The sequence below is a fragment of the Heptranchias perlo genome, chromosome 26, assembly GCF_035084215.1.
Source record: "Heptranchias perlo isolate sHepPer1 chromosome 26, sHepPer1.hap1, whole genome shotgun sequence".
Taxonomy (NCBI): Eukaryota; Metazoa; Chordata; class Chondrichthyes; order Hexanchiformes; family Hexanchidae; genus Heptranchias; species Heptranchias perlo.
The window spans coordinates 20,231,176-20,302,475 of record NC_090350.1 but is presented as its reverse complement, the minus strand read 5'-3'; the positions used below and the strand labels follow the sequence as shown (position 1 = coordinate 20,302,475).

The window sequence follows — 71,300 nt, the reverse complement described above, 5'->3', positions numbered from 1 at the left end:
GCCGTAGCTGCAGTCATGACCTCCTCGGAGGGCGAACAGCCTCGCCGGCCATGCCGTCCACCTCTGACACGTGGAGCTCCACAACACAGTGCTGTGACACATCCACCCGCACAGCAGGAGTGAGGGCAACCGCAGAGAGAGATGCGTCGCGGAGGGCACTACCCTCGCCACAGGGTCCACAGACCGAGGCTCAGCTTCCTGGACATCTCTGAGCAGCAGTGCACACGGAGGCTCAGAGTCACTCGACATGTAGTCGTGGACATCTGCAGCCTCCTTCACGCCGAGCTGCTCCCGGCTGGCCCGAGCACCACCTTTTTACCTGTCGCTGTCAAAGTCACCACTGCCCTCAACAACTTCTCCTCCGCAGCCTTCCAGGGTGCCACTGGGGACATCGCCGACGTTTCTCAGTCGTCTGCACAAAAGAGCCCTGCAAATACAACTACACCCACTCTGCAGTGACACAATGGGTGGCATCAGGTGTGGGTCTTCATTGTGATCCTCAGGAAAGGGCATTATTGCACAAACCAGACAAGATTTGTAAAGATGTGGCAGTAGTGGTGCCAATATAATATGTGATGTGAGTTGCTCAGAAATTAAATATAAGTAAAAGCCATGACAAACCCTCAAACACCCTTGTGCATCCCCTTCATGCTCATGACACGTTTGCCTTACGCTTCCTACTGCACATATGTGATGCATGCCCTGTGGCTGCAGCACAGGTAGTGGCAGGTTGAGTGAGGCTGACTGTGAAAGAGATGCAAGGGAGGGTGAGTATGAGACGGAGCCATGAGATTGTATGAGGATTGGGTTGAGTGGTAGTGGCGGGATGAGTACTGGCGAGGTGAGTAAGTGCAGGTAAGATGAGGATGAGGTTTGAGTGGGTGTGAGGAGTGATGTGACAGAGTAGTGTTGGCAGTGCAGAAGGAGATGTGGGGTGGGGGCGGTGATGTGGCAGACGGAGTGTAGGGGAATGAGTAAGTGTACTCACTTTGGCTGACCTACTTAGGTGATTGCAGCGCCTCCTGCACTGTATGCAGGTGGGCGATATGTTGGTGGTGCAGGTGACCTTCTCTGACACCTCGAGCCAGGCCTTCCTGGTGGCAGAGACAGGCCGCTTCCTCCTGCCTGCCGGGGGGAAGATCTCTGTCCTCCCCCTCCTCCTCACCCCATCCAATGATACCTGGAGTGAGGCACCATTAAACCTGGGAGCAGCCTTCCCCCTGGGCTGCTCCATGCTGTAATCTTTCCTGTTTCTTGCAGCATCAGTCAGTGGAGGACTGCCCCTTTAAATAGAGCTCCTCCAGCTGACAGACCTTACTGCGCATGCGCAGCCCGCCCGCCGCGCAGCTCAGCAGTGGGGAACCGGGAAGAACAGGTAAGTGGCTCCAATCAGCCTGCGATTGCGCGTGAAGCAGACTGATTTCAGCGGGCGCGTTACCCACGTGCCCAATCGCCCCCCCCACCGTGAACCCGCCGCCCTGGTATTATCGAGCCCAATGTGTCTTTTTTTGTTAATTTGTTACTTCTGGGGCAGATTGGCCATATAGAAAATCGAGAGATTTTGTGGGTGTCCCTGTGAATGGTTCATAAAGATGTATTATTGGCAACTCCTTCCCCCCCCCCCGACTTTTCTGTGAGAATCCCTGCCACTTCAGAGGAGCCAGTTTGCCCGTTACTTTATTTTTAAAAAAAAATTTTCCTCACAAAAAAGTTTTGAATTCTTTTCTTTCCCTCCTCAATTGTTTAGCTATTTTACCCCCATTTTTTAGGTCCTCCGTCATGCTGTGTATTATTTCTTGACCAATAAGGGTTGCTGAGCAACACATAGTACTGTTTTAATGGCCCAGAATTTGCTGTAGCAGGGCAAAGGACAGCCCCTGCCGTTAGTTAGACTCGGTCTCGCCCGTTTAATCTCCATGATATTTTGCGCCGCCCGTTGCTGGGAGAGGGAGATGGAAACAGCGAGGCGCCCTCGACTGGGCATCTGGGACCTGTGTGAACAGGGCAAGCAACTGGGTATCTCCTTAGTCAATCAGATTGTAGGATTGTGAAATTAACAGCGCAAGGACTGAGAAGGAAATGTAAGTTAAAATAGTGAATTCAATGTCAATCAGGTACAGAAAGAGAAATAAAGAGAAGGAAAGAAAGAGAAATAAAGAGAAGGAAAGAAAGATTGGATTAAGAGAGAGAGAGAAAAGAGACAAAGGAAATGTTAATTTTTTTTAAAATCCAACAATTAAAACCTAAAAGAATGAGACTCCACACTTGTAACAGTCAATTTTCAGTGCCAGAGAGATTGACTGACAGTAATTAACATTTATCACGTCATTTAAAGGGTATTTACACTTGAAATGACTTGACTTAACTTTTTGTGGCGAGTTTAGTTCATATCTACTGCGCAAATACAGCAACTTCACGCTGTTCAATGCATTTCAATGGTGAGGCAGACAGTGAGATGCCATTTTCGCGAAGCTTACAGCGGAGCAGCGCATCTCGGGCAGCAACTTTTGGATTTCCACCTTTAACCGCGCACAAGCCCACGCCTGAAGTTGATGTGCCATTTGCGCATAAATAACGGCAAGTGCCATTAGCCTCTATTGTTTTGACAGCAAATTCTGGGCCAATGGACCCGATTTTAGCACCCGGTCTCGGGTGCGTTCTCGGCGGGGGGGCCTCTAAAATCCCGAAATCGAGGAGCGGGACCGGATCGCACCTCGATCCCGCCCACTTCCGGGTTCCGCGCTGACGTGCGGGGGTGCGTGCGCAGCCCCCGCTGGTGGGAATCCCGCAGGCAATTAAAGCCAGCGGGGTTCCACTTGAGTGTATTTATCTTGGTATTTCAGGTCATTAAATGACCTGATTGAGCTGTTTTTTTAACAAGTGTGGGATTTTACGGTGAAATGAGACTGTTTCCCATACTGGGGGAAACACTCACACTCTCAACGGACGTGTTGCAGCCAGCAGCCTGTGGCAGCTGCCAAGGTGCATTCCACAGGTGGGGGGGGGGTGGGGAGAGCCTTCACCAACGCAGGAGGACACTCCGTAACATTGGGCAACGCCTGCCCTCCACCACCCTCCTCCAAGCAAGAAGATTCACCGGCGTGGAAGTCCAACCCCTGTGCGAGGACACACTTTTCTAGCGTGCACAACCCCGCAGACCTACACCTGCCAGATGGGTGCTGCGTTGACATCCTCAGAGGACGAACAGCATGACCAGCCTCAGCAGCCTCGCAGTCCACGCCGTCCGCCTCAGAGACGTGCATCCCCACAACACGGTGCTGTGGCACATCCACCTGCACAGCAGGATGGAGGGCATCCGCAGAGAGAGATGCGTCGCAGGAGGCACTACCCTCCGCACAGGGTCCACAGACCAAGGCTCAGCTTCATGGACCTCTCTGAGGAGCAGTGCATACGTAGGCTCAGAGTCACTCGCCAGGTAGTCGCCGACATCTGCAGCCTCCTCAATGACGAGCTGCTCCCGGTTGGACCAAGCAGCATCTTCTTACCCGTCGCCGTCAAAGTCACCACTGCCCTCAACTTCTTCGCCTCCGGATCCTTCCAGGGTGCCACCGGGGTCTCTCAGTCGTCTGCACACAAGTGCATAAGGCAGGTCACCGATGGGTTGTTCCGCAGGGCCTCGACCTACATCAACTTCGCCATGGATGAGCGCAGCCAGACGGAGAGGGCGGTTGGATTCCATGATGTGGCTGGCTTCCCACGGGTGCAGGGTGTAATCGATTGCACCCACATAGCAATACGGGCACCTCCACATGAGCCAGGGCTGTTTATCAACAGGAAAGGGTATCACTCCATGAACGCCCAGCTCATTTGTGACCACCGCCAGAGATTCCTACACGTGTGCGCCAGATACCCTGGCAGCTGCCACGATGCCTTCGTCCTCAGGGAGTCCACCATCCCGCCCCTCTTCCACGCACCCAACACCGGCAACGGCTGGCTCCTCGGCGACAAGGGATATCCCCTGCACACGTGGCTTATGACATCTCTGAGGAACCCCATTACCGAGCCACAGCGTCGATATAATGACAGCCACATTGCTACCAGGTCTACAATTGAGCAGGCTATAGGGCTGCTCAAGATGCGCTTCAGGTGCCTTGATCGTTCCGGGGGAGCGCTCCAATACACGCCATTCAGAGTGGGACGAATTATAGTTGTCCGCTGTGCCCTGCATAACATGGCACTACAGAGAGGGGTGCCGCTGGAGGAGGCCCCATGCACACCCGCCACCCACATTGAGGACGACAATGAGGAAGAGGAGGAGGAAGAGGAAGAGGAGGAGGGAGAGGAGGAGGAACGACCCATGGGCCGAACACCGGCTCACCTGCGTGCTCGTCAGGCCAGGGAGGCACTCATATGCCAACGGTTCTCCTAACATCACACTGTGTGAGGCGTTCACATATCATAACGTGCACAGACGAGGGTCCATACAGGCTCCCTCCACAGAAGAGTGGTGCCTGTACACCTGCACCCACTGGATTATGCCCAATGGGTGGGACGGGGTGGTTGTCGTCATGATGAGGCGCACGGAAGGGACATATTGCACAAGCTGCAGAATTATGGACAAGAGGTGGCTGCATTGGTGAGAAAAAGTGAGTTTATTTTGTGTTGACATTCGAAGAGTGGAAATTAAAAAAAAAAGACAAACACCCTGGTGCAATCCCTGTGTGCTCACGGAACTTTAGGCGTTCGTTTTCGGGACCCCCTACGTGGTGCTACCCCTGTGGCTCCAGCAGAGGTGGTGGCAGGTTGCTCCTGTTCGTGCCCTGACCTGGTAGATGCTTTGGGCCGACGCCCCCTGGGTTTCGGTGCCCGTGAGGGCACCTCCACAGACTGCTCCTCCTGCACCTGTGCAGGGGCAGACTCGGCCACCTGGAGAGGATGGACGATTGCGGGCACTGGTTGAGAGGGGGGCAACGGGTGAGACGTGCGTGCACCTTGAGTAGCGTCCACACTTCCATTTCCCCGTTCACCATCTTCCCTCTCATGGCCAAGGCCCACATCACCCCTTCCACCCTGCTGGACGGCAGTTTGGATGACGTGGGTGAGACCTTGCAAGGCCACCTCCAATGTATCTGTCAACCTGTTGATGGCGGCAGAATGTTGCTCACCCTGAATCCGAACAGCCGTTGTGAGGGCCTGGATGGACTCATTGGTGAGCTGTGCGTGACGCTCGAGGGAGGCGAGCCTGTCCTCCACCGCAGACGTTCCCACACCTACCCGCGACACTATCTCAGAGATGCCTTCACGTCCCTGCGACACTATCTCGGCGATACCCTCCTGCACCTGTGCCACCATTCCCCTCATGCAGGAGTTGGACTCCTCCATCCTCCGTGCGATTGTGGAGAGTGCGCGTGGCACCTCTCCCAGTACCTCAGCAATGTTCTGGTGCCCCTCGACGACTCTCCTTTTGCCTGGTGGCCCCCTGGGTTCAGCATCTGGGTCCGGCTGAGCAGAGCCTGGAGAAGAGTGCTCCCACCGACACGGACCCTCCGCGGCTGACCCTGCCACCAGGGTCTGCTCATGCTCACGTGTGCGCGGTGACTCACCATGTGCAATCCCAACTAGCTGAGGGGGGGTCCCACCGAGGTGTGTGTATCTGCGCTGGTGGATGCAAGGCTCGTGTGTGACGATGCACCCTCAGAGACGGGCATGTCCTCTGAGGAATCGCCCTCAACCGAAACGTCAATCGCAGACGGCCCTGCAAGAGAACAGAGGGCAATATCAGGCATGTGTCCAAATGTGGCGGTGCGGCATATGCCATGTGATGCTAAGATCATTCGCGATCATGAGTGATGAGTGCCAGCTTTCCCTTACCGGCCGTTTCGCCAGAACCAGACTCGCCATCCGCCATCGACAGGCAATGCAGCGTGCGGCTGATCTCCAGTGCCTCGACCTCGGCGTCTGTCAGGGCCACCTCGTGTGGCGGGCCCCCTCCGGTGCGTGCCCTATCGCGTGCGTTCCTGGCCCTCTTCTCCTGTGAGGGCAAAACACAAAAACGTTATTGAGTGATGATTACAATGTGAGACGCTTCAAGCATTGGTGTGAGTGGGTTGAGCGTGTGCCAGATGGATGGGAGGATGCGTGTGCCACATGGCCATCCTATTGTATGGGCATTGGGGTGTGTGGTAGTGGTCGAGTGGGGACAGGGACGGTGGGTACGTGCAGGCACTGTGAGGCTGATAGTTGGGTGGCTGTGAGGATTGGTGCGGGAGCGCAGTGCTGTCAGTGGAGATGGGGTTGTGAGGTGTTTGAGGTGATGTGGAAGACGGAGTGACGCAGAGTGCGTTAGTGTACTCACTTTTCCGGACCTGGTGAGGACATTGAGTCTCTTGCGGCACTGAATCCAAGTGCGGGTGGTGTTTCCCCTGCTTGTGACCTCCGCGGCCACCTCCTCCCATGCCCTCTTGGTGGCGCTGGCAGGGCACCTCCTTCCATCCGTGGGGAACAGCGTCTCCCTCCTCATGCGGACCCCGTCCAGCAGCACCTGGAGGGCGTGGTCCGTGAAACGGGGAGCAGCCTTACCCCTGTGCTCCTCCATCCTTGATGGAATATAGTTTGTGGCTGGAGGGGCTTTGGTGGACTGCCCCTTTAAATAGAGCGCCACCATCGCTCAGACGTCAATGCGCATGCGCAGGCCGCCGGCACGCAGCTGAGAAGCGCGGAACACGTAACTGCCGGCTAATTACATCAATCATCCCGCGATCGCGCACGCAACGCACTCAATTTGGCCGGCGCGTTTTCCTCGAACCCGACTGACCACCCGCTGCCAACCCGCACCCCTGGTAAAATCGGGCCCAATGTCTTTCGTGAGTCAGCGCTTCCCTTCTGACATTCCTTCACTCCCAAGTTTGGCTCATTTTGGTATCACACTTGACCCTGAGTAAATTGGCATAATCCCCACTCCAGGACTTGACCACATGATCTAGGCAGACAGTTCAGTGCATCATCGAGTAACTGCTGCTCTGAGAGGTTCCGTCCCTCAGATGAGATGTTAAACCAAGGGCCTGTCTGCTGTTCCAGTGGCTCAGATGGACATTAAAGATTCCAAGACACTGTTGGAAGAATAGTAGAGAATTCTCCTGGTGTCCTGGCAATCATTCCTCCCTTAACCAACATTGCCAAAATAGATTAATTGTTTATCCATCTCATTACTGTTAGTGGGACTTGGCTGTGGGCAAAATGGCTGTGGTGGCGAAACACGTACATCGAGTCTACAGCACAGAAACAGGCCATTCGGCCCAACTGGCCTATGCCAGCGTTTATGCTCCACACGAGCCTCCTCCCTCCCTACTTCATCTAACCCTATCAACACATCCTTCTATTCCTTTCTCCCTCTTTTGCTTATCTAGCTTCCCCTTAAATACATCTGATATTTGCCTCAACTACTCCTTGTGGTAGTGTGTTGCACATTCTTACCACCCTTTGGGTAGAGAAGTTTCTTCTGAATTCCCTATTGGATTTATTAGTGACTATCTTATATTTATGACTTCTAGTTTTGGACTCCCCCATAAGTGGCAACATTTTCGCTATGTCTACCCTATCAAACCTTTTCATTATCTTAAAGACCTCTTTCAGGTCACCCCTCAGCCTTTTTTCCAGAGAAAAGAGCCCCAGCCTGTTCAGTCTTTCCTGACAAGCATGTCTTCCCAGTTCTGGTATCATCCTCGTGAATCTTTTTTGCACCTTCTCCAATGTCTCTATATCCTTTTTATAACATGGCAACCAGAACTAGTCACATGATATTGACAGTACTTCAAAGTAGTTCACTGTGTATGGAGTACATTCACATGTTTGTGAAAGATTTGCTAAGCTGCTTTATAAATGCAAATTATTTCTTGAGTAAACACATTGGACCATAATTTGCTGTCAAAAATAATGGTGAGACTAATGGCGCTCACCGTTATTTATGCGCAAATGCTACAGCAACTTCAGGCGAGGGGCAGATGCGCGGTTAAATTAAAATATCTAAAAGTTGCAGTTCAAGTTATGCAACGTCGCAAAAACGGCTGTCTACCTTGCCATTGAAATGCATTGAATGGCGTGAAGTTGCTGTATTTGCGCGGTAGATATGAACTAAACTCACCACAAAGTTAGGTCAAGTCTAAGTACTCTTTCAACAGCATGATAAGTGTTAATTACTGCCAGTCAACCTCTCTGGCACTGAAAACTGACTATTACAAGTGTGGAGTCTCATTCTTTCAGGTTTTAATTGTTGGAGATTTTAAAAACGTAATTTTTTTTTAAAAATGTTTTACTTTCCCTTACTGTCTTTTCTTTTTCTCCTTAATCCATTCTTTCTTTCCCTCTCTTTATTTCTCTTTCTGTACCTGATTTGACTTTTGAAGTTACACTTCCTTTTCAGTCCTTGTGCTGTTAATTTCACAATCCTTCAATCTGATTGGTTAAGGAGATACCCAGTTGCTTGCCCTGTTCACTCAGGGCCCAGATGCCTTGTTCCCCTCACTGCACCGTTATCAGCTCGCACTTTCAGCACCTTGCCATGCAAAAAATTTTAAATCCTAAACGGGCCGGTCTAATTAATGGCAGACACCATTAGATGCCCTGCCACAGCAAATTATGGCCCCATAGTTTCTGCTTGGTACGTCACCAGCTAAGATCAGGAAATCACCCTGTGTGAGAATTGTAGGCCCGATCCATGATTTGGTAATATATCCCTCCCTGTCACTTGTAATGATACCACACGCGTGCCCCAGTACCCCATGTTGGACTTTTCACCCCACCAGGTTTATGGTCCAGATAAGCAGCCAAGTTGCTTTATTTTGCTGCTGGAATTACCCAAGTCTCAACAAGTTTCTCAGTAGCCTTTTATAGCCATGATTATATTTGTTATCCATAGACTTGCCAGTAGTCTGAAAGCCTGGAAGTCATGGCATGGCATCAGGAAAACACAACACTCTCAGAACAATCACTGGTTACAGAGAAATGCATTCTTGAGATTGCCTTTTGAATTCTCCACAAAGCATTTTGTAAACTTAAAGTTACTGTGTTCCATAAATATAAATCCTCCATTTTAACTTTTTCACGTCCAAAGCAGACAAAAGCTGTTGCAAATTCTTATTGAAAGTGGGAAAGGTGGCACATACTAAATAGGCACATGCTAAATGCTAATTAAGCATTACCTGCTCCAAAATATTCTCTCCCATTCAGGCCCATCCTTACACCACTGCTGTCATCTTCAAAGCCAACCCTACTACCCATCCCAAGATCACCATTACCTACTGCCACCCACCATGATCTGTGCTACAAATTTCCAAAATGATCACACACCAACCTGTGAGACCTCTACATACCCAACATGAAAACCCAAATTCCTTTTCATCTCCCCGTTTTGTTTGTAATGTTTACATTTTCCTTCAGCTGATTCCATCTACAAACCAAATCAGGTCCCAACAATGTTGTTACACATTCTGTCTAATTGTGGAGCCAGCAATAAACCTCACAAGTTTCATGTCCTTGTAATTTGTAGGTGCAATTCCCGTCACAAATTAAAATTTATTGCATACCAGGTCCCAGTAAAATTCCATGCAGCGAAACACATAAAGCCAGCACGGATTTGTTAAAGGCAAATCGTGTTTAACTAACCTGATAGAGTTTTTTGATGAGGTAACAGGAAGGGTACATGAGGTCAATGCAGTTGATGCGGTGTATATGGACATTCAAAAGGCATTTGATAAAGTGCCACATGGTAGGCTTATCATCAAGATTGCGGTCCATGGAATAAAGGGGGCAGTAGCAACATGGATACCGAATTGGCTAAGGGACAGGAAACAGAGAATAGTGGTGAATGGTTGTTTTTCGGACTGGAGGGAGGTGTACAATGGTGTTCCCCAGAGGTCAGTGCTGGGACCACTGCTTTTCTTGATATATATTAATGATATGGACTTGGGTGTACAGGGCATAATTTCAAAATTTGCAGATGACACAAAACTTGGAAAGGTAGTAAACAGTGAGGAGGATAGTGATAGACTTTAAGAGAAAATAGACAGACTGGTGGCGTGGGCGGACACGTGGCAGATGAAATTTAACGCAGAAAGATGCGAAGTGATACAGTTCGGTACGAAGAACGGGAAGAGGCAATATAAACTAAAGGGCACAACTCTAAACGGGGTACAGGAACAGAGAGATCTGGGGGTATATGTGCACAAATCGTTGAAGGTGGCAGGGCAGGTTGAGAAAGTGGTTAAAAAAGCATAGGGGATCCTGGGCTTCTCCTTCGTCAGGTGAGTGTCATCCCACACTCACCTGACGAAGGAGAAAGCCTCCGAAAGCTTGTGATTTTCAAATAAAACAGTTGGACTATAACCTGGTGTTGTAAGATTCCTTGCATTTGTCAACCCCAGTCCATCACCGGCATCTCCACATCATATATTTTTAATAAAAAGGATCACAGGAAACCAATTAATGGCTGGGATCCAATTGTGGGATTAACAGGATAATTGCTCAAATTTTGATGTGGGTGTTTTAGAATGTCATCCAAATCAATCCTTCACGTTGCACAATCTTGGAACTCAGTCCCAAGTATCTGTTATTCTCAATAATGTGAGCAATGTATTCTGGGTTTTTATTGTGAATTTTTTAAATGTTAAAATTATGGGTGATTAAAACAGTTGCAAAAAAAATAGTCTCTGAGAACTGTTTGGAAATGAATTTGTATTTTATTTTTGGTTTTGGCGCATTCTCCCTCCCCCATCTCTTTTCCCTTCCTCCCAGTGATCACCCTGCTCTGGTCTGGAAGCATGCTTAAAGCAAGTCTGTCTTGTAATTAGACGCATCAATATTTTATGCCTCTGTTTTGCTTTGTAGTTTAGTATTAGTCCCTGTTCCTGAGAAAGGTCATCAACCTTGCTGATACGGGTCAGCCACAATCAGAACAAACACGGGTGTGCTCACGCTGCAGTCTACTACTCCATATATGGAGACTATTTGAAAGTTAGCTGCCTCGGTGGGGGAGGGGGGGAGGGGATGAGAGGGAGCAGAATGTAAAGTTGCTGGAGGTGGCTGGATTTCATCCATCTGGTTTGAATTGCAGTTTTGCCTCAAACTTTTGAACCACATTGTGAAGAAGTGGAAAAATCTTTGAGCTCACTGCATTAGGCAAGCACAGCATTTTAAAGAGCAAACTTCGATATTGAATGAGATGTTTGAACTTGTGGTGTAACCCACTTATTCAAAGTTGATTTTATTCATTTAAATAACAGTTAATTCTGCCTTAAAGCTCCTAACAATAAGCAGGAATACAAACAGTAAGTGGGCCGAAGGGCGGTGTCACAGTGCCTGTTGACACCATTATGTGTACATTTGTGATGTTGCACATTGTCAAAAGGATGTGCTGCTACCAGGAACCAAGCTGCTTCAGTCGTTACAAAGGTGGGCCCTGGTCTTCTGATGGGACTGTAGGACTGTTGCTATTTCTTTAGAAAGACAGATTTGCATTTTTATGTAGCATGTCTCTCAGATTGTCTTGCATATATCGAACTACTTTGAAGTGCAGTGACTATTGTTATTTAGACAAGTGTCGTGGTGAATGCTTGTTGATATATCATGGGTTAAGAGCACCACCTTCAGTGGTACTGAGTTGTAAAATCAGAACAAGAAGGACTCGGGTTCAATCCGTGGTCAGTGCTGAATTAGATAATCTTGGCAAGGAAGGCGATAGGTGGATCGTAGAAATTCTACAGTTGGCTTCAATGCCTCTGGATCAGTTCAGGCTTTCTTCTGACAAAATAGAACACTGTAAGCTAGATTCACATTGCTCAGGTGGATGGTATAATGAACAACATATGCAATGTACTTGAGCTGTTTTAAACAGAAGACTGTTCTGTGTCCTTAATTTGCTATGGGAGATGAGTCAGACTGTCTCTAAGGGAAAATGCTGAGACATTAGTAAGTACTGGCATGGGCTGTTATGTCTGTGAGCTCTGCTTCTAATATGACTGAGATCTGAGGTGAGGGTGGCTACAAGAGTGAGCAGGTTAAGAGGAGAAGTAAATGAGCAGCGTGGAAAGAGGGGCAGCACAATGGAGAGTGATGTAGAGGGGAAGTAGGAGGGAATGAGATGGAGAGCATAAGAGAGGCAATGATGGAAGTGGTTTAAGTGAAAAGAACAGAACAGAGAGAACTCGGATATTTAGAGAAGAAACAATGAAGACATTAGTTGTAAAACATTGTGAGGTTTCTGCCAAGACATTTCAAATAGAAACAATAGCAGTACCATTAGAAACAAATCATCCTCAGGTCAAACATGTGGTGTATCTCATCCACACCTTCAGCACCTCTAGACTTGGCCTCTCCAATGCCTTTCTCATAGGCCTCCTAAGCTCCACCCTAAGCTCCAATTCATCCAGAACTCCACCACCCACCTCCTATCCCACATTAGGTTCTACTCACTACCATCCTCTGTGCCTACCAACCTGCATTGACTTCAAAATCTTTGTCCTCATCTACAAATCCCTCCATGGCCTCAATTCACCCCATCTCCACAATCTGCTTTGATCTACATCTCCACTTGTGCACTCCGCTCTTCTGACTCTTGCCTACTGCAGGTTACACCTTCACTCCACTATATTATTGGTGGCAGAGCTTTCAGCCATCTTGCCTCACACTTTGAAAATCTTTTTCTAAACCCCTCTCCTTGTGATATCTCAACCCCACCCACCAAAGTCTCCTTAAGACCTACGTCTACAACTGTACCTTCTGCCACCTCCCTAACTCCTCGTTACATTAAAAATGTTACATCAAGTTACATTGAAATTACAACACAGGAACAGGCCATTCAGCAGAATCGGTCTATGCCGGTGTTTACGCTCCACACATGCCTCCTCCCTCCCTACTTCATCTACCCTATCAGGATATCCTTCTATTCCTTTCTCCCTCATGTGCTTACCTATGCCATTTGCCTCAACTACTCCTTGTGGTAGAGCATTCCACATTCTTACCACTCTTTGAGTAATGAAGTTTCTCCTGAATTCCCTATTGGATTTATTAGTGACTATTTTTATATTTATGACCTCTAGTTTTGGACTCCCCCACAAGTGGAAACATTTTCTCTATTTCTACCCTATAAAAGCCCTACAGCCCTTTGTTCCTCTATCTCATTTTGACTCTTATTATCCAAACAGTATGTGGCCTCCTTATTCTTCCTACCAAAATGCATCACCTCACACTTACCAATATTGAAATTCCTTTGCCACTTACACACCCATTCTGCAAGTTTATTAACGCCCTCTTGCATTTTAACCTATTCTTCCTTTCCAATTTGGTGTAGTCTGCAAATTTTGAAATTGTACTTCTGATTCCCAAATCCAAATCGTTAATGTAAATTGTGAACAGTGGTCCCAGCACCGATCCCTGTGGAACACCACTTCCCACCTTTTGCCAGTCTGAGTAGCTACCCTTAACCCTTACTCTCTGTTCTCTGTTTTGTAGCCAACTTGCTATCCATTCTGCTACCTGTCCCCTGACTCCACATGCTCTGACCATAGCCATAAGTCTACCTTTATTGAAGGCCTTATGAAAATTCAAATATATTACATCTACTACATTACCCTTGTCTACTATTTCTGTTACTTCTTCAAGGTTGGTCAAGCATGACTTTCCCTTCTGAAGTCGTGCTTCTATTCTTTATTATATTATTGTTCTCTAGATGTCTTTCTATTACATCTTTAAGTACAGATTCCATTATCTATCCTACCATTCTATAAATGCATGTTGTAATATACTGGTATAACCTCAATGATCTATATATGTCACATTCAATTACTACAGAGGAAGTAGATTCTGCAAGTGTGTGCTTTGTATCAGTAACGTCTTTATTCTATCTTTTGTGCTGATAGATTTGGGAATGGGGGATATTTGTGTGTGGGGTGTTGGGGAGGAGGAACATAAGTAATTAATCTTGTGTTGTGAAATTTGTAGAGTTTATGGGTTACACTGGGTATCTTGAGATAATTCTGTTTTGGACAAAAATGAACTCTATTTACGTCCTGGAGTCTGGTGGAAGTGTTGAGCTGCCTCTTTCTTGTACCAGACTCCTGGAGCCTGCTCTGCTTTGTCAGTTTTTCATGCCACCCTCCCCACTTAGCTAACCTGCTTTAACACAGTCTCTGGGTCTCATATTTCTCTCATTTCTCCCATGGTGCCTTCTTTTGTCTTGTGCTATTATCACTTCAGTCATTTAACAATCTCCTGTTCTCTGGAGATAGCGGAGGTTCTGGATTTTCAAAAGGCGTTTGATAAAATACCACATAATAGACTAGTTAGCACAATTGAAGTCCATGAGATTACATACCGACTGCGCATGCGCGATGCATCGGTGCATGCTAAGTGTCTGGTTAACATGGTGGCCCTAATCACAGCGGAGATTAAAGGGGCAGTGGCTGCATGGATGCGTAATTAGCTAAGGGACAGAAAGCAGAGAGTAGTGCTGAGTGTCTTTTTTGTCAGACTGGTGGGAAGTATATGGTAGTGTCCCCCAGGTGTCAGTGTTGGGACCACTGCTCTTTTTGATATATATTAATGACCTGGACTTGGGTATTCAGGGCATAGTTTCAAATTTTGCAGATGACATGAAACTCGGAAAAGTAATAAACAATGAGGAGGATAGTAACAGACTTCAGGAGGACATAGACAGGATGGTGAAATGGGCAGACACATGGCAGATAAAATTTAACGCAGAGAAATGTGAAATGATTCATTTTGGTAGGAAGAATGAGAGGCAATATAAACGAAATGGTACAATTTTAAAGAGGGTGCAGCAACAGGGAGACCTGGGGGTATATGTACACAAGTCTTTGAAGGTGGTAGGACAGATTGAGAAGGCTGTTAAAAAAGGCATATGGGATCCTTTGACTTTATAAAGAGAGGCACAGAGTGCAAAAGCAAAGAAGTTATGCTAAACCTGTATAAAACACTGGTTAGGCCCCAGCTGGGCACCACACTTTAAGAAGGATGTCAAGGCCTTAGAGAGGGTGCAGAGGAGATTTACTAGAATGGTATCAGGGATGAAAGACTTCAGTTACGTGGAGAGACTAGAGAAGGCTAAGGGGAGAATTGACAGAGGTGTTCAAAATCATGAAGGGTTTTGATAGAGCAAATAAGGAGAAACTGTTTCCAGTGGCAGAAGGGTCGGTAATCAGAGGACACAGATTTAAGATAATTGGCAAAAGAACCAGAGGCAACATGAGGAAAACCATTTTTTCACAGCAAGTTGTTATGATCTGGAATGCACTGCCTGAAAGGGTGGTGGAAGCAGATTCAATAATAATTTTCAAAAGGGAGGTGGATAAATACTTGAAGGGGGGGAAAAACATTCCAGGCTAGGGGGAAAGAGCAGGGAAGTGGGACTAACTGGAAAACTCTTTCAAAGAGCTGGCACAGGCAGGATGGGCTGAATGGCCTACTTATGTGCTGTATCATTCCATGATTCTATAATCAGTTGACAGGTCATTCTTTTTCTCTTCATGTGTACGTGGTTTCTCAGCTTTCTTATAAACTGTTCATCTGTAATATCTTCCAGTTCTGATAAGGGCTATATCTAAAATGTTAACTTTTTTTTCCCTTTCTCCACAGATGCTATCTGACCAGCTGAATGTTTCCAGCATTTTGTTTCAGGTCACCAGCATCTGCAGTATTTTGTTTCTTGTTCTACTTGTGTCATGTTCCACTGTACAGCTGACCCTAAAGAATCAAGCACATTCTCTCCTTGCTTCCAATTCTTTGAGTTTCTCGAGCCCTAAGGAGACTTTAATTCACAATTTATTTTATCCCAGTAATGATATTGGAATCTTACTTTTTAACTGTCAGGCCTATAGCAGGGTTTTGTAATTTAACCACATCTGGCAGGCTGGGAATGTATTGCCGTGACCTTTTACCTTTCACTGTGATAAGTTGTTTGTTGGGTATGTGGAATGCAGTGCATAATTCAAACAATTGCTCATGTTAAGTGATGATAACCTTGGGCTAGAAAGATTCTTCAATCATTAATACACCAAAGCCCCCTTAAATGCAACTTAGATCAGATAAGAAACTACGTGTCTTTTTAAAAAATGGGCTATCTGTTATGCCATTTAAGTTCACTCCAGTCTAAACTGTCATATGTAGGATCAATTCTAGAAGATCAAATTCTAATCCCAATAGTTAGCCTATGATTATTTAAGATCAAATTCCCTTCCCTCCATCTTACATTGCAGCAAGTTATTAACTAAATCAGCATGTGACATCTTTTGATGTGAAATTAGATTGAGGTTAGGAAAACAAAAAAAATCTGTTTTTTTGGAAAATAAAAATCACTGTCTGCAAGAATTCACACAATCTACAAGCAACCACAATCATACATGAATTTATGAATCTAAAATCACGCCAAGTCACGCCATCTTCTGGAATCTGCAATCTCACGGTCTTTATAAATCCTAGGGACCTTAACTCTGCAAATTCGAACAGCCATTATTTAATGTGACTATAGTGTAATTGTGTGGCTGTGATTGTAGAGCACACCTGGGCATGGTGGGGGTGATTTTAAACCCCAAGAACGGGTGGTTTGGCGGGGGTGGGTGGGAGTTGAAAATAGGTTTTTTTTTGGGACGCAACCGCAAAATTTTCGGACTTTGCATTCCCAGTGGGAAGCCTGTACTTTTACCCGCCGACGTTAAACCCGGAAATAAAGCTGGGTTGCAGTCGCGACCCAAAAAACAACTATTTTCAACTCCCACCTGCCCTCAACCCACCCATTCTTGGGGTTTAAAATCACCCCCGGTGTGCATGGTGTACAGCAAAATATTTTGTAACGCATCTCTTGGTGCACGTTGCATTGTAAGAGGGCAAAATATGCATTTCTGCTGGAAAGTGCATGTATTGTGGATGTTGAGTGAGGAGAGGGATCCTCTTTGTGGCTGTTTAGTCTGCTGATGTACACAATCTTGGCTCACACATGAATAATGGGCATTGGAGAGCTGCTGGTGCTTGTGGTACCCTGCCCAGCCTGATTGAACACCTTCAGGAGCAGCAGGATGAAAACTGGAGAAAGGAAAATCATATTTAAAAAGACCGTCCATTAAGTGTGCAGAGCAGCGGTTTGGAACTTGGAGTTTCCCTTTAAAGCCACACAAACTGAATTAGGCTGCAGGTGAGTGTAATTCAAAATGAATGTGGTTTTGTAATGGAAATAAAGCTTTAGATTCCTGAGCCTGAGAACTAAACAGGAACAGCTACAAACTACGTCGCTGTGCTGCCAAATCCAGTACTGAATGATCTGGACCTTTTATTTATTGCCACAACAAATAACGACTTTAAAAGGAAAAGAAGAAGAAAAAAAACAAGACAGGAACATAAGTGAGAACATGGAGGTCAGCCCCTGACCTGACCTTTCCTCCAACTTATCCAAACAGAGAGTTGGTACCATTAAGGGAGCAACATGTGTAGCAATCTGATCTCTTTCACTGCTGGCCTGTGCACTGTAATTATACAACAGTCATGTTTAAGCATCTGATTCTTCAAAGCTTACAAAAAAAGGAGTAAAGTAAACCTTCAGAAAAATCACACCCTTCAGCTGTTGAACAGTTGTTAATCTAAGTGTAGGTTTGTGTTGCAGATGTTACAGTATACACTGTGAAAAGCTAATACTGCCATGCGCGTAATATAAGACATTTACATCAATTTTACAGAGGACAAAGGGGGTCATTTTAACTTTAGGCAATGGTGTAAAATGGGCAATATCAGATCAACCACCCGTTGTACATCACCCCCGATTTTAATTTCTATTGACTTCAATGAAAACTAAAATCGGGAGAAGTGTATAATAGGTAGCCAATTCGATATGGCCGATTTTACTCTATCGCCAAAAGGCAAAATTACCCCCATAGATTGTTATATGCCTATTGTGCCTATTTGAGATGCAAAGATATAAATAGGGGGCCTTCATCTACATTACAGGCTCTCCCTTTTTATTCGTTCATGGGATGTGGGCGTCGCTGGCAAGGCCAGCATTGATTGCCCATCCTGCTTTTATTTATCAACCTCTGTACTGTTCTGGGTGTTTGATTTACCCAGACACACTCCTTTCATGAGAAGGTACATGGTTAATCTTTCTTCATTTGGTGAAGGAGCCAAAGGAGCTATGAATTATTCCTGTGATGATATTCTCATGTACAAGTGTTGCAATGATATGTTTTGATGATTTATGTTCATTGCATCACATATTTGCAAGCAGACTAGAGAAAGATTTGCCAAATATAAAGATGCTGCCTTTGTAAACATTTTCAATTATCTGATACAATTACTTTTCTGGATAAAATGAATGTGATAAATTATAATGTGAAGACCATGTAAGCACTGAATAACAGGCTTTTCAACTTCTTCCAGACAAAGCTCCAAATACAGTTATGTATATAAAGCAGGATGTATTTAATAATGACCATCAACTACAACAGCACTTTGCCTTCCATATCTCTCTTTACAGACTCTGCTGCATTTTCCCTTTCCCTTTCGCTTCCCTGACACCCCCCACACCCCCCCCCCGACCCCAGCTTGGAAGAGCGACAGCTCTACCTTTCCATAGCCCAGTTCCCCAGGATTGTTACAATAGATTTCTCTCAAAATAACAGTTTGCAGCATTTCCAACTTGCTGTTGTTTAATGATTACATTATATATTAATAATCCAGACAAAATGTGACCATATTTTTGGTTATGTTGCTTCTCATCTTTAGGTGTCCACCAACCATTCTCCAACAAGAAGATATCATTGTGAATTTTATACATGTCTACAGCATTCCATTTAGGCATTCATACCACCAAATAGAAACCTTCTGTCTTTCACATCTTGGCACATAACACTCCAGCTTCAATATGTCTCTTTTACTGTGTTTGGAATAATTTAAGACATTTTTGACAATGGGCACTAGGTAATGCACTGGATAAACACTGGATTTCCACCCCTGGAACCTTGATTCATATGCATCCCAGACTGATGGGATGATAGTCTGGTGGGTGTAAGAATCTATGGGCAATGAGATGGATAGTCTGAATCCAGTACTTAGTTGGAATGGAACACGAGCACAAAACTGGCCACCTCATTTGGGACTGATTGGCCAAAGGATGGCTGGTACGGGAAATGGAAAATGCTGCATTGGTGCTCTTCCAAAGTATATTTAGTGTAGAGTAGAGGGAGCTTTACCCTGCATAGAACTGTGCTACAACCGGCCTGATAGTGTTTGATGCTGATACTGGGCACCTGAAATAGAAAGAGTTCCATTACCCTGCAACTTGATGAGCACAGAATATCACATGAAAAAGACATTTTTAAGAAAGCGACACTGAAACCATCCTCACTTTGTGTAATTCACTTGCCCAGTACTGTGACTGACCACAGGCTGGTTACATGGATCTAACAGAAGGCTACAGCCTCATTAACTGAAAGTTAATACCACTTGCATCATATTCACATAGAAAACTAGCAAAAGCTGACACAGATGCCCAAAAAATTGTCAACTGAAAAACGTCCCTGAATAAAAGTGATGACATGTGAAAGGAAGTAATGACACTGAAAGTGCAGTGGGACAAAATGTTGTGACATAAACCTTGGGCATACAAGCAGGACTGATTCAGCAATCCAACATTCTCAGTGAGGAGCACCACTCACGGAGAGCACAGGCCTGTGGGACTTAATTTTCCACAGATTAATTTTAATGGCCAGCAAATCACTTTCTGTGGGCCTGTGATTTCCCATCCAGTGCTCCCTGCAAGCACCCTCCTCATGTTAAAGTGGAAAAAGCCCCCAAATTCCTTTACTTTAAATACATAAAAGTATGAAAGGGGATACAAGTGTTGTAGGCACAAAATTTATTTTCTAGAGAGTTCTGGGAGTATGTCGCCCCAGAAAGTTTTAATTTATTTGATGCATTTTCCAACAACTTGGAATCCACAATGAACTACATTTTTTTCTCATTAAGAAAGGGGGCTTTTGTTCAATTGTATTGAAAACTATTCTTCTGTTTTGGAAATTAATTATTTTTCTTCCTATTTTAAGCTTCTCCCATCAGTAGCAGATGATCTATCGTTTGAAGAAAAAATGTTCATGTGCTTTTTTAAAAAAAAAGTGCACAATGGCAAACAGAGACATCAAACCCAGTTTTATTGGCCATAGAATCATTCCAGTCAGGACTGTAGGCAGCAAATTCAGAACTGTCCTTTTAAATGCGAGCCTCCCCCCCAGCCCTGCCAATTGGTGATGCATTTCTAGGGGGTCCGGGGATATACCCCTCTACAACATTTTGAATTTTTACATTGCAAATGGTACATTCTGGTTAAGTTTCATCATTTTTATACTTTACAATTGATAGATTTTTACTCTTTAAAAATATTGAAAACCAAAGACATTTGAGGCTTCAGTACACCAGACTGACAAAGCTTCCCCAACCCACCAAGTGCTGCTTATACTTCCTCTCTTCTCCCTTACCACCCAAGTACTGCTGTTGTTGGCTTCTTTCAATCCTCTCACCAAGTTCTGCTGGCTTCTCTGTCTCTCTTTTCTCTCCTCCCCTCCAAATCTGGTCCTGACATTTCCCCTCTTCCCTGCCCCTTCCTCTCCCCACCAAAGTGCTGCTGTTGCCTTTCCCCTCTCTCTCTCCAGCCCCACAACAGTGCTCCCCGCTTCCCCTGAGTGCCACCGATCTGCCCAGCTCCAAATGCAACCGCTTCCCTTTTTCTCAAGTGCTGCTCTGGGATCCTACTTGCTTGCATACCTGCAGTGACTGGCCAATGCTGTATACTGGGAGGGTAATTCCCATTCTCCTGAGAATTCCCGTCCAATGTGTACAACACCGTCAATTGCGGTAGGAACACGGGTGGGTAGGAATTGAGAGCAGCGAAAGGAGGAGGACCTGGTCTCCGCTGATTTTGGCCTGCAAACATGGACGTGCGCTCCTGAAAATAGAGACCTGGAGTTTCCGCTTAGGGTACGATTGGCATTTGGGTGGAAATGGCGCCCGAAAATTGCGCTGGCTCATTTTAGGCCGCGTTTCCGTTAAAATGCATCAACGTAAAATCTGCCATGAATCAGCGCAATTCAGCAGCTTAACAGAGCATAATTGTTTGGTTTTTTTTGCAATAAAAAAGTCATTGTATTTAAGAAATGTATTTAAGAGTAGTAATCTGGCGCAGTTTCATTGATACAGCTGAAAATGGGTTTATCACTAAAAATAAAGATTTTTAATAAGTGTCTGGTCCTCAATTGTGAGTAACCTGATTTTAAATCTCTCAAAAAAACTATACTAAACCATTTACTACTTGCATTAGTGTACGCCAGTCAGTTTCCCATTCTCCGTGTGAACAACACAGTGTGAACGGAGAGTTTGGTACGTGTGGGAGTTTAAGGATTAATCTCTTTAAAATCTAGTGCATATTGCTTTCAACTGTTTAAGTTCAATTTTAAAGTTTAAATTTTTAAGTTTCTGTCAGGCTTCAGCAGAGAGAGCTGCTGTAGCAAGTTAATTGGTCAGCTAGACTAAACTGGTACTTGAAGGTGGGGCAGGCCTGACTCATCTGGGTCACAAACTGTAGAAATACAGGGGCCTGTCAGTGCGAACAACACAGTGTGCGGACAACACAGTGTGAATGGAGAGTTTGGTACGTGTGGGAGTTCGGTGAAGTGGGGAAAGGAGGTGCTGCTTTGCCTTGCTTTTCCTAACTTTTTCCCCAGAGCGGCAGTGGACCTGAGAGTAGAAGACTGAGATTGGGGAATAAAAGCAGCAGCAGACCTGCAACAAGAGACAAGTACTGTGCGACGTCACAGGTGAGGCAGGAGAGTCCGAGAGGTGAGCACAGTATAAAAGGAGAGACCTAGAGCGGGAGGAGAGTCTGAGAGTCTAAGGCAAGTCATGGCAGCACAGCTTGCAGCCGTGATATGCTCCTCCTGCACTATGTGGGAAGTCATGGACACTACCAGTGTCCCTGGCGACCATGCGTGCAGGAAGTGTGTCCAGCTGCAGCTACTGGCTAATCGTCTTTCGGAGCTGGAGCTGAGGGTGGATTCACTGTGGAGCATCCGTGATGCTGAGACTATCGTGGATAGCACGTTCAGTGAGGTGGTCACACCGCAGGTAAAGATTACGCAGGCAGAAAGGAAACGGGTGACCGCCAGGCAGAGTAAAAGGACTAGGCAGGTAGAGCAGGAGTCCCCTGGGGCCATCTCCCTCTCAAACAGATATTCTGCTTTAGATACTGTTCGGGGAGATGGCTTATCAGGGGACTGCAGCAAGAGCCAGGTTCGGGGCACCACGGGTGGCTCTGCTGCACAGGAGGGGAGGAAGAAGAGTGGCAGGGCTATAGTGATAGGGGATTCCATTGTAAGGGGAACAGATAGGCGTTTCTGCGGCCGCAAACGTGACTCCAGGATGGTATGTTGCCTCCCTGGTGCTAGGGTCAAGGATGTCACGGAGCGGCTGCAGGGCATTCTGGAGGGGGAGGGTGAACAGCCAGTAGTCGTGGTCCATATTGGTACCAACGGCAAAGGTAAAAAAAGGGATGAGGTCCTGCAAGGTGAATTTAAGGAGTTAGGAAATAAATTAAAAAGCAGGACTTCAAAGGTAGTGATCTCAGGATTACTACCGGTGCCACGTGCTAGTGAGTATAGGAACAGGAGAATAGACAGGATGAATGCGTGGCTGCAGGGATGGTGTAGGAGGGAGGGATTTAGATTCCTGGGGCATTGGGACCGGTTCTGGGGAAGGTGGGACCTGTACAAACGGGACGGGTTACACCCGAGCAGGACCGGGACCAATGTCCTCGCGGGGGTGTTTGCTAGTGCTGTTGGGGAAGGTTTAAACTAGAGTGGCAGGGGGATGGGAACCTGAGCGGGGAGTCAGAAGGGAATAAAATTGAGAGCAGCAAGAGAGGGGAAGACCCAGGGGAAATCTACAATACAAATAGTACAAACAGTTGTTCAAGAACAAGTGAGAGGGAAAAGCGTAGAGCAGCGGAAAGAAAGTGTACTTCAGGCACGACAGATAAAATAAAAACTAGAAGGTGTAAGGCGATTAACCCAGCATCAAAGCTGTGGCAGGGGGTTGGGAACCTAAGCAGGGAGACAGAGGAAAGCGTGTCAGGAAGGGACAGAAGGTATGGAGTAAAAGGTAAAGTGTTAAAAAAAGGAAAAAGCAGGAACAAATTGTCACAAAACATATTTGAAAGTTCTTTATCTGAATGCACGTAGCATTCGTAACAAAATGGACGAGTTAACGGCACAAATAACTACGTAGCTATGGAGAAGGATAGGTCTGGCCCAAAAGTTAAAATTCTAAATTGGGGAAAGGCCAATTTTGATGGTATTAGACAGGAACTTTCAGAAGTTGATTGGGAGAGTCTGTTGGCAGGCAAAGGGACGTCTGGTAAGTGGGAGGCTTTCAAAAGTGTGTTAACCAGGGTTCAGGGTAAGCACATTCCTTATAAAGTGAAGGGCAAGGCTGGTAGAAGTAGGGAACCTTGGATGACTCGGGAGATTGAGGCACTCGTCAAAAAGAAGAAGGAGGCATATGACATGCATAGGCAGCTGGGATCAAGTGGATCCCTTGAAGAGTATAGAGATTGCCGGAGTAGAGTTAAGAGAGAAATCAGGAGGGCAAAAAGGGGATATGAGATTGCTTTGGCAGATCAGGCAAAGGTGAATCCAAAGAGCTTCTACAAATACATAAAGGGCAAAAGGGTAACTAGGGAGAGAGTAGGGCCTCTTAAGGATCAACAAGGTCATCTATGTGCGGAACCACAAGAGATGGGTGAGATCCTGAACGAATATTTCACATCGGTATTTACGGTTGAGAAAGGCATGGATGTTAGGGAACTTGGGGAAATAAATAGTGATGTCTTGAGGAGTGTACATATTACAGAGAGGGAGGTGCTGGAAGTCTTAACGCGCATCAAGGTAGATAAATCTCCGGGACCTGATGAAATGTATCCCAGGACGTTAAGGGAGGTTAGGGAGGAAATTGCGGGTCCCCTAGCAGAGATATTTGAATCATCCACCGCTACAGGTGAGGTGCCTGAAGATTGGAGGGTAGCAAATGTTGTGCCTTTGTTTAAGAAGGGCGGCAGGGAAAAGCCTGGGAACTACAGACCAGTGAGCCTGACATCTGTAGTGGGTAAGTTGTTAGAGGGTATTCTGAGGGACAGAATCTACAGGCATTTGGAGAGGCAGGGACTGATTAGGAACAGTCAGCATGGTTTTGTGAGAGGAAAATCATGTCTCACGAATTTGATTGAGTTTTTTGAAGGGGTAACCAAGAAGATAGATGAGGGCTGTGCAGTAGACGTGGTCTACATGGACTTCAGCAAAGCATTTGACAAGGTACCGCATGGTAGGTTGTTACATAAGGTTAAATCTCATGGGATCCAAGGTGAGGTAGCCAATTGGATACAAAATTGGCTTGAAGACAGAAGACAGAGGGTGGTTGTCGAGGGTTGTTTTTCAAACTGGATGCCTGTGTCCAGCGGTGTGCCTCAGGGATCGGTGCTGGGTCCGCTGTTATTTGTTATTTATATTCATGATTTGGATGAGAATTTAGGAGGCATGGTTAGTAAGTTTGCAGATGACACCAAGATTGGTGGCATTGTGGACAGTGAAGAAGGTTATCTAGGATTGCAACGGGATCTTGATAAATTGGGCCAGTGGGCCGATGAATGGCAGATGGAGTTTAATTTAGATAAATGTGAGGTGATGCATTTTGGTAGATCGAATCGGGCCAGGACCTACTCCGTTAATGGTAGGGCGTTGGGGAGAGTTATAGAACAAAGAGATCTAGGAGTACAGATTCATAGCTCCTTGAAAGTGGAGTCACAGGTGGATAGGGTGGTGAAGAAGGCATTCAGCATGCTTGGTTTCATTGGTCAGAACATTGAATGCAGGAGTTGGGATGTCTTGTTGAAGTTGTACAGGGCATTGGTGAGGCCACACTTGGAGTACTGTGTACAGTTCTGGTCACCCTATTATAGAAAGGATATTATTAAACTAGAAAGAGTGCAGAAAAGATTTACTAGGATGCTACCGGGACTTGATGGTTTGACTTACAGGGAGAGGTTAGACAGACTGGGACTTTTTTCCCTGGAGAGTAGGAGGTTAAGGGGTGATCTTATAGAAGTCTATAAAATAATGAGGGGCATAGATAAGGTCGATAGTCAAAATCTTTTCCCAAAGGTAGGGGAGTCTATAACGAGGGGGCACAGATTTAAGGTGAGAGGGGAGAGATACAAAAGGATCCAGAGGGGCAATTTTTTCACTCAAAGGGTGGTGAGTGTCTGGAACGAGCTGCCAGAGGCAGTAGTAGAGGCGGGTACAATTTTGTCTTTTAAAAAGCATTTGGACAGTTACATGGGGAAGATGGGTATCGAGGGATATGGGCCAAGTGCAGGCAATTGGGACTAGCTTAGTGGTATAAACTGGGCGACATGGACATGTTGGGCCGAAGGGCCTGTTTCCATGTTGTAACTTCTATGATTCTATGATTCTATGATCTTGTGGCCATTACAGAAACATGGCTGCAGGGTGACAACGACTGGGAATTAAATATGCCAGGGTATTTAACAATCAGGAAGGACAGGCAGGAAGGAAGGGGAGGTGGGGTGGTTATGTTAATAAGGGAAGGAATCACTGTAATACAGAGAAATGATACTGGGACAAAGGATCAGGATAATTAAACAGTTTGGGTGGAGATAAGGAATAATAAGGGGAAAAAAACACGAGTGGGTGTACTATATCGGCCTCCTAATAGTTGCAACTCTGCTGGAAGAAGTATCAATCAGGAAATAGTCGGGGCATGTAATAAGGGAACAGCTATAATTATGGGGGATTTTAACTATCATATTAACTGGACAAATCAAATTGGGCAGGGCAGCCTTGAGGAAGAGTTTATTGAGTGTGTTAGGGATGGATTTCTTGAGCAGTATGTAACTGATCCTACAAGGGGGCAAGCAACCTTGGACCTGGTCCTGTGTAATGAGCCAGGATTAATTAATAATGTCCTAGTTAAGGATCCCCTTGGAATGAGTGACCATAACATGGTCATATCCAATTCCATATCCAATTAGAGGGTGAGAAGGTTGGTTCTCAAACAAGCGTACTGAGCTTGAATAAAGGAGACGATGATGGTATGAGAGCGGAATTGATTAAAGTGGACTGGGAAAATAGATTAAAGGGTAAGACGGTACATGAGCAGTGGTGTTCATTCAAGGAGTTATTTTACAACTTTCAAAAAATATATATTCCACTGAGGAAAAAAGGGTGTAAAAGAAATGACAGCCATCCGTGGCTAAGTAAAGAAATTAAGGATAGTATCCGACTAAAAACAAGGACATATAAGGTAGCCAAACTTAGTGGGAGGATAGAAGATTGGGAAGTCTTCAAAAGACAGCAAAAAGTAACGAAAGGATTGATTAAGAAAGGGAAGATAGATTATGAAAATAAATTAGCAAAAAATATAAAAACAGATAGCAAGAGTTTCTACAGTTATATAAAAAGAAAAAGGGTGGCTAAGGCAAACGTAGGTCCCTTAGAGGATGAGACCGGGAAATTAATGGTGGGAAACATGGAGATGGCAAAAATGCTGAACAAATATTTTGTTTCAGTCTTTACGATAGGGGACACTAAGAATATCCCAACACTAGACAAACAGGGGGCTCTGGGGGGGGAGGAGCTAAATACGATTAAAATCACTAAGGAATTGGTACTCAGTAAATTAATGGGACTCAAGGCAGATAAATCCCCTGGACCTGATGGCTTACATCCTAGGGTCTTGAGGGAAGTGGCAGTAGGGATTGTGGATGCTTTGGTAATAATTTTCCAAAATTCTCTGGACTCGGCAAAGGTTCCGGCAGATTGGAAAACTGATAATGTAACACCCTTATTTAAAAAGGGTAGTAGGCAGAAGGCTGGACATTATAGACCAGTTAGCCTAACATCTGTGGTGGGTAAAATTTTGGAGTCTATTATTAAGGAGACAGTAGCAGAACATTTGGATAAACATAAATTAATAGGACAAAGTCAGCATGGCTTTACGAAGGGGAAGTCATGTCTGACAAATTTGCTTGAGTTCTTTGAGGACGTAACGTACAGGGTGGATAAAGGGGAACCAGTGGACGTAGTGTATTTAGACAAGGTGCCACATAAAAGATTATTGCTCAAGATAAAGAATCACTGGATTGGGGGTAATATTCTGGCATGGGTGGAGGATTGGTTATCTAACAGGAAGCAGAGAGTTGGGATAAATGGTTCATTCTCGGACTGGCAACCAGTAGCCAGTGGTGTTCCGCAGGGGTCGGTGCTGGGTCCCCAACTCTTTACAATCTATATTAACGATTTGGAGGAGGGGACCGAGTGTAACGTATCAAAGTTTGCAGATGATACAAAGATGGGAGGGAAAGTGGAGAGTGAGGAGGACATAAAAAACCTGCAGGGGGATATAGACAGGCTGGGTGAGTGGGCGGAGATTTGGCAGATGCAATACAATATTGGAAAATGTGAGGTTATGCACTTTGGCAGGAAAAATCAGAGAGCAAGTTATTATCTTAATGGCGAGAAACTGGAAAGCACTGCAGTACAAAGGGATCTGGGGGTCCTAGTGCAAGAAAATCAAAAAGTTAGTATGCAGGTGCAGCAGGTGATCAAGAAGGCCAACGGAATGTTGGCTTTTATTGCTCGGGGGATAGAATATAAAAACAGGGAGGTATTGCTGCAGTTATATAAGGTATTGGTGAGACCGCACCTGGAATACTGCATACAGTTTTGGTCTCCATACTTAAGAAAAGACATACTTGCTCTCGAGGCAGTACAAAGAAGGTTCACTCGGTTAATCCCGGGGATGAGGGGGCGGACATATGAGGAGAGGTTGAGTAGATTGGGACTCTACTCATTGGAGTTCAGAAGAATGAGAGGCGATCTTATTGAAACATATAAGATTGTGAAGGGGTTTGATCGGGTGGATGCGGTAAGGATGTTCCCAAGGATGGGTGAAACTAGAACGAGGGGGCATAATCTTAGAATAAGGGGCTGTTCTTTCAAAACTGAGATGAGGAGAAACTTCTTCACTCAGAGGGTGGTGGGTCTGTGGAATTTGCTGCCCCAGGAAGCTGTGGAAGCTACATCATTAAATAAATTTAAAACAGAAATAGACAGTTTCCTAGAAGTAAAGGGAATTAGGGGTTATGGCGACCGGGCAGGAAATTGGACATGAATTTAGATTTGAGGTTAGGATCAGATCAGCCATGATCTTATTGAATGGCGGAGCAGGCTCAAGGGGCCGATTGGCCTACTCCTGCTCCTATTTCTTATGTTCTTAGTGAATTAAATATTAATATTTAAAATGTGCCTACTAGTGCCTTTGCACCTAAGAAAACAAGCTTAATTTGAAGACCCTGCTCGAACGGCAGCAGGCAGACGCAATTGGCGAAAACTTACAAACTTCGTTATTTCGATTGGGGGGGGGGGGCGTGGCTAGTTTTGTGGGCGGAGCCGGCTTCAGCTAAATGATTTTTGGGCCAGCGCAAAAGATGGCGGAAACTTGAATTACGCTGGGTGCAAACTACAGCCAGTGAAAAAGCCAGCGCAATCTAGCGGAATCTCTGGGCCAGAGTGTCTATGTTGACATGTATATATTCCGCAGAATTAATAATAGAAAGTTGAATAATTAAAACAACCTGTAGTAAATACAGTAGTTACATCAATAAATATGGGGACTAGTATGTAGTCTATACAGAGGAGCTATGGATTAATTTCACATTCAGAGTACCAAGTTTGTTATAACTCAGATCGTGGGAGATTAGATTATTTACAGTCCATGACTGGGGATAATATAACAGCAATAAACTCCTGCTTGGAGGTCAAAAAGAAACAAAAACAAAATTTTTCCTTACAACCATAAAAAATAAGATCGGATCTGGTCAAAAGGTCTGTAACAAATCCTCCTCCCAAAATGTAAATATAAATCACATCCAGCTGAATCTGAGTGTTGTTTTCTTGGTACTTTTTCAATGGCAAAAATCCTTCCTGGTCAATTGAAATCAATGTTTGTCTCCAGTCTCCTTCCCACATCCTCTTCCAGTTTTCTCCTCTCCTGAAGACATTGACTACCTACTGAGATATATTTTTACAGATAAGAAAGAACCTGCATTGATCTAGCATTATTCCCATCCTTCGGACGTCCCAAAGCATTTCAAAGCCAATGGTTGACTTTTGATGTGTAGTCACTGTTGTTATGTGGGCAAACACACAGCAAAGTTCCACAAACATCAATGAGATAAAAGGCCAGTTCATCGGTTTTGGTGCTATTGGTTGAGGGATAATTGTTGGTGAGAACACCTCCCCTGCTTGTGTCATGGGGTCTTTTATATCCAGCTGAACAGGCAGTTGGGGCATCTGTTTAACACCTTATCTGAAAAACAGCACCACCGATAATGCTGCACTCCCTTAGTCCTCTACTTTAGGGTCAACTAGATTATTTGCTCAAGTCTTGGTGTGGAACTCCTTAACTCAGAGGTAAGAGTGCTATCACTGAGCCAAGCTGACACTTGATGGTATCAACCCTCTAGTATTGCACCCAAGTTACTATTCCACCAAGTGTGAACCGAGAAAATGAGTAGTTTTGGCATGCTATTTGATAAAGTAGAACATCACGGCTCAGCTGATAACCACACACATGCAAGTTTCAGCAGAAATCACTGGACAGTGATCAGAACCAAGAACCATGGCCATTTTTTCCTCTTCCTTAGCTATGGGATGCTATGATTAATTGTAATATCCTCACAATTGTCCTAGCTGAGATTACCTAACTCAGCACAGGCCCTGGGCCTATCCAACTGGTTTTGAAGGCGAGATACCACAACATGTGCTGCATCTAACCACTGGGGGAGCCCAAGTGAATCTTTTCTATAAGAATATATTAGAAACCAAAAGGTGAGAAAAGGCCATTGAGCCCAACATGCCCATTCCTTCCATAGCTGTGCTTCTAGCCAAGCTGTTCCAGTACAGCTACAACACTGGCATCTACCCGACAATGTGGAAAATTGCCCAGGTACGTCCTGTCCACAGAAAGCAGGACAAATCCAATCCGGCCAATTACCGCCCCATCAGTCTACTCTCAATCATCAGCAAAGTGATGGACGGTGTTGTTGACAGTGCCATCAAGCGGCACTTACTCACCAATAACCTGCTCACCGATGCTCAGTTTGGGTTCCGCCAGGACCACTCGGCTCCAGACCTCATTACAGCCTTGGTCCAAACATGGACAAAAGAGCTGAATTCCAGAGGTGAGGTGAGAGTGACTGCCCTTGACATCAAGACAGCATTTGACCGAGTGTGGCACCAAGGAACCCTAGTAAAATTGAAATCAATGGGAATCAGAGAGAAAACTCTCCAGTGGCTGGATTCATACCTAGCACAAAGGAAGATGGTCGTGGTTGTTGGAGGCCAATCATCTCAGCCCCAGGACATTGCTGCAGGAGTTCCTCAAGGCAGTGTCCTAGGCCCAAACATCTTCAGCTGCTTCATCAATGACCTTCCCTCCACCATAAGGTCAGAAATGGGGATGTTCGCTGATGATTGCATAGTGTTCAGTTCCATTCGCAACCCCTCAGATAATGAAGCAGTCTGAGCCTGCATGCAGCAAGACCTGGACAACATCCAGGCTTGGGCTCATAAGTGGCAAGTAACATTCGCGCCAGACAAGTGCCAGGCAATGAACATCTCCAACAAGAGAGAGTCTAACCACCTCCCCTTGACATTCAACGGCATTACCATCGCTGAATCCCCCACCATCAACATCCTGGGGGTCACCATTGACCAGAAACTTAACTGGACCAGCCATATAAATACTGTGGCTACAAGAGCAGGTCAGAGGCTGGGTATTCTGCGGCAAGTGACTCACCTCTTGACTCCCCAAAGCCTTTCCACCATCTGCAAGGCAAAAGTCAGGAATGTGATGGAATACTCTCCACTTGCCTGGATGAGTGCAGCTCCAACAACACTCAAGAAGCTCGACACCGTCCCAGACAAAGCAGCCTGCTTGATTGGCACCCCATCCACCACCCTAAACATTCACTCCCTTCACCACTGGCGCACAGTGGCTGCAGTGTGTACCATCCACAGGATGCAGTGCAGCAACTTGCCATGGCTTCTTCGACAGCACCTCCCAAACCCGCGACCTCTACCACCTAGAAGGACAAGAGCAGCAGGTTCATGGGAACAACACCACCTGCACGTTCCCCTCCAAGTCACACACCATCCCGACTTGGAAATATATCGCCATTCCTTCATCGTCGCTGGGTCAAAATCCTGGAACTCCCTTCCTAACAGCACTGTGGGAGAACCTTCACCACACTGACTGCAGCGGTTCAAGAAGGCGGCTCACCACCACCTTCTCAAGGGCAATTAGGGATGGGCAATAAATGCCGGCCTCGCCTGCGACGCCCACATCCCATGAACGAATAAGAAAAAAATTCTCTTGTGCATTCAACTCGGCTCGTTTAATTTCCTTCATGAAAATTCTGTTTACTTTCTTCCTGATCCCCAAAGGTAAATCAAGAAAACTGCAGCACACCGATTTAACATCACATGCTATGTTGCACATCTTTAACTATCTTCCTTGGCATGATATTTCTAAGCTCTCATCAGCTTAGTAACCATCATGTTCCACACATGTTCAATCCTTACCTGTGTTTAGTCTTACAGCCCATGACCCTATTCAGCCACTCAATCAGCACAGCATATAGTCTATCTTACATATTAATTACTCTAAGTAGATTAGAAACCCTTTAAATCTCAAGTTTTACTTGAAGCTTGTTAGTTTTATGCTCATGTCCTTTGATTTCATGCCCTCAGTCCAAGTTAAATAACCTGCTAATACAGCCAATGGCTTGATGGGTAAATGCATCACATTTGGCTGAATTTTTAAAAATTCATTCATGGGATGTGGGCGTCACTGGCAAGGCCGGCATTTATTGCCCATCCTTAATTGCCCTTGAGAGGGTGGTGATGAGCCGCCTTCTTGAACCACTGCAGTCCGTGTGGTGAAGGTTCTCCCACACTGCTGTTAGGTAGGGAGTTCCAGGATTTATGTTTCTGGTCAATGGTGACCCCCAGGATGTTGATGGTGGGCGATTCGGTGATGGTAATGCCGAATCAGCCCTTCTGGTATCTGGTCATTATCTCATTGCTGTTTGTAGAACCTTACTGTGCGCAAATTGGCTTCTAAGTTTCCTACATTACAACTTCAAAAGTGCTTCATTGGCTGTGAGGTGATTTGGGACGTCTTGAGGTCACGAAAGGCGCTGTTTAAATGCAAGTTCTTTCATTCTTTCTTTCCACCCTATGGAAACAGGCTGGGAGCTTCCCAAAAATGGTGGGCAATGGCCTATCACCGCATTGCCACCGTGGCTGTGACTGCGGCAATGTTCACAGACCTGGTGGCAGATAGCAGGCCCATTGAAAATGGAAATTGAGGTTCTCTGGCATCAATAAGACCCTGTTAGCCAATTGTGGACTGAGCTGGGTGGAGTAAAGACTGAGCACGTTCTGACCAGTATCTGGTGGCGGTCCGGATAAAGAGTATCCCACAGGTATTTTCCTCTTCGTTTATGAGGGGCCAGGAGAAGTGCCATCAATCCCAAAGACTATCCAAATCTGAGGAGAGACCTTGTCGCACATAGGAGCCCAAGGATTTATGGCAGCAATCTGAGCTGTCCGGAATGGGATTGACTGGATTGCTTTTACAAAGAGCCGGCATGGGCTCGATCGGCCAAATGGCCTCCTTCTTTGCTGTAACCACTCTATGATTCTATGATTCACGAGAGATGCTATGACTGGCCTTAGGGCTTTTGGCATGGGGGTGGGGAGTGGGGGGGAAGGTTCCACCTGGAGTCGTCATACACTGATTTGAGGTTAGGATCAGATCAGCCATGATCTTATTGAATGGCGGAGCAGGCTCGAGGGGCCGATTGGCCTACTCCTGCTCCTATTTCTTATGTTCTTATGATCTTATGTTCACTGTGGGCAGCAGTGTTGCAATTCTGTCCCATTAACACAGATGTGGGTAGTGGATTCCTCCACACTAACTGCCATCGGCTACTTGGCACAGTCTCCATTGATTGCAGCAATCGTTGATGCTCACAAGGCATCCTTTTAAAAGCAGGTCTCCTCTGCCGTCACCACCTGCTCCTGTTTACTTGTGCTCTGTGTATCACTCAGCACACACTTCCCTATCTCAAAACCAAAATCACCTAACGGGGATATATCTGAGCCATGCTTGAGTGGGTTAGTTGAGTGACATTGCATGCTATGAGTTGCTGGCTTGTTTGGTCACTGCGTCTTGACCCTGCTTTCTCTGGCACAACAGAGAAAAAGGCAAGTATGTATTATGGTGGTCTCCTCAGGAGAACCCTTCAAAGATAGCTTACAGCAGAATGAGTGACATGCTGATGAGGGAGTGAATAGAATGAGAGGAAAGAGCAGGACAAGACTAGCATGAATCCCGAGCTGGGATAAGCTTCTTGCTTCCTGATTTGCTACTTCCTCAATGGAATCTCAGCCTTGAATCTTCAGCACCATGTCCTTGAATAATTATGATTGTCAGACGGACACTCAGAGATACCCACGTGTCGCTGTGCAGCCTATAGTGGCTGTATCTCACCCTGCAGGCAGCTTAACTAAAATTAGACATGGAGAAATTCTCTTCTTCCTTCCCTTCACAGTATGACAACAGAAATAGACTGCTTCTTTAAACTTCCTTCAAACCCTGCAGCAGTATTTTGTTATCAAATAACGCTCCTGTGAAGCATCCTGGGACGTTTTGCTACGTTAAAGGCACTATAGAAATGCAAGTAGTTTGTTATTGTTGTTGTATTATGATTTGCAGCCCACAAAATGAGGAGATCTCCCAAACAGAGGTGTTGTTCATGCCGGAGCTTCCCCTTCAAAATGGTAATAAGGCTGACCCCAGAAATACAGCCAGGATCAGCACACAAATAGACAGGCACATGCAAATTACTCACCACCCAGCCTCCCCTCGATCGGAAGCCCAATTGGAAAATCCATGCTACTAATTTGTACTTGTTCTTGTATAAAATGTACTTCTCATGTGAGGTGTACTTGTAAGGGGTAATTTTCTGACTTGGTGCTCCTGGTTAGCCATTCCCACTGGTAGCCTATATCAAACACTTGGGCATGCTCTGCCTGGTATTTTCCAACTATGTGATCAGAAAATCACATGTAACGTGTACCCAACTTTTCATCACGGACTTCCGGCGGGCGAGGCTTTCTCTGCAAGTGCAAAGTCGGAAAATTACCCCATTATGCGCGGTCCATTGTTGATCAAATGCTTCAGAGGCTGAGTTCTGATAAAAATGAAGACGGTGGTGTTATTTGCTGTCTTGTCCCATCCTTCATTCCATCAATGGTTTGATCTGCTCTCAGGAAGAGAGAGGGATTTCCTTTCAACCAGACATTGGCTTTTGATCAAAGTACCAGCGCCTTACAGGGGAAATTAAATGAAATTCCTCTTCTATTAGTGCATTAATTGGGAAATGCCAGGACACTAGTTAAAGGAGCTGTATCCCAGAATCACTGATGTCTAGACCCTGCCATAACAACCTATATTAAAAATGATCTATTTGTACATACATTTATTCATTTTTTTTCTTTAAAGGAATGGTTTTAATTGATTTGCTGTCTCTTATCTTTGCCAGGACCATGAGTTTGGAATCAAGCTTGGAGTCCCCAAGCAGCTCAGCTATCCATTATGCATTTAGTGCAGCACTGCAGTAATGTATACATTCATTTTTAGTTTTAAAAAAATCATGATTTCTAAAAGTAAATGAAAAATTGGATGCTGCTGCAGGAAAACCTCCAAGGGGGAGCATTCCTGCAATTCCTTCACTTATAAAGTCCTTAGTTCAGCCACATTAATGTCATATAGCTCCTTTAAATTATGAAGTGTGATGGCGTTTCCCTGAAAACATGCAACAACTGTTATTACTCTGAATGTAATTTATTCATCTATTATAAATTAACACTTTTGCATTGAGAAAAAAATGATTTTCTTTATCCGCCAAAGGTTTATCCTGCAGCCGCTAATCAGCATGAGGAGACCATCCTTGTGGCTGGGACGAGCTTCATTTCTTCACCGGAATTAGCCGTGCAGTAATAGGGTGCTGAAAAAACCATTTCAGCCGCTGTCCCGGTGACAGTCGCTTGTTCCATTTCCATGTTTGCAGTAAGTTTAGAAAATAAAAGGCTCACAATGAAGGGGCTCCTGAGAAAAGAAAGACCTGTGAAAGTCTATTTATTTCCTCCTACTCGTCAGATACCCCTTACTCCATGCATCACTCCCCCTTTTTGGGATGGGGGGGGAGTAACCTGCCCCCAGCTTCTGCTGACGCTGCTCCATAACCAGCCACAAAGAGATAGCATGAACAGATCAGGTACATCCTGCGTGGTACATTGTGGTAGTGCAGCATGCCCACCCATTTGATGCACTAAATAATGCGCCACTGGCTTGAGGATAACAGCCCCGAGAGTCCTTAGGCATTTTAATCTGAAAATTCCTAATGACTGGGAGATTGGCCCTTGGCTTAACTGTGCCATGGCTGCCCATTCCTTCGAGCACTGGGGAACAAATATGGCAGCTTTGTCTTTGAAATCCTGTGGGGGGGGGGCGAGAAATGGCAAGGGCATCATGGAATTGTTCGTTGGGGTTCTAGGAACATTAGGAACAGGAGTAGGCCATTCAGCCCCTCGTGCCTACTCCATCATTCAGTTAGAGCGTAGATGATCTGCACCTCAACTCCATTCTCACACCTTTGTTCCAAATCCCTTGATACCCTTACATAATAGAAATCCATCTATCTCAAGTCTTGAAAACTGCAATTGTTCGAGAATTTGGGGGAAAGAGTTCCAAATTACTACTACCCTTCATGTGAAAAAGGGCTTCCCGATTTTGCTTTGGAATGGCCTAGCTCGAATTTCAAGATTATGTCCCTTTGTTCTTGATTCCCCCTCCAGAGGAAATATTTTCTCCGCCCTATCGAATCCTTTTAACATTTTAAACACTTCAATCGGATCACACTCGATCAGCGCTCCCTCATTACTGCACTGAAGTGTCAGCCTGGATATTGTGCTCAAACCTCAGGAGTGGGACTTGAAATCCACAACCTTCTGACTCAGAGGCAAGAGTGCTACCACTGAGTCTGGGCTGATAGTTGTTAATGTCAACTGTGCTATTGGGGGGAAGGTGTTAAACTAAGAACAGGGTCCTGAGCCTCCTCGTGGAGAGGGAACAAGAAAGGGTTGTCACCATATATGTCTCTTAGTGGCCAATTTTAGCTGAGCATTGGTAAAGGTTTCTTAATACAAGACCTGCTCCTGCCTCTTTAAGCCATACTGGGGCACATTTTCCTGTTCATGTACCTGGGCTATTGAATCACCTGGGCACAGTGGATACAAGAAAATCAGCCGGGGAGCACTGTACACCTGGGAGGAAACCGGCCCGACTTTTCAACCCTTTAAATTAATAGACCAAAAATCAGACGGGCTCCATTGGGCTCCATCCCCCTGCCCCTTTTATCTTCCTGTATTCTCGTGCCCAGGGGATTCGATAGCCCAGGAGCTTAAACAGGAAAATACATTCCATCATATCTTGTGTGGAGAAAGCACAAAGGAGCTGGAGAGAAAAGTACCTTAAAAAGAGAAAGTTTCAACCTTTTTTAGGATAAAAGTATGTTAAAATGTCAGCATGAGCCACAAAGCAAAGCCATTTTTGTGCTCGCTGTGCTTGCAAAGGTAAAATCAGACCGACTGACATTTAATCATAAAGCTCCAGTTCTCTTCCATTTGTCAATCAGTTGAAGTTTGTGCATTTCTGGCTTGTGTCACTGTTTTTTTTTAAAGGTTTAATATACTTATACTTTATTACTACTTTCTTACAATAGTCAGATAGAAAAGCTCACAGCTGCCTTGGAGTGGCCAATGTAATCAAAATGTCAGCAAGGCAGCAGCGGAAGTCACCATGTCTGTTTTGTTTTACATTGCTTTTATTGGAAAATGCTTTGTTTTCAATGTTTCTTTGAGGAAAACGACATCATTCTTGGCTGAGCCACCTGAGCCCGACTGAACCATCCAGATTCAGATTAACTCTGAAGTCTGGCTCCACTTTACACAATCGGTGCCAAACTCTGTGTTGATTTATATGGATTTACAGGACTGAACTTCTGCATATCAAGAACCCTTTCCTTTACCAAGAAAAACAAATCACTAAAGATACAGACTTTCCTCGGGGCTGTTGTTTCTGTTGCTGTTGATTTAGCCTCTCCCTGACCACATTTTTGCCACTTTGATGGGACCAAAGATGAACTGATTAAATTTGACGATAAAAAAATGAATTTGTGATTGAGAAACTATTTTTGTTCAACTTTAATTAACCACTAGAATTAAGTGACGATCTTCCAAGTGCACATATTAAAATTTGTTCTTGGGATGTGGGCAACGCTGGCAAGACCACATTTATTTGGCCATCTCTAGTTTCCCTGAGAAGGTGGTGATTGGCCTTGTCTTTGAACTGCAGCAGTTCATCTGATGTTTGTCAAGGCCCATAGACTTTGCTATGTCCAGTGCACTCAGCCGCTATCTTCTTAATGTCACATGGAATGAACCAAATTGGTTGAGCACTGGCACCTATGGTGCTGGGGACCTCGGGAGGAGGCTGAGTAGAATCATCCGCTCAGCATTTTTGGCTGAAGACGCTTGCAAACACTTCAGCCTTGTCTTTTGCGCTCAGGTATTGGATTCTGTCATGGTTGGTGATGGGAATGTTCATGCTGGTTATCCACCACCATTCTCAACTGGATGTGATAGGAGTACAGAGCTTTGCTTTGATTCCCTGGTTATGGGACTGCTTAGTTCTGTCTCTAGCCTGCAACTTTTGGCAGTTAGCATGCAAGTAGCCCTGTGTAGTACCTTTGCTAGGTTGTTGCCTAAGGTATGCTTGTGGTAGCCCTGGCAAGTCCTTCTACTCTCCACATTAAACCAGGGTTGGTCCACAGTATCTCATAGGTGCTCAGTTTTGGGATGCTGGAATTATCCTTAGTCTGTCCCATGTAGCATGATGGTAGTGCCAAACTATGCAAAACAGGATGGCCTAGAACTTGGCTCATGGCTGAATGCAGGTGCAAACCCAGCGGCAAACACGAACTGCTTCGCCAAAACTGATGAGCAAGAGGACCATGCTGAGGACACCAGTCGTGCCCCAAGAGGAAGTGCACCAGTCACGAAGAAAATTAAGATTGGCTGGCAGGAACGCCGGCACTGGACTACTGTGAGGCCAGGAGGAGGAGGGGTGGTAAGCTGTGCCCAGAAGCTGCGCACCGTTTTAATGTGGAGCCAGGAGGAACGCTTCTGCTCCTTCTGGCTCCCCATACAGCTAAGTAAAATCTGTTTTATTTACCTTTTTGGTGGCAGCCTACAGCAGTCCCTTTGAAGACTGTTAGTTTGGCTACTGCGCACCTGAGAAAACTGATTGCAACGTATATGGCGCATACTGCGGTCAGTCTTGAACCAATTTTGGAAAGGAGCCTGAAAAAGGCGTTAGGCCCATTGCTAATGTAAATTGAGGCCCTAATGCCTGTTTCAAGCGGGCACCCTGGATAACTATAGGATGCCCTAACCAATATGGCGTGCAGTGCATACCCAGCACGGAATGAACATGTGCACACCACAGCCCATATTAGATTCTTCAGTGACCATTTTTTGCCTGAAACATTTTTAGGCCGATATCTTCATGGTGGAGTCAAGAGTTTATCTTCGCAAGGACAGTGTACTTGTCCCCCCTACCAGAACTACTCTGATCAGAATTGTCTGCGACAGATAAGTTGGTGAGGATGAGCTTAAGTAGAATTCTTAATTGGGCAGCTCTTTCAAAGAGCTGTCACAGGCATGACGGGCCGATTGGCCTCCTTCTGTGTAGTAAGATTCTATACTTCAATGTGTTGGTTCCCTCACAACCCAATGCAGGTTCAGTTTGGCAGCTATATCCAGCTCAATCAATGGTGGTACTACTGAGCCACTCTTCATAGTGGACATTAAAGTCCACCATCCAGAGTCTCTCAGAGCTTCCTCCAAATAATGTTCAACATGGAGGAGTACTAATTTGTCATTTATGTGGGGGGTGGGGCGGGGGAGTGGCGGACGGCGGACGTTAGTGATCAGCAGATTTCCTTGAACTAGTTTCACCCAAAGCTATGAGACCTCATGGGGTCTGGAGTCAATGTTGAGGACTACCAGGGCCAAGCCCACTGTGCCCACACCTCTGGTGAGTCTATCCTGCTGGTAGTACAGGACATATCCATGGATAGTTATGTTGGCTGATATATATGATTCTGTGAGTATGACTATATCGGGTTTTTGCTGGACTAGTCTGTGGGACAGCTCTCCCAACTTGGGCACCAGTCCCCAGATGTTAGTGAGGAGGATTTTTCAGGATTGATTGGGCTGAGATTTGTGAAGGTGCACGTTGACTACTGAGAGTTTTCCTTTTTATGGAAGATTGTGCTGGTTTTGACCATTGTTGGAATGATGGAAAGAAGTAAGTAAAGAAAGAATTTGCATTTTTGTAGCACTTTTCACATCTCCACGATGTTTCAAAGCGCTTCACGGCCAATAGTTTATTTTTTAAATGTAATTTGTTGTTGCTATGCAGCCAATTTGTGCACAGCAAAGTTCCACAAACAGCAAATGAGATAAACAACTAACTAATCTGTTTGTGATGGTGTTGGTTGAGGAATAAATGTTGGCCAGGACTCCAGAAGAACTCCCCTGCACTTTGAATAGTGCAATGGGATCTTTTACCTGACCAAGCAGACAGGAGCCTTGGTTTAACATCTCATCCAAAGGACAGCACCTCTGACAATGCAGCACTCCTTCAGTACTGTACTGAAGTTCAGCCTAGATTATTTGCTCAAGTCCTAGTGTAGGGATTGAATACACCACCTCTGTTTAGAGGTGAGGGTGCTACCACTGACCCAAGGTAACAATGGAGATTGGTGTCCTGTGCATACCACATGAAGCCTATCTATAGCTAAAGTGTAATTATTTCAGTGACTGCTTCAGGCCTACTGGACGAATATCTTCACTGAGCCTCTCACATTGTTATCAGCTGTACAGGGAACATGGCAGTCAGACTGGAGGGGTGCACAATAGGAAAACAGCTGGACTAGCAGTTCAATAGATCGTAGCCAGATAAGAAAGAAAAAGAGTCAGGTCAAGCCCAAGAGAGCCAGAAAGAGGTAGATTGGGAAGAGTCTCCAGCACTCCCTTAGCCAGCCTCCCCACTTCAACTCTCCTCAGATTACAACTTATTTAAAAAAACACAGCCTCCATTCTCACCAATACAAAGTGCCACACTTGCATTACCATCTTCCTCTCCAAGCTGCAATGGTGGCCCATGCGCTAGTGAGTTGGCTTAATAATGTTTATCCTTGCTCTTACATCCTTCCATGGCCTTGCCTCACAGTGGAGTCTCCTCCACTTCTTCATTTGCTATGCTGTTTCTGTAAAACTCCTTGCCTCATTCCCTCTGCTTTGCTATCTCCCTCCCTATCCTCAAAAATCTCCTTAAAACGTTCCCTTCAACCTTGCCTTCGACCATCCGTTCTAACTCTCTCTGTTTTCCCTATTTTCCTCCTACTCGTGGCCCGGTGATTTGCCCGTAAGGCACTTTGAGATATTTTCCTGCATACAGGGAGCACTGTAAAACTGCAAGTTATTGTTGACATTACTTGGAATGAACAGTGACATTATTAAAGCTCATAACCTCCTACACTTATTCAAACATTTAGCCATTCATTATTATTACTGCCACCATTCACGTTTTGATCAGAGTGTCAGCAGCAGCTTGTTCTGCCGTTTTATGTATTCACAGAGGAAGAATTGTGAACTTTGGGACTAAATCATCAAAGGATGATATCAAGGTTCAAAATTAGTTTTATAAAGCAGTCCATCATCATTTATGAAATGATTATGTCAAGTTATAATAACCAAGATTAGAATTAAAAACATGACCTTGGTTTAATTATGGATCAATCCATTTAAAAACAATGACTGGAACAGTTTCTGTTTTTTTTGTACATGGGACGAAAGTGAAAATTGTTTGGGAAGTAACATGAACGCTTAATCAAATGGAGCAGCCCAAGTGACCTTACCCCCCTACCATCTCTTCGTTACCCCCCACCCGCCTCTTACTCCGTCTCCTATTTTTCTGGTGCATTCCCAATCGCCTTTCTGTTCCCAGAGTACTGGAAGAGACATTATATCAGATTAGAAATTATTAACAATCTGAAACTGGGAGATCTCCTGGGCTCAATTTATAGTTAAATTTAATATCGTAGTTAAGGCTTAAACCAAAAATAAGCATTCATATGAACGATTTTTAGATGTTTGAAGCTCAAAGTCAATCCATATTGACAGGGTGAAAGCCCCTCTCCTGCCATTGTAAGTGACCTACAGAACTAAGGTCAAGTAATTATTAGTGAGTATGTCTTCACAGAACAAAATGGCCTGTGATTAAGTACAAACTGACGCTAAACTAGAATGGTCAACAAAAAGACTGTTATGGAAAATAGAAATGTTGCATTTGTTCCATTCTGAGGTTGTAGTTAAGGAACATTTTTAATGTACCTAACATGTAATACACCCGAACTAGGAGTACCAAAATGTAAAAAGGTATTCCAGCCTCAATACTGCCGTGCTGAACCCAAAACTTAAGCGATAGATTAGAAACAGAAGAAGATAGAAAGGAAGAAAGAAACCAAGTAGGTGGTAATGAGGGGGAGAGGGAAGTTTAATGTCAACAAATATAAGATTTGGTATAATTAACAGGTACAGAGTGGTTGGGTCTCATTAATAAACATGAGAAGAAAAAGAAAATAATTTGTATGATCATCCATCGTCAGTTAATAGTATTGAGTCAATGTGAGTCTGTTGCTAACAAGGCTAATTAAGTATAGGAATGCATCATAAGAGCAAATAGTTACAAGTTAAAACAAGTTTTTGTTAATGCTGCATTAATGAAGTTGCTTTGGAATGCTGTATGCAGTTTTGATCACCTTATCCACAACAGGACATTGAAGGAATGGGAAGAGTTTAGAGAAGAGCAACAAAGATTCAGAGAATCTAAGTGGTATCTTAGCAGCCTGGTGGCTTGGTGAGGAAATGCACCATCTGAAATGATACTGTGCCATACAGAAGAGAAGGTTCGAGATTCAATCCTTAGACCGTGCCGAGTTAGCTGATGTCAGACAGAGCAGCAGCTGTTGGGATGGGGGCAAGTTTCAATTGGCCTCAGCACACCTGGGCTAGGGAAGGGAAACTCGACTAGGGTTTCTTGTCCTGGTCCCAGTCCTGGATGTTGGGTGAGAGCAGGATTTAGACTTGGCAATATTGCCCTCCGTGTTTACGCACTCTCTGCCTACACTCACAGATGAAGAATGAGCATTTGAGTAAGTACTAGAGAGCTGCCAGATCTATGGAATTATAATCCAAGGAAAATTTAGTGACTTTGGAAGAGGGGGAAAAAAATCACCAGACAGCAGATAAACTCCATACAGTTTATCTCCATACAGTTTACTCTTAACATCGCCTTGGAAAAATGATCCTTTCAGGCACTGTGATAATTGCACCGAAAATGTTTCCAACGTGCTGAAACTCCAGTATATGTTTGTCAGGCGCTCACTCCATGATACAGTCCAAAAATGTAGAGCAGTTTTTACTGCTCATTTGGAATACCATTTAATCTTTACCTGATCATCAATCCAGATTGAATTAATTTGACCAAATATGCACATTTCTTCCACACAAGATATTTTCTGCCAGTGGCCATATCTTCTGAAATCAAAACAAACAGACGATTTGTGCCAAAGATTAAGAACTGTTTCTTTCAATATACAGCATTGCAGTTTAACATAACACTTATAATATTCTGCATCTGAGTCAGACCACGCATGTGGTCCGTAATTGCAATTATATCAGCCATGTCTCTGTAATTGCAATTAGATCCAAAGGGGAGTCATATAAAGTTGCCAGAAAAAGTAGCAAGCCTGAGGATTGGGAGCAGTTTAGAATTCAGCAAAAAAGGACCAAGAGATTGATTAAGAGGAGAAAATTAGAGTATGAGAGTAAACTTGCAAGGAACATAAAAGTGGACTGTAAAAGCTTCTACAAGTATGTAAAAAGAAAAAGATTAGTGAAGACAAATTTAGGACCCTTACATTCAGAAACGGGACAATTTATAATGGGGAGCAAGGAAATGGCAGAGCAATTAAACAAATACTTTGGTTCTGTCTTCACGGAAGAGGACACAAATAATTTCCCAGAAATGCTAGGGAACCAAGGGCCTAGTGAGAAGGAGGAATTAAAGGAAATTAGTATTAGTAAAAAAAATAGTGCTGGAGAAATTAATGGAACTGAAAGCCGATAAATCCCCAGGGCCTGATAATCTGCATCCCAGAGTACTAAAAGAGGTAGCCATGGAAATAATGGATGCATTGGTTGTCATCTTCCAAAATTCTATAGATTATGGAACAGTTCCTGCAGATTGGAGGGTGGCAAATGTAACCCCATTATTTAAAAAAGGAGGGAGAGAGAAAACAGGGAACTATAGACCGGTTAGCCCAACATCAGGAGTAGGAAAATGCTAGACTCTATTATAAAGGATATGATAACAGGACACTTAGAAAATATCAACGGGATTAGACAAAGTCAACATGTATTTATGAAAGGGAAATCATGTTTGACAAACCTACTGGAGCTTTTTGAGGATAAGGGAGAACCAGTGGATGTGGTTTATTTGGATTTTTAGAAGGCCTTTAATAAAGTCCCACATAAGAACTTAGTGTGCAAAATTAAAGCACATGGGATTGGCGGTAATATACTGGCATGGATTGAAAATTGGTTAACAGACAAGAAACAGAGAGTAGGAATAAATGGTTTTTTTTCGGGGTGGCAGACAGTGACTAGTGGGGTACCGCAGGGATCAGTGCTTGGGCCCCAGCTAGTCACAATATATATCAATGATTTGGATGAGGGAACCAAATGTAAAATTTCCAAGTTTGCTGACAACACAAAACTAGGTGGGATCGTGAGTTGTGAGGAGGATGCAAAGAGGCTTCAAGGTGATTTAGACAAGTTGAGTGAGTGGGCAAATACATGGCAGATACAGTATAACGTGGATAAATGTGAAGTTATCCACTTCGGAAGGAAAAACAGAAACGCAGAGTATTATTTAAATGGTGATAGATTGGGAAATGTTGATGTACAAAGAGCCCTGGGTGTCCTTGTATACCAGTCACTGAAAGCAAACATGCAGGTGCAGCAAGCAGTTAGGAAGGCAAATGGTATGTTGGCCTTCATTGCAAGAGGATTTGAGTATAGGAACAAGGATGTCTTACTGCAGTTATACAGGGCCTTGTGAGACCACACCTGGAGTATTGTGTGCAGTTTTGGTCTCCTTACCTGAGAAAGTATATACTTGCCATAGAGGGAGTGCAGCGAAGGTTCACCAGACTGATTCCTCGGATGACAGGACTGTTGTATGAGGAGAGATTGGGTCGACAAGGACTGTATTCACTCAAGTTTAGAATAATGAGAGGGGATCTCATTAAAACATATAAAATTCTGACCAGGGCTAGACAGACTGGATGCAGGGAGGATGTTTTCCCTGGCTGGGGGGTCCAGAACGAGGGGTCACAGTCTCAGGCTACGGGGTAGGACATTTAGGACCAAGAAATTTCTTCACTCAGAGAGTGATGAACCTGTGGAATTCTCTACCACAGAAGGCTGTGGAGGCCAAGTCACTGAATATATTTAAGAAGGAGCTAGATAGATTTCTAGACACAAAAGGCATCAAGGGGTAAGGGGAGAGAGCGGGAATATGGTATTGAGATAGAGGATCAGCCATGATCATATTGAATGGCGGAGCAGGTTCAAAGGGCTCCTATTTTCTATGTTTCTATGTGAAATAAATTCATAAAGGAGCTTTAAAAGGGTTGCACCACTAGCTCTTAGCAATGGTTGGCAAGCATACTTGTTTTCATTTGTTAGTGAATTTGCATTCTATTGTTTTTATATTTAGTGGGGCCCACTTAAGATCCATTCCACTGTAATCTTAAAGGGAATACAGCCTAGAAGTTATTGTTTGCAATATTTGCAATGTATTGGTTATGTTTCTGGACTAGTGATCCAGAGGTTTGGACTAATAATCCAGAGAATGTGAGTTCAAGTCCCACCATGGCAGTTTGAGAATTTGAATTCAGTTTAAAAATCTGGAAATAAAAAGCTGGTATCAGTAAAGGTGACCATGAAGCTGTCAGATTGTCGTAAAAGCCCAGCTGGTTCACTAATGCGCTTTAGGGACTGAAACCCGCCATCCTTACCAGACCTGGCCTATTTGTGACTCCAGTTTCACACCAGCGTGGTTGACTCTTAACTGCCCTCTGAAGTGGCCTAACAAGCTACACATTTGTTTCAAACCACAACTAATGGTTCAGGAAGGCCTACCACCATCTTCTCAGGACAACTAGGGATGGGCAATAAATGCCAGTCTTGCCAGCGATATCCACATCCCGAGAATTAATTGTTTAAAAAATTAGCACATGATTGCTTAATGCTTTCTTGTGATAATCCTCTGTCAGCTATGTTAGTGAACCTTAGTATCACAAATATATGCCACAAATGCAACCTAAGTCATTTACAACTGAATAAATCACTAGCGTGCACCAACTTCTCTCAGCTGGTGAAATGGGGAGAGTCCATGACAGAGCAGATAATACATGACAGAAATGGACTTTTCTCCTTTCATATTCATGTTTCCTTATGTCCGTAATGCTTACACAAAGCATTCTTCAGCAGCAGGATCCATTTCTTACAGCAACTTTGTAAACTGCACGCTTTTCTTTATTAAAGAAAACACACTGGGGGAAAAATTCAACAGAGCCTATTATTGACCTGCTATTAACCTGCGCCCAATGGCCCCTGCGCAGGCAGGACGAGAACTTTGTCCGACCTCAGTGCTCACCGCCAATCTGCATTGAAACCCAGGCCTTGCATGGCGATTCAATGCAATTCACACTTTCCACCAGCAGGGGGAGCCCCAATCACTTAATGGGAGGATGTCGCTTCAAATCTCTTAAAGGTAGCTGGTACCTGTTATTTGCTAAAAATAACAGTCTGCTGTCTGCACGGAGTCTAAACAGAGGTTAGACATCGCACATGTAAGACACAGAGGCAGGTCCCGTCCCTATGTTTACACACTTATGTTAAAACATTGAATAAAGGTTGTGCACTACTAAATCCCACATCCTCCAATCTGCGTGCCAGACCTCACTAATGTGCCAATCTGAATTGGTACCAGGCCTGGGAGAGTGCGTGCACCAAGATTCTCTGCTGATACATTACAGGCCTTGGCACAAGAGGTGGACAGAAGCAGGGACAGCTTATATCCACGGGGGGAGGAGGGGGGTGCAAGTGGCCCTCCAGACAAATGGCCAAAAGGCAGTGGGAGGCAGCAGGGGACGAAGTCAATGCCAGGTGCATAGCACCACGAACATAGATGCAGTGCAGGAAGAAGTTCAATGCTTTGACACGAATGGTCAACGTGAGTGAGGTCAATTGTCATGTGGCGTCTCCTACCAATTGCACCACTAGCTGCATCCACTGCTCCATGCACTACACCCCCCATCACCCACACACCAACAATCAGTACTCAACTCTTCCAATCAGATGCTTCCTCTCCCCCTTACACATTACCACTGTTGCAAACCACTCACCCACAACTCACAGGCCACACACACTTGCAGTTATTCAACCATGACAGGCACATCACCCAGACACATGTCCCGCTTTCTTGCAGAAGAAGGTGGCGCTTAACAGGAGGCTACAAGTGGCAGTGGCATTTAGCCCCTTGAGCCTGTTCCGCCATTCAATGAGATCATGCCGGACCTGTGACCTAACTCCATAAACCCACCTTAGCCCCATATCCCTTAATACCCTTGGTTCACAGAAATCTATCAATCTCAGATTTAGAATTCACAATTGAGCTAGCATCAACTGCCGTTTGCAGAAGAGCGTTCCAAACTTCTCCCACCCTTTGCGTGTAGAAGCGTTTCCTAACTTCACTCCTGCACGTCCTGGCTCTAAATGTTAGGCTATGTCCCCGTGTCCAGGTATTCAACTAAAGGAGACCTCCAAAAACAGTTACAAATGTCTCAGCAGCCAGAATCCTGCATGGTCCCTTTAAATAGCGCTGGCGGGGGTCCACCAGGCACTCTAAGACACGTTCAGATGGTCATGGTTAAGACTGTGCATTGAGTTAAGCATTAAGTGCCAAAATGGTATCTATCACTTTAAATCACCGTTGCACACTGATTGCATCCATTTTCTCCTACTTTACATGCTTCTGGCATTCGGTATTTGTGCATGCACTAATACCTATACCAAGATGGCGTCTGGCGCACGTCACGCTGGAAACATACATGCGCAGCCAAGACGCCAACGGGTAGTACACGGCCCAATTTAGTGCCCATAGTTACAGGTTTTAGGGTTTTTGCCCTTTGTTAAGTCCAAAATTGTAGAGAGGTTGCGATAGACCAGTCCATAGCTTCTCTGCCCAGTACGCACTGCTTTCTACCCTTTGACTAATATCTTACCTATTCCTAGGTTTCACCCTGAATCCCCATCCCGTCAAGCTTAACGAGTAGCCTTATATTCGAATGCATTTTGGAAGTGTAGGTGCATCAGTTTGTAGGGTTTTCCACTTTGGGTACCACTTCCTCAAAAACATTCTTAACATTTCAGAAAAATAGTTGAATCAACTGAATGTAATAAATACTTATAGTCAGTAAAACCTGTTTGTTATAACTGACTTGTATTTTTGGAGCTCGTATTGTTTTGTTTAATCAGAGAACTGAAGGATACATGACACGACAACACTAATACTGCAACCGCAGAGAGCATGTGATCATCCACACCTGTAATTATGCAACCATTTGCTGCTTCCTGGGGCCTAGAATAACACCTGGTAATTTAAGACTTCTCACAGAGCCCTGAACATTCAGCAGCGTCTTTCCCACCGATCTTTATGTTGTGTGTGTTTAGGAATCATGCTGGTTTTTCTATTTTCTGCATTAAGTTAACCAGTTTGCCTGCTGAGAAGTTTTCTGAGGTTTCTTGTACCATCTGTGCAAGCTTGTCAGTCCTTTCACTAATCCATTCTTGCCCTTGCTGAATCTCCTTTGATAGCACTATATATGAGGTCAATGTCACCTTTTTGGGTCAATTATCTCTAAGTGTCAGCCTTGGCTCTGTGGTGGCTCTCTCGCCTCAGAGACAGAAAATTGTGGTTTCAAGACTCACTCCAGAAACTTGAGCATGTAATCTAGGTTGGCACAGTTATCTAGTCATTTATTAAAAAATGTAATCATTAATCTAGTCATTTATTAAAAGGCATTGTTGTTTTTTTTATTCGTTCACGGGATGTGGGCGTCGCTGGCAAGGCCGGCATTTATTGCCCATCCCTAATTACCCTCGGGAAAGTGGTGGTGAGCCGCCTTCTTGAACCGCTGCAGTCCGTGTGGTGACGGTTCTCCCACAGTACTGTTAGGAAGGGAGTTCCAGGATTTAGACCCAGCGACAATGAAGGAACGGCGATATATTTCCAAGTCGGGATGGTGTGTGATTTGGAGGGGAACGTGCAGGTGGTGTTGTTCCCATGCGCCTGCTGCCCTTGTCCTTCTAGGTGGTAGAGGTCGCGGGTTTGGGAGGTGCTGTCGAAGAAGCCTTGGCGAGTTGCTGCAGTGCATCCTGTGGATGGTACACACTGCAGCCACAGTGCGCCGGTGGTGAAGGGAGTGAATGTTTAGGGTGGTGGATGGGGTGCCAATCAAGCGGGCTGCTTTATCTTGGATGGTGTCGAGCTTCTTGAGTGTTGTTGGAGCTGCACTCATCCAGGCAAGTGGAGAGTATTCCATCACACTCCTAACTTGTGCCTTGTAGATGGTGGAAAGGCTTTGGGGAGTCAGGAGGTGAGTCACTCGCCGCAGAATACCCAGCCTCTGACCTGCTCTCGTAGCCACAGTATTTATATGGCTGGTCCAGTTAAGTTTCTGGTCAATGGTGACCCCCAGGATGTTGATGGTGGGGGATTCGGCGATGGTAATGCCGTTGAATGTCAAGGGGAGGTGGTTAGACTCTCTCTTGTTGGAGATGGTCATTGCCTGGCACTTATCTGGCGCGAATGTTACTTGCCACTTATGAGCCCAAGCCTGGATGTTGTCCAGGTCTTGCTGCATGCAGGCTCGGACTGCTTCATTATCTGAGGGGTTGCGAATGGAACTGAACACTGTGCAGTCATCAGCGAACATCCCCATTTCTGACCTTGTGACGTTAAGCAGTTTGTTGTTCCTGTTCCTTGATTGGCTAACTCTAAAAATTCTGCCACAGTGCTAACTGTGTTGACAGCTGGTGAACACCTCCATTCCAGTAGATTATAGGGCAGAATTTCCTGCCCCTTGCCCCCGGGGAATGCCATTTCCCCAGGTGTAAAGGTAAGGGCTGGAGTTCCATTTCTCTGGGTCTCCATTCCTTTTACATTGCCACAGGATTTTTGGGGCTTCCCTCGGGGTATAGAACTAGGCCCTTCGCAGGCATGCTAATCAAGCAGGAGGGGAATCGCCAGCCTCCCACCTCATTTTCCGGGGGATACACTTGCTGGGTGTTTTGGCCTGCCCCTGGACTTCCACCAACTGGAGGGCCTGTGGGACTCCTGGAGGCAGGCCAAAGAGAGGCAGGTAAATTTGCTTTTTTATGTTTAAGAATGTCTGCAGTTAATCAGCACCTTCTGGCTGATGATCTCCTTCAGCAGCCAGAAGGCCTGATCTCAGAGGCCCAGCATGTAGCTGCAGGCTTAAGAGGCACTCAAATCTCCTCCATCTCCAGCTGGTACTAGACCATGCCAGGGGTGGCCTAAAGCCATGTTAATGGCCTGGGATAGAAAATATTGATGCTCCTGGGGTTGGACAGGAACAGCACACTTTGGGTGCACTGCACCATCCAGTGCTGTCATAGAGGGGGCCAGGAAAATCATCCACTTTTTGGGATGAACTAATGAAACTTTTGTTTCGCTTATTTTGTCTTTTTAACAATTTGTAGCAGCACCTGCAGTCGCCAATGGGATCACTGTCACCAATTGTGTCACTGCGCTCTGCTTCCATATACAAACATGGTAAAGAGTTTAGGGGAATCAAGAACAAGGGGACATAACCTTAAAATTAGAGCTACGCCATTCAAGAGTGAAGTCAGAAATCACCTCTTCATGCAAAGGGTAGTAGAAATCTGAAACTCTCTCCACCAAAAACCTGTTGAGGCTAGATCAATTGAAAATTTCAAAACTGAGATTGATAGATTTTTGTTAAGCAAGGGTACTAAGGGTTATGGAACCAAGGCGGGTAAATGGAGATAAGATACAGATCAGCCATGGTCTAACTGAATGGAGGAATAGGCTCGAGGGGCTGAATGGCCTACTCCTGTTCCTATGTTACTAACAAGGCATCATGCCAGGATGACAATGCCCCTTTAAAATGGGAGCAACAGCTGCATGTAAAATGTGTTTAAATGATCCGATCGATCATTTAACGGGGTTTATTTCTGCAGGGATTTTTTCTTTCCCAAGTGTAATCATTGTCTCTTTGATAAAGTGAGGTTGATCCCTTTTCACTTGATTAGAGTAGCAGGGTGTTCAGTTGTTTGAACAAGCCTTATACCAGCCATCTGTGCCAGAATGGGTAAGGTATTAGGTCCTCTCCATCATCACATCCAGTATCATATTATAACTTGTAATGAATCATAAAAATACAGTTTACGCTTGCTGATACGATCTGGGTCTTTTCAAATATTAACTTGCCATCTGCCTGAAATGATTGAATAGCATTTATAAACAATTCTGCAGACATTTCTGCTCTACTTTGGCTAAATTTTAAGAGAAAAGATTTAATTTTCCAAAGCTGCCATCCTTTGCTTCCAGGCTCTAAATGCTATTGGTGAAGAATAAGACCCAAATAAAAGATACCAAAGGTAAAAGTTTGAAAAATTATCATTTCAATTAGGAATTGTACTGATGTGGATAATGGATACCTGGGGGCGCAATCAAACAAGGTTCAAATCACATCATAGGCAGTCCCTTTAGCACAATTGCTGACTGCCCACCCAGTGCTCGTGTTCATATAGTAATGATCTGGGCAGACCCACCAGCTTCACTTCAAAACAAACACTGTCCACCCAGCTTCTGTTTATGTGCACACGTGATTTCAGGGCAGAGTCTTCTGTCAATCAACTGCCCATGGAAACAAGTGCTTCATCCAGTCCAGTGACCTGCCTCTCGAACTCCCCAACCATGTCACCCTGTTGATAACTGGCTGCTTGTCTTGTCACGTGGTTTTTAAGGTGATATATTCAAATTTAATCCATTTGGGGGAAAAGGGGGAGAAGCTGCTTTTGACTCTTCTTGGGTTTTTACAGGGGTCCTCAGTCTGGTTCCTCACCTGTACCCCTTGCTGCCATGGATCCGTGGTCATGGAATATTCTGCGGAAATGGCATCCCTTTGTGGAATTCTTATCCGTTCTGCTATTGTTTCTCCCAGTTTTCTCCTCTTTTGTCCTCTCCTCTCCGAAAGGCGCTGATTCCTGCTGGGGTTCAGCTCTATGGGTACCTTGTCCAAAGTGGCCATTCTTCATTGACAGTGAGTGTCAACAGGCAATTCAAGCACAGCGGTTATCACAGTTGTACTGATCCTGACCTCACCTGTTATCTACATACACGCACTTTCCAGCAGAGGCCACCAGATAGTGATCAGGAGCTGACTGATTTTATCCTTTCTAACCCAGACCAATTGTAATTCCCCAACTGCTCCCCTAGCTATTAGTCAACTTAGCACAGGACCTGGGACCTTCTGGTACAGTTCCCAGTAGACCATCGGGGGAAGCTGAAATAACGAGGCTGATAAAAACAAGACTGTGAGCGTCCATCAGCTTTAGGCTGGGAGTGTCCATCATTATTTAAAATGCAGTTGTGGAAAGATGCAAATAAAGTGTCTGGCAGAGCTACCCTGCATTGTTAATAATTTGAGGGAGTGCAACAAGGAGTTCAGGCATTTAGTGTTAACAGGCTACATTGTTACCACAGATGACAAGTGGGTGTAAGAATGCCCTCTTAAACTCTTTAAGAGAGAAGGCCTATTTATCACATGGCAGGGCATTATAAAATCGCTGCTTAAGCAGTAATGCCAGCTGTACGTCATCTGTTTATGGAAAAAAAAATCGGCAGGCATCACAAAATCTCTCTTTACTTGGTTAGCTGTATGCAGATGAAACTCTCAATTCATTCCATCCTTGGACATAGAAAAGAAGGTAACAAATGGCAACGAGTGAGTTAAGGACAGCGGCACAACTCTCAGCATTGCAGTCTCCCTGTAAACCACTGTGGCTATCATTCCACGGTTTATAATATCACAGTTTATTGCTCTCACAGTTTACATTATCACCCGAACACACTGACAATGAAACTACCCTGTAACTCACAGCCATTTACAGTCTAATTGCAGCCTACCATGACCTGCTTCACAAGCCATTGTCTGAATCCTTATTATACAGCGTATATCTAGAGAGCTACAAAGCAAATGGCGAACTACAAAGAGGCATATTCAAGAACAATTTACATATTTTCTTAACGACAGAAGATATTTTTGAAAGGTATAATTGCTGACACTTTTGAACTCCCCCTCAAGTTAAGCGAAACACTCTCTAATTAACAACAAGATGATTTCAGTGTAAAGTATAATTTATAAGGTCATTTTTATAATTGACTAATTATGGTGGAACTAAATTGCCCAAATTATTAGCAAGAAACCTTTGACGTTCAAAGTGATAATGGATCCCTTATAATGTTGAAACGTTTGAAATGATAAATACATCTTCTGTTTAATGATCAAATTTATTTTGCTCTCCCTGCTCCAACTGGGAAGTTCTGCTGAAGATGCCATGTTGTAGTTTGGCCACATGCTTTTCCCATAAGCCATCTGCAGGATGTAACCCATGTCCCCAGGCAGCCAGCCTCTCACTTGTTGTGCAGGGGCAAAGAACGGGGTAGGATAGAGGATTGCCACAATATAAAAGAATCGTGCATCTGCCAGGAAAACGGCCACAGATCTGCATGGTGCACTGCTGGAGCTCAGACACATGTTCACCAGTTGCACTTAATGAAGCGGAAGTCCTTGAGATTCCTGAAGGCAGTGGGTATCATCTGAAGGAGCTCACAGGGTGACATGGATGGGGCCCTGGATTTAGGGGAAGCCTGTAATCTGCAGAAACCCCCAAGCCCTATCCTGCTGCTTTGGGTTGTCCACGGGGAATGTGATGGCATGGCTTCAGTCATTTGCTTAATGCAAGCATGAACTACTGACTGACTGACTTTACTGATCTCCCCTGTGGCTGCTTGGAAGGAGCTGGAGACAAAGAAGTTCAGGGTTGCAGTGACCTCGACTGCAACAGGCTGTGCTGTGCTCACGCTGGCATTTGGTTGCAGGGCTTATTGTAGGAGGTGACACCATTCTGTGACAGCCTCCCTAGAGAAGCAAAGCCTACTTAGGCACTGCTCCACAGAGAACTGCAGGTATGTTATTCTGGGCCTATACACTTTGTTGGGAGATTAAGAAATACTATGAACATGCCTCTTTCTTTTTGCTCTCTCTAAGCTCTGTTTGCTCCTTCCTCCTCCTGTTGCTGCTACTTCTCCTCCTGTTCATCCTCTGCCAAAGTAGAATTGCCAGAAGAACCCCCGTGAAGAAAAAGTGCATTGCTAGAAGCCCCTGAAGAATTCAGAACGTTCTAGAGCCACTACAAGCACTTTGAAATGTTCCAAGTAAACACTAATCACAATGTGGTAAATGCAAAATATTATCATATTAACTGGGCAAATCAAATTGGGCAGAGCAGCCTTGAGGACGAGTTCATTGAGTGCATCAGGGATGGATTTCTTGAGCAGTATGTAACTGATCCTACAAGGGGGCAGGCAACCTTGGATCTGGTCCTGTGTAATGAGTCAGGATTAATTAATAATGTCCTAGTTAAGGATCCCCTTGGAACGAGCGACCACAACATGGTTGAATTCCATATCCAATTAGAGGGTGAGAAGGTTGATTCTCAAACAAGCGTACTGAGCTTGAATAAAGGAGACTATGATGGTATGAAAGCAGAATTGATTAAAGTGGACTGGGAAAATAGATTAAAGGGTAAGACGGTACATGAGCAGTGGTGTTCATTTAGGGAGTTATTTTACAACTTTAAAAATAAATATATTCCACTGAGGAAAAAAGGGTGTAAAAGAAATGACAGCCATCCGTGGCTAAGTAAAGAAATCAAGGATAGTATCCGACTAAAAACAAGGACATATAAGGTAGCCAAACTTAGTGGGAGGATAGAAGATTGGGAATTCTTCAAAAGACAGCAAAAAGTAACTAAAGGATTGATTAAGAAAGGGAAGTTAGATTATGAAAAGAAATTAGCAAAAAATATAAAAACAGATAGCAAGAGTTTCTATAGTTATATAAAAAGAAAAAGGGTGGCTAAGGCAAACATAGGTCCCTTAGAGGATGAGACCGGGAAATTAATGGTGGGAAACATGGAGATGGCAAAAATGCTGAACAAATATTTTGTTTCAGTCTTTACAGTAGAGGACACTAAGAATATCCCAACACTGGACAAACAGGGGACTCTCGGGGGGGAGGAGCTAAATACGATTAAAATCACTCAGGAGATGGTACTCAGTAAAATAATGGGATTCAAGGCGGATAAATCCCCTGGACCTGATGGCTTCCATCCTAGGGTCTTGAGGGAAGTGGCAGTAGGGATTGTGGATGCTTTGGTGATAGTTTTCCAAAATTCCCTGGACTCAGGAGAGGTCCCGGCAGATTGGAAAACTGCTAATGTAACACCGTTATTTAAAAAGGGTAGTAGGCAGAAGGCTGGAAATTATAGGCCAGTTAGCTTAACATCTGTGGTGGGTAAAATTTTGGAGTCTATTATTAAGGAGACAGTAACGGAACATTTAGATAAGCATAATTTAATAGGACAAAGTCAGCATGGCTTTATGAAGGGGAAGTCATGTCTGACAAATTTGCTTGAGTTCTTCGAGGATATAACGTATAGGGTGGATAAAGGGGAACCAGTGGACATAGTGTATTTAGACTTCCAGAAGGCATTCGACAAGGTGCCACATAAAAGATTATTACTTAAGATAAAAAATCACGGGATTGAGGGTAATATTCTGGCATGGGTGGAGGATTGGTTATCGAACAGGAAGCAGAGAGTTGGGATAAATGGTTCATTTTCGGACTGGCAACCAGTAACCAGTGGTGTTCCACAGGGGTCGGTGCTGGGTCCCCAACTCTTTACAATCTATATTAACGATTTGGAGGAGGGGACCGAGTGCAACATATCAAAATTTGCAGATGATACAAAGATGGGAGGGAAAGTAAAGAGTGAGGAGGACATAAAAAACCTGCAAGGGGATATAGACAGGCTGGGTGAGTGGGCGGAGATTTGGCAGATGCAATATAATATTGGAAAATGTGAGGTTATGCAATTTGGCAGGAAAAATCAGAGAGCAAGTTATTTTCTTAATGGCGAGAGACTGGAAAGTACTGCAGTACAAAGGGATCTGGGGGTCCTAGTGCAAGAAAATCAAAAAGTTGGTATGCAGGTGCAGCAGGTGATCAAGAAAGCCAACGGAATGTTGGCTTTTATTGCTTGGGGGATAGAATATAAAAACAAGGAGGTATTGCTGCAGTTATATAAGGTATTGGTGAGACCGCACCTGGAATACTGCATACAGTTTTGGTCTCCATACTTAAGAAAAGACATACTTGCTCTCGAGGCAGTACAAAGAAGGTTCACTCGGTTAATCCCGGGGATGAGGGGGCGGACATATGAGGAGAGGTTGAGTAGATTGGGACTCTACTCATTGGAGTTCAGAAGAATGAGAGGCGATCTTATTGAAACATATAAGATTGTGAAGGGTCTTGATCGGGTGGATGCAGTAAGGATGTTCCCAAAGATGGGTGAAACTAGAACGAGGGGGCATAATCTTAGAATAAGGGGCTGCTCTTTCAAAACTGAGATGAGGAGAAACTTCTTCACTCAGAGGGTGGTAGGACTGTGGAATTTGCTGCCCCAGGAAGCTGTGGAAGCTACATCATTAGATAAATTTAAAACAGAAATAGACAGTTTCCTAGAAGTAAAGGGAATTAGGGGTTATGGGGAGCGGGCAGGAAATTGGACATGAAGCTGAGTTCGGATCGGTCAATGCCCTGTGGGTGGCGGAGAGGGCCCAGGGGCTGTGTGGCCGGGTCCTGCTCCGACTTCTTGTGTTCTTTAGATTTGTGGTTGGGATCAGATCAGCCATGATCTTATTGAATGGCGGAGCAGGCTCGAGGGGCCGATTGGCCTACTCCTGCTCCAATTTCTTATGTTCTTATGTTCTTATCTACCAAAACTGTCCAGCATTTTACCTGAGAATAGCTGAGGACCCCTTTAAACACCATAGGAAATGGGCACCTCCTGACATCAGAAGGTTGTGGCTTCATGTCTCAATCCAGAGAGCTGAGCACATAATCTAGGCTGACACTCCAGTGCAGTACTTAGGGAGTGTTGCACTGTCAGAGGTGCCATCTTTCAGATGGAATGTTAAACCGAGGCCCCATCTGCCCTTTCAGGTGGACGTAGAAGATCCGACGGCACTATTCGAAGAAGAGCAGGGGAGTTCTCCCCGATGCCCTGGCCAATATTTATCACTAAAACAGATTATCTGGTCATTATCACATTGTTGTTTGTGGGATCTTGCTGCTGCATTTCCTACATTACAACAGTGCTGACACTTCAGAAGTACTTAATTGGCTGTAATGCACTTTGGGACATCCTGTGGTCATGAAAGGCACTACATAAATGCAAGTCTTTCCTTTTTTTTGTACCGCCCATGGTTTATAGGTGGCATGAGGAACTGACAGTAGCAAAGTGGGAAGAGTCGAAAATAGTATCAGAGATCCTGATAAGGTCATTTAATGGCAATTTGCAAATATTCATTAGGTAATGGTTTTGGTAGCATTGTGGTTATGTTACTGGACTAGTGATCCTAGAGGCCTAGACTAACAATCTGGAGTCATGAGTTCAAATCCTGCCACAGCAGCAGGGGAATTTAAATTCAATTAATTAAATAAAATCTGGAATAAAAAAAAACTAATATCAGTAATGGTGGCCATGAAACTACCGGATTGTCGTAAAAACCCATCTGGTTCACTAATGCCCTTTAGGGAAGGAAACCTGCCGGTCTGGCCTATACTTGACTCCAGACCCACAGCAATGTGGTTGATTCTTAATCACCCTCTGAAATGGCCGAGCAAGTGACTCAGTTGTACAATCTCGCTACAGAAAGACACAATAAGAATAAAACGGATCACCAGGCATCACGCCGCTAGGCACCGGACACGACAAAGGCAAACTAAGCCCAGTCGACCCTGCAAAGTCCTCCTCACTAACATCTGGGGACTTGTGCCAAAATTGGGAGAGCTGTCCCACAGACCAGTCAAGCAACAGCCTGACATAGCCATACTCACGGAATCATAGCTTTCAGCCAACGTCCCAGACTCTTCCATTACCATCCCCGGGTATGTCCTGTCCCACCGGCAGGACAGACCCACCAGAGGTGGCGGTACAGTGATATACAGTCAGGAGGGAGTGGCCCTGGGAGTCCTCAACATTGACTCTGGACCCCATGAAATCTCATGGCATCAAGTCAAACATGGGCAAGGAAACCTCCTGCTGATTACCACCTACTGCACTCCCTCAGCTGATGAATCAGTCCTCCTCCATGTTGAGCACCACTTGGAGGAAGCACCGAGGGTAGCAAGGGCACAGAATGTACTCTGGGTGGGGGATTTCAATGTCCATCACCCAGAGTGACTCGGTAGCACCACAGCTGACTGAGCTGGCCGAGCCCTGAAGGACATAGCTGCCAGACTGTGCCTGTGTCAGGTGGTGAGCGAACCAACACGAGGGAAAAACCTACTTGACCTCACCAATCTATCTAATACAGATGCATCTGTCTATTACAGTATTGGTAGGAGTGACCACCGCACAGTCCTTGTGGAGTCCCGTCTTCATACTTAGAACACCATCCAACAAGTTGTGTGGCACCACCACCGTGCTAAATGGGATAGATTCAGAACAGATCTAGGAGCTCCAAACTGGGCATCCATGAGGCGCTGTGGGCCATCAGCAGCAGCAGAATTGTATTCCAGCACAATCTGTAACCACATGGCCCGGCATATTCCTCACTCTACCATTACCAACAAGCAAGGGGATCAACCCTGGTTCAATGAGGAGCATAGAGGAGCAGCACCAGGTGTAACTAAAAATGAGGTGCCAACCGGGTGAAGCTACAACAGAGGACTACATGCATGCTAAACAGCGAAAGCAACATGCTATAGACAGAGCTAAGCAATTCCTACAACCTACGGATCAGATCAAAGCTCTGCAGTCCTGCCACACCCAGTCATGAATGGTGGTGGACAATTAAACAACTAACAGGACGCGGAGGCTCCGTGAACATCCCCATCTTCAATGATGGCAGAGTCCAGAATGTGAGTGCAAAAGACAAGGCTGAAGCGTTTGCAACCATCTTCAGCCAGAAGTGCCGAGTGGATGATCCCAATATCCCCAACATCACAGAAGCCAGTCTTCAGCCAATTCGATTCACTCCATGTGATATCAAGAAACGGCTGAGTGCACTGTTTTTTTTTATTCGTTCATGGGATGTGGGCATCACTGGCAAGGCCAGCATTTATTTCCCATCTCTAATTGCCCTTGAGAAGGTGGTGGTGAGCCGCCTTCTTGAACCACTGCAGTCCATGTGGTGAAGGTTCTCCCACAATGCTGTTAGGTAAGGAGTTCCAGGATTTTGACCCAGCGACGATGAAGGAACGACGATATATTTCCAAGTCGGGATGGTGTGTGACTTGGAGGGGAACGTGCAGGTGGTGTTCCCATGTGCCTGCTGCTCTTGTCCTTCTAGGTGGTAGAGGTCGCGGGTTTGGGAGATGCTGTCGAAGAAGCCTTGACGAGTTGCTGCAGTGCATCCTGTGGATGGTACACACTGCAGCCACAGTGCGCCGATGATGAAGGGACTGAATGTTTAGGATGGTGGATGGAGTACCAATCAAGCGGGCTGCTTTGTTCTGGATGGTGTCGAGCTTCTTGAGTATTGTTGAAGCTGCACATTTCCAGGCAAGTGGAGAGTATTCCATCACACTCCTGACTTGTGCCTTGTAGATGGTGGAAAGGCTTTGGGGAGTCAGGAGGTGAGTCACTCGCTGCAGAATACCCAGCCTCTGACCTGCTCTTGTAGCCACAGTATTTATATGGCTGGTCCAGTTAAGTTTCTGGTCAATGGTGACCCCCAGGATGTTGATGGTGGGGGATTCAGCGATGGTAATGCTGTTGAATGTCAAGGGGAGGTGGTTGGACTCTCTCTTGTTGGAGATGGTCATTGCCTGCCACTTGTCTGGCGCGAATGTTACTTGCCACTTATCAGCCCAAGCCTGGATGTTGTTCAGGTCTCGCTGTATGCGAGCATGGACTGCTTCATTATCTGAGGGGTTGCGAATGAAACTGAACACCGTGCAATCATCAGTGAACATCCCCATTTCTGACCTTATGATGGAGGGAAGGTCATTGATGAAGCAGCTGAAGATGGTTGGGCCTAGGACACTGCCCTGAGGAACTCCTGCAGCAATGTCATGGGGCTGAGATGATTGGAACTCCAACAACCACTACCATCTTCCTTTGTGCCACGTATGACTCCAGCCATTGGAGAGTTTTCCCCCTGATTCCCATTAACTTCAATTTTACTAGGGCTCCTTGGTGCCACACTCGGTCAAATGCTGCCTTGATGTCAAGGGCAGTCACTCTCACCTCACCTCTGGAATTCAGCTCTTTTGTCCATGTTTGGACCAAGGCTGCAATGATGTCTAGAGCCGAGTGGTCATGGCAGAACCCAAACTGAGCATTGGTGAGCAGGTTATTGGTGAGTAAGTGCCGCTTGATAGCACTATCGACGACACCTTCCATCACTTTGCTGATGATTGAGAATAGACTGATACAGCAAAGGCTATGGGCCCCGACAACATCCCGGCTGTAGTGCTGAAGACTTGTGTTCCAGAACTAGCTGCACCTCTAGCCAAGCTGTTCCAGTACAGCTACAAAACTGGCATCTACCCGACAATGTGGAAAATTGTGCAGGTATTCTGTCCACAAAAATCAGGACAAATCTAATCTGGCCAATTACCGCCCCATCAGTCTAATCTCAATCATCAGCAAAGTGATGGAAGGTGTCGTCGACAGTGCTATCAAGCGGCACTTACTCACCAATAACCCGCTCACCAATGCTCAGTTTGGGTTCTGCCAGGACCACACGGCTCCAGACCTCATTGCAGCCTTGGTCCAAACATGGACAAAAGAGCTGAATTCCAGAGGTGAGGTGAGAGTGACTGCCCTTGACATCAAGACAGCATTTGACCGAGTGTGGCACCAAGGAGCCCTAGTAAAATTGAAGTCAATGGGAATCAGGGGGAATACTCTCCAGTGGCTGGAGTCATACCTAGCACAACGGAAAATGGTAGTGGTTGTTGGAGGCCAATCATCCCAGCCCCAGGACATTGCTGCAGGAGTTCCTCAGGGCAGTGTCCTTGGCCAAACCATCTTCAGCAGCTTCATCAATGACCTTCCCTCCAGTATAACGTCAGAAATGGGGATGTTCACTGATGATTGCACAGTGTTCAGTTCCATTCGCAACCCCTCAGATAATGTAGCAGTCCGTGCCCGCCTGCAGTAAGACCTGGACAACATCCAGGCTTGGGCTCATAAGTGGCAAGTAACATTCGCGCCAGATAAGTGCCAGGCAATGACCATCTCCAACAAGAGAGAGTCTAACCACCTCCCCTTGATATTCAACGGCATTACCATCATCGAATCCCCCACCATCAACATCCTGGGGGTCATCATTGACCAGAAACTTAACTGGACCAGCCACATAAATACTATGGCTACAAGAGCAGGTCAGAGGCTGGATATTCTGCGGCGAGTGACTCACCTCCTGACTCCTTAAAGCCTTTCCAACATCTATAAGGCACAAGTTGGGAGTGTGATGGAATACTCTCTGCTTGCCTGGATGAGTGCAGCTGCAACAACACTCAAGAAGTTTGACACCATCCAGGACAAAGCAGCCCGCTTGATTGGTACTCCATCCACCACCCTAAACATTCACTCCCTTCACCACCGGCGCACTGTGGCTGCAGTGTGTACCATCTACAGGATGCACTGCAGCAACTCGCCAAGGCTTCTTCGACAGCACCTCTCAAACCCGCGACATCTACCACCTAGAAGGACAAGAGCAGCAGGCACATGGGAACAACACCCCTCTAAGTCACACACCGTCCCGACTTGGAAATATATCGCCATTCCTTCATCGTCGCTGGGTCAAAATCCTGGAACTCCCAACCTACAAGCACGGTGGGAGAACCTTCACCACACAGACTGCAGCGGTTCAAGAAGGCGGCTCCCCACCACCTTCTCAAGGGCAATTAGGGATGGGCAATAAATGCCGGCCTCGCCAGCGACACCCACATCCCATGAACGAATAAAAAAAATTCTATTGAGGGGTGTAGTTCCCTGTGGTTCAAGTGAGTTTGTGTGTTAGCAGGACCATGATGTCAGTTGTGGTTTAGTGCTGAAATATGAGCTATTTTCTTTTGTTGCCAAGCAGATTTTGTGTGGTTCTTCTATGCAAGTTTACATTCTTTCACATGTGTGGTTATATCAAATTACATAGAAATTATCACATGGAAACAGGCCATTTGGTTCAACCAGTCCATGTGGTGTTTATTCTCCTTACGAGTAGTCGTCCTAATCACATTTGCCCCCTCCGTTCCCATATCCCTTTATTTCCCTTTCCTTCAATCACCTATTCTTAAATGTTGACATGGTCTCTCCTTTACTAACTCTGGAGTGCATTCCACAGTTCCTTAACCCTCTGTGTAAAAAAGTTTCTCTTGCTCTCTTTTCCAAATCTCTTGCATTCAATCTTATATCGATCTCCCCTTATTCAAGACCCCTCTACCACTGGAAATAATATGGGCCTGGTATTTACGGGAAGGGAGTGGGGATGTGTGTCAGCAGCCGGGAAACCCAGAAATGCCGGAAAGGCAAAGGCAGAATTTAATGACAGGTCCTCATTAGAATTTTTTACTCTGTTTCCCACCGGGCAGGTTCAGAGGCTGGCCAGCTGCCGGGCAGGAAAGCCTGTGGTGGAAGGCTGCAGCCGGGGATCGCTGGGGACAGTCCCCGGCAATCGGAGAAGATCGAGGTTTGGTGGGGGGGAGCGGGGGTTGCTTGGAGAGCGGCAGGAACATAGGAACATAGGAACAGGAGTAGGCCTTTCAGCCCATCGTGCCTGCTCCGCCATTTGATAAGATCATGGCTGATCTGTGATCTAACTCCATATACCCGCCTTTGGCCCATATCCCTTAATACCTTTGGTTGCCAAAAAGCTATCTATCTCAGATTTAAATTTAGCAATTGAGCTAGTATCAATTGCCGTTTGAGGAAGAGAGTTCCAAACTTCTACAACCCTTTGTGTGCAGAAATGTTTTCTAATCTCGCTCCTGAAAGGTCTGGCTCTAATTTTTAGACTGTGGCCCCTACTCCTAGAATCTCCAACCAGCGGAAATAGTTTCTCTCTATCCACCCTATCCGTTCCCATTAATATCTTATAAACTTCGATCAGATCGTCCCTTAACCTTCGAAACTCCAGAGAATACAATCCCAATTTGTGTAATCTCTCCTCGTAACTTAACCCTTGAAGTCCGGGTATCATTCTAGTAAACCTATGCTGCACTCCCTCCAAGGCCAATATGTCCTTCCGAAGGTGCGGTGCCCAGAACTGCTCACAGCACTCCAGGTGCGGTCTAACCAGGGTTTTGTATCGCTGCAGCATAATTTCTGCCCCTTTGTACTCTGGACCTCTAGATATAAAGGCCAGTATTCCATTATCCTTATTGATTATTTTCTGCACCTGTTCATAACACTTCAATGATCTATGTACCTGAACCCCTAGGTCCCTTTGGACATCCACTGTTTTTAACTTTTCACCATTTAGAAAGGACCCTTTTTTGATCCAAAGTGGATGACCTCACATTTGTCTAGCTTGAATTCCATTTGCCAGTTTTGCCCATTCACCTAATTTATCAATATCGCTTTGTAATTTTATGTATTCATCTACACTGCTTACAATGCCACCAATCTTTGTGTCATCAGCAAACTTAGATATGAGACTTTCTATGCCTTCATCTAAGTCATTAATAAATATTGTGAATAATTGAGGCCCCAAGACAGATCCCTGCGGGACTCCAATAGTCACATCCTGCCAATGTGAGTACCTACTCTCTGTCGCCTTTCGCTCAGCCAACTTCCTAAACAAGTCCGTACTTTTCCCTCGATTCCATGGGCTTCTATCTTAGCTAACAGTCTCTTATGTGGGACCTTATCAAATGCCTTCTGGAAGTCCATATAAATAACATCCATTGACATTCCCCTGTCCACTACTTTAGTCACCTCTTCAAAAAATTCAATCAGGTTTGTCAGGCACGACCTACCTTTCACAAATCCATGCTGGCTCTCTCTGATTAACTGAAAATTCTCGAGGTGTTCAGTCACCCTATCCTTAATTATAGACTCCAGCATTTTCCCCACAACAGATGTTAGGCTAACTGGTCTATAATTCCCTGGTTTCTCTCTCTCTACTATGTTAAAAAGCAGAGTGACATGTGCAATTTTCCAATCTAGAGGGACAGTTCCTGAATGTAGAGAACTTTGAAAGATTATAGTTAGGGCATCTGCAATGTGCTCACCTACTTCCTTTAAAACCCTGGTATGGAAACCATCTGGTCCTGGGGATTTGTCACTCTTTAGTGCTATTATTTTCTTCATTACTGTTGCTTTACTTCTATTAATTTTATCGAGTCCCTGTCCCCGATTCAATATTAGTTTTCTTGGGATTTCCAGCATGCTATCCTCTTTTTCTCCTGTAAATACTGACGCAAAGTAATCGTTCAACATGTCCGCCATTTCCCCATTGTCAATGACAATATCCCCACTTTCGGTTTTTAAGGGGCCAACACTGCTCCTGACCACCCTCTTTTTCCTAATGTAACTATAAAAGTTCTTCGTATTGGTTTTGATATCCCTTGCAAGTTTCTTTTCATACTCTCTTTTTGTAGCTCTTACTATCTGTTTTGTGACCCTTTGTTGATCTTTGTATCTTTCCCATTCACCAGGATCTGTGCCATTTTTTGCCTTTTTGTATGCCCTTTCCTTATTTCTTATACTGACCTTTACCTCTTTAGTTGTCCATGGCTGTTTTTTTTGGCAAATAGAGTTCTTGCCCCTCAGGGGTATAAACCGATTCTGTATCACGTTAAATGTTTCTTTAAACATTTCCCACTGATCATCAGTCGTTTTACCCATTAACAGATTTGCCCAGTTTACTGTGGACAGTCTCTGTCTCATCCCATTGAAGTCGGCCTTACCCAAGTCTAGAATCTTAGCAGCTGACTCACTTTTTTCCCTTTCAAACATTACATTGAACTCGATCATGTTATGATCGCTATTGGATAGATGTTCGTGTACAGTTAAGCCATTAACTAAATCTGGTTCATTACTCATTACTAAATCTAATATGGCTTGCCCCCTTGTTGCCTCTTGGACATACTGCTGTAGAAAACTATCCCGGACACACTCAAGAAATTCACTACCTTTCTGACAGTTGCTAGTCTGCTTTTCCCAATCTATGTGAAGGTTAAAGTCCCCCCATTAAGACCACTATGCCTTTCTCACATGCTTGTCTAATCTCTGCATTTATACAATCTAGCACTTCAGAGCTGCTGCCAGGGGTCCTATACACAATTCCCACTATAGTCTTAGATCCTTTCCTATTTCTCAATTCAACCCATAAGGTCTCTGTTGGCTGCTTACCTCTCATTATATCCTCCTTTATCATTGAAGTGATTTCATCTCTAATCATTAAGGCTACTCCTCCCCCTCTTCCATTTTCCCTGTCTCTCCTGTAGACCTTATAACCCGGTATATTCAGTTCTCAATCCTGCCCATCCTGCAGCCATGTCTCCGTAATAGCTATCATGTCATACCCTCCAATTTGAATTTGAACCTGTAGTTCATTTAATTTATTCCTTATACTCCGTGCATTTGTATATAGAACTCTTAGTTGGGCCACACACCCTCGCCTGACCTTCAGCTTTGATGCTGGGTTAATTGCCTTATGCCTTCTAGTTTTCACTTTATCTGTATTGTCTAAAGTACACTTTCTGCTGCTCTACGCTTTTCCTTTTCACTTGTTCTTGAACAACTGTTTGTACTATTTGTATTGTAAATTTCCCCTGGGTCTTCCCCTGTCTTGCTGCTCTCAACTTTATTCCCTTCTGACTCCCCGCTCAGGTCCCCATCCCCCTGCCACTCTAGTTTAAACCTTCCCCAACAGCACTAGCAAACACCCCCGCGAGGACATTGGTTCCGGTCCTGCTCCCGCAGCAAGGAGGAAGGGAGAGATCGCACGGGAGGCGAGAGATCGAGCGGGAGAGAGATCGCGGGGTTGGGGAAGAGATCACGGGGGGGGGGCGGGGGCGGTGAGAGAGCATGGAGGGCGGAAAAGATCGTGGCAGAAGATGTGCTTGGGGGGGTCAGGGGAAGCACTCCTGCTCCTCCTGGCCCATAAGCAGCGCTGGAAAAGCACTTACCTGCTGGATCCGCCAGTTCCCGCCTCCCTTCAGCTGCTGTGTTTCCCGAGCCCTGGAAACCCGGCCCGCAGCCATTAAATTCAAATGGCTACCAAATTCTGAGGAACGCAGCCTCATTAACATTTTATAATGGCCGACCCGCCTCTCCAGAGCGAGTTACTTTGACCCCTCCCCCAAACCCGCCACAGTTAAGCCAGATAGAGGTGCATTCGCGGCGGGTTGGGGTCAGGTTTCACATTTTTAACAACCCTCTCCCACCCGTCATGGGGGGGTTAAAATTCCCCCTTTTGTTTCTATCTACTGTATCCTATCCCGTGATAATTTTAGGCACCTCTATCAAGTCACCCCTTAATCTCCTATGTTATAACAAAACAGCCCCAATTTTTCCAGTCTTTATTTGTACTGGTATCTCCTTAAACCAGTCAAAATCCTAATCAATACACACTGTATTTTTTCAGAGGTCTCAAATTTAAAATTCTTATCCTTGTGTTTAAATCTCTTGCCTTGCCCTTATCTTCTCCAACCAAGGTAGTTCAGCGACAGGAATGTTGGGCAAGAGGAATTTGTTGCAGGATTGGATACGGGTAGCAGAGTTTTGGATGTGCAGACTGTAAGCTGCATTCAGTGCTCAGAGGGTTAAATTGATTTTTCCAAGCAGCAACAACACAAGGACTGGAAAACCAACCCTCATAAATGTAAAACAGGCCTTGGAACAGATCCAGAATCCATAAATGGTTTTGGCAGATGTCCCATCACTGAGACGTCCATCAGCCTTTCTCCTGCTAACCAAGTTGTGTCTTAAATGTAATTGTACAGCATCAGCAATCTAAAGATTAACTGGCTATTTCTTATTTCACATGATAAGGCTTTATCATCAAGGATGTGCTAACACACCCAAACATTGGGCTTGATTTTGCACGTAAATTGCGGGTGCATTGGGGGCTGCTAAAATGGCGGAAATGCAGAGCAGGTTGGGAAGCCGGCTCCAACCCGTCGACTTCTGAGTTCCCCGTGGACGCACCTGTGTGCGCGGGCGTCCCGAATCCGGAAGTCCTGCGATAGTTAAAGAGCCAAATGTACCTCATTGAGGTACTTAAGGCACTTTACTTGTGACACATTAGGTTGTTAGAACGATTTTTAACTTACCTGGGCGGCTTTCCCACGGCTTCTGATTCAACCAGGCATGAAGGGCCGGATCAGGCAAAAAGAAACAAAATAAATTAAATAAAAAGCTATTGCACGAAGTTAAAACACAAAATCAACCTACCTTTCCACCCTGTTCCGATGTCCAATGTCTCCCTCTCCGATCTCCCCCTCTTCACCCCCCCGATGTCCCCCCGATCTCCCCACCTTCACCCCCTCGATATCCCCCTCGATCTCCTCCTCTTTCCCCCCGATCTTCCCCTCTCCCCCCCGATCTTCCGTTCCAGCGCTGGATGACGTCTTGCTCTCTCTCTCTCTCTCTCTCCTCCCCCCCCCACCCTCTCGTTGCAGCTCCTGACGGGAGCCAGCTTGTCAATCAGGTTGGCTGCCTGGCAGAAACCCGGAGAGCACGTTCACCATCAATTACAATGCGATCGCGTCGGAAACGGTAAGGTTTGTTTATTCGGGTTTGCCATGCGCACCTTCACCCCCCCCCCCCCCCCCCCCGCTGCCAACCTGCCACCATTTCAAAATCGAGCCCATTGTCTCACATTAATGCAAATTCAGTGCTTCAGCCATCATTCATGTGTCTTCAGCCAAACCCACACTTCAGTCACCCACATCTCACATTCCAATTCTGCATAAAAGTATTCATTCTGTATTTGTGCTTCACAGATGGTAATCACTCAATGAGAGGACTGAGTGTTTGGTAAAGTCATTTGCCCTTTTTCAATACCCATTTTTTCCTTTTTTGTGCCTATGGATGGATGGGTCATGGTTCATTATTTTTACTGATCTTTTTGATGTAGATATTTAAACATATTTTTGTCCTTAACATAACCATTATCAAAACTCTCCCTCATGCCAATCACTCAATTCAATCCATTGGATTTGGCTTTTAGTGTTGTGACTTTGCGAAAACTATCGGCTGGAGTGCGTTCCTCAGCCTGTGATTTTCCGCTCATTAAAGTGACTGGGCAACAAATCACGTACCTGGCAAGCACAAATGGGAAACTCCGGCCACCCGCTCTGGAATATGAAGACCCTAAAATTACAAGCATGTGGGAGAACCTATCCTGTGGGTGGTATTTATACTACTGCCCAATACTGCACTTCTGGTTTGTATCCCAATTTCTGCTGGCACCCACATAAACAGTAATAGCTTGTTGGTTTTATGGGTGTATTATGTTAATTGGGTTGGGTTCCCAGAATGGATATTATGCCCAATCCCATTTTGCACTAAGTCAAATAGACAAGGAAAATCCCAAGTTCAATCTGGTCAGTGCTGAGTTAGCTAATCTTAGTTGGGATGGCAGTGTCCCTTAACTTTGCAAAGGCAAAAATCAACCAGCTTTCTCTCTCCTGATCATTATCCAATGGCCCCTGCTGGAAAGTCTGCAGGCATGGACATCAGATGAGAATAAGATGGGTCTCCATTGTAATGTACTCATCAACCTGCTGACACTCACAGATTAGGGTCACAGATGAAAATTGGCTACTGAGGCACTGGAAGGCAGTTGAAATCCATGGACTCCTACCCCCACATGAAACAGTGCTGTCAGGAGAGGAGGCAAGAAGATTAGCAGAAAGGAAGTCGGGGCTGGATTGGTGGTAATTGCTGCCCTCTCCTGATTATTCAAGTTAACAACTCATGGTGATAAGGGCCGAAAAAGCAGTTCTTACTACTGCATTCCCCAATAAGATTTTTTTAAAATTCTACCACTTGGCAGTTTTGGTTTCCAGCTGTGTGAATTCAACTGGGAAGAACTTTACCATGCTTATTTAAAACAAATTTATCTGGTCCATATTTAACCTCTGGGCTAGATATCTCTTCTTTCTGCCAACAGTATTCCTTGTTTCATAAAAACACCCGTGTACCATTGGTGAGGTAACTATTTTAATGGTCCTTTACTGTTAGATAGCAGTGATAGAGACCATTACCCACATGTCACTAGTCCCACTACACATCCACATAACAAATCCCGTTAAAGTAACATACAATGCCCTATTTACCATTTGTATTCAGCACCACTCCAAAAAGTCTGACATCATAACCCATTTGCCTTCCTTTTGTTATTCCCTCCTCCCTTGTAAGTAAATTCTGTAAGGACTAACATTACAATGCTCTCTGGACCTCTGTGGCTAATACTGATGTGCACTAAAGCCAAACTTTGTGGCTGAATCAGTCAGAAGGAGCCCAACTTTCTCTTCTTTCACAAAAACAGAATTTTGGCCCAATTTAAGGTTCTCAAGTTTGGAATAGCCTGTCCTATTTTTTCTTAAATTTTCTTCAATTTTATTCCTTCATTTTTCTCCCCACTTTGCCTGAAGGCTTTGATTTTGTTACTGTGTATAAATCCACAGGTATTAGTCATGTTCTAGTACCTGGCAATCGGTGGCCATCATATATGGGCCTTGATAGTCATGGTTGACAGGCTGTCCGACAGTGGAAGGGATCACAGCCTGATCATTTCCTTATCCAGTGTCCACATGTACATACTTACAACAGGGACCTCTGTATAGTGATCAGGAGCAGGAACCCTAGCTGATTCTTTCCCTACCACGCCCACCCACACTGAGGCCCAGTTGTATTACCCCAACTGTCACCCTAGCTGAGATCAGCTAACTAAACACAGATGGGAGAGTCAACTGAGAACTTTCCTAGCCTGAATGGCTCAGTATCACATTGATTGGTGGATTTACCTGCTAATCCACGACAGGAGGTGGGAAGGGTAGAACGGGTCGTGATTTGATGAGGGGAATGTTTGCTTTTAAGTTTCACTGGTAGTTAATGGTGGCGATGCCTCTGAGTCCCCTGATGGGTTAGTGGGGGGAGTGAGGCCTTACAAATTTTCTGATGAACGAAGAATGCCTCTCTTTTTCTGACTTGAGCTTTTTGGACCAAATCTGAAGTTGGAATTCATTCAAATGTTCATCTTTACAGATGAGATTGTAAAAACGCACTCATGTAAGTCCAATTCAACTACAACTTGCATTTATATAGCACCTTTAACGTAGTAAAACGTCCCGAGGTGCTTAAAATTCAGTGGGATAACAGATAACTGAAACCAATAAATCCCCTTGGAATTCCATTACACTCCAATTTTGGAACATAAATATAATTATTTTTTTTAAAATGTCATTGTGCAAGGTAAGCCTTTAATGGTTCCAATTACACTGTGCTGTACTTTGGATCAAGCAGGAGGAGGCCAGGCTATGGCCTTCTTTACAGGCTGCTGTGTTTTAGCTGCGCCATGCATTGGCCTTTAGAAAGAGTTCAAGCTACTTATGCTGTGTTGTGGATGGCCCTACAAGTCAAACACAGTGGACTATGCAGTCAGCTCTCACTCATCCCGAGACAATTGCAGCTAAAAGTTCTACTGAGGTGAACCAGTACTCACCTGGGACATTATTACAACTGGACATTGGAATAAAAGGGACATGCTATACACTCACAAGCATCATCACTGAGATAACAAGTCTGAGGTACATTGTAGGTTCCGAGCATCTTGAGCAATACACACAGAACCGCAAACTCAGAATCACATATTTACATACGCATTTACATATTCAGCACAATGCTCTCTTTAGTCCTGAAGGGAGACATGTAAGCCCCTGAAGCGAGTGAGATTTGGAGACGTGAATCTTACCTTGGGCGGGATGGAGAAGATAGCATCTCAATACTTCTGCTGCTGTCTCTTTCTACTTTTTTTCATACTGAAGAGTGTTTCAGTTTTTCTTGTAGAAATGTAGAAATTGTCAACATCAGTGATTTGGTATGAGATATAAAAATGTGTGCGTGAGAGTCTGGTAAAGGTCAAAATTCATAGCTCTCATGGAAAGGTTTGATGCAGTCCAATGTTTCCACTGGGGACCAGGCTGATGCTGTAAGAACATAATTCATTCTGGAGCTTTGCATAGCTCTCTCACCCAATGATTTCCCAACATGGCTTCCTTGGTTTCATAATGTATGATGACATAAAAGGCTGACCTCAGATTATTTCCGGAGTCAATCAGATAAAAAAAAATCTCTCTTTAACAACTAGGGACAAATCAGTACTCAAACAAAAAGATGACCTTGAAATCACTAAGCTACACATTGCAATATGATAAACCAACTTAAACAGAGGACTTACTAGAATGTAAT

At 45.0% G+C, this 71,300-nt stretch overlaps 1 long non-coding RNA gene across 3 annotated transcripts; it reads right to left on the bottom strand.

Moving 5' to 3' along the window:
• Positions 1-35,051: 35,051 nt before the first annotated feature.
• On the bottom strand, positions 35,052-71,100 carry LOC137342805 (uncharacterized). Of its 3 annotated transcripts, none has more exons than XR_010967339.1 (3): positions 70,804-71,100; positions 42,848-42,932; positions 35,052-35,313 (listed from the first exon to the last, which is right to left on the bottom strand). It is a non-coding gene; the product is annotated as an uncharacterized lncRNA (long non-coding RNA). The 3 variants fall into 3 exon arrangements; XR_010967341.1 differs by having other exon boundaries at positions 42,848-42,929; XR_010967340.1 differs by lacking the exon at positions 70,804-71,100 and adding an exon at positions 67,278-67,317.
• Between the last annotated feature and the right edge of the window lie 200 nt (positions 71,101-71,300).